Genomic DNA, 68,681 nt, shown 5'->3' on the forward strand with positions numbered 1-68,681 from the left:
TTATTTTTAGGTCTGGTATAATTCTCTGGCTGCTGGAGAAAGATTGTGTGTGTTTTCAGGGCCTCAGAGTTGCCCACAGTAACATCTTTTTCTTTATGACTTGGGGTGAGAAACTTAGTTTAAATGTTATGGGAAAGAATCTTTTGTTTTGAGGTGTGAAAGTGAGAGCAGAGGACTTGCACTCGGACTGTGTATGAACCTGAAGCTTCAATAAAATCTTCTTTCCTCGAAGTCTGTGCCTGCTTGAATCTTTATTGAAGGGGAAAACCAAACATTTAGTTCACAGTCTAACACACAGTTTGGGAAGAGTTTTCCTTGTCAGAGTTGTCTCCAACAGCACAGCACATTCACACAGGCAAGAAGCCACGTCGCTGCACTTAGTGTGGGGAAAAGTTTTAGTGACCCAAGTGCCTTTCAAAGCCACCTGCAGAATTCTCATCTCATCTCATTATCTCTAGCCACTTTATCTTTCTACAGGGTCGCAGGCGAGCTGGAGCCTATCCCAGCTGACTACGGGCGAAAGGCGGGGTACACCCTGGACAAGTCGCCAGGTCATCACAGGGCTGACACATAGACACAGACAACCATTCACACTCACATTCACACCTACAGTCAATTTAGAGTCACCAGTTAACCTAACCTGCATGTCTTTGGACTGTGGGGGAAACCGGAGCACCCGGAGGAAACCCACACGGACACGGGGAGAACATGCAAACTCCACACAGAAAGGCCCTCGCCGGCCATGGGGCTCGAACCCAGGACCTTCTTGCTGTGAGGCGACAGCGCTAACCACTACACCACCGTGCCGCCCACCTGCAGAATTCTAAAGAACAAAAGCTGTATCAGTGTGGACAGAGCTTTACTCATTCAAGATCTTTTAGGAAACACAGGTCATTTTTTCATCCCATAGCCCTTGCCAGGGCATTTTTACAGTCTATCATTGGTGTGTCTAGGGCATTTAAACTTGGCAGAGCCCATCTGTCTCTACGCTGGATCTATGGACAATTTAGAGTAGCCAGTTAGCCTAACTGCATGTCTTTGGACTGTGGGGGGGGAGAGAACCAGAGCACTGGGAGGAAACCCAGGCAGACACGGGGATGACATGCAAACTCCCCACAGATAGGCCCCTGTCAGCCACGGGGCTTGAACCCAGAACCTTCTTGCTGTGAGGTAACAGTGCTAATCACTATACCACCACGCACCCCAGGAAACACAACTGCACTAACATCAAGCCAACTCTTGACATGTGAATTTGAAAAGAAATGGAAAGAAAAAGGGGTATATTCATATTTAATTTAAAAAGTGGTTTTAAGACATTGTAAATAATCATAGTCCTTTGTGGCATAATCAAATCACAAAGGCATAATCCATAGTACCTTTGTGATTTGCTTGTCCTTGTAGAGTTTCAAAGTAAATGTTCATTACAGTCTTGAACTGGTGAATATTGGGTTTCCTTTCGGAGCATTTGCATAAATTTATATAGAACTTGCCATCTAAAATAGTCAAGTCAAGTTTATTTGTATAGCGCTTTTAACAATAAACATTGTTGCAAAGCAGCTTTACAGAATTTGAACGACTTAAAATATGAGCTAATTTTATCCCTAATCTATCCCCAATGAGCAAGCCTGTGGTGACGGTGGCAAGGAAAAACTCCCTCAGACGACATGAGGAAGAAACCTCGAGAGGAACCAGACTCAAAAGGGAACCCATCCCTATCCGGGCAACAACAGACAACATGACTATAACATTAACAGTCGTAACATAAAGTCAGCTTCGCTGATGCTATAAACCCCCCACCGATGGAAACCCAAGCGCAAAACTGTTCACAACAACCGCAGTCCCAAAGTCAGCAAGTCAACTGCAGTCCCCAGCCACAAAAGCACCACTGCAAGAGTCCAGAGCGTCCTCCAGGCGCGACCCCCAACTGTCCACATGGGGCCGCCCTCCACAGGAGCAATGTGATGAGACTCCAACCAGACACAGAGCACCAGGATGGATCAGGCAGGTCCGAGGAGTAGAAGAGGTCAGCATCTCGATCCCAGGACCAACAGAGGGACAGATTTGGGGGTTGGGGGGGGGAGAAAAGAGAGAAAACACAGGTTGTTAGGTATGCCCAATGTCACCTGAGTAAGTAGGAACAGTATACATATTGCACTGAGTACAAGCAGGGACTCTGGCAACTAACTATGACAGCATAACTAAAAGGGGAGAGCCAGAAGGTAACACAGGCATGAGGGAGCCCCAGGACATAAAGCAGCAGCCACTACACCATCAACAAACTCGAGTGAGTGAGCAAGCAAGTGGGGGACTGACAGCATCCATACATCCCAGTTTACCAAAACACTCTATGCCTGAGGACCCTCCAGATCTACACCATTAACAAAATAAGTTTGAAAATAAAAACATGACTTCTGTCCATTTTCCATCATAAAATATAACATATTTCTATTTATGCATAAAATAAACTTTTAATTGTTTTTGTTCCAGTATTACACAATAGCTACACAGCATTCAGAAAGATAACTTGAATGGTTTTTTGAATTATTATTATTATTTTTTTTTTTTTTTGGGGGGGGGGGGGGGGGAATGTATAATCCTAACTTTATTGTTGACAAAATATATATATTTTTATTGTAGGTCCAAATCTCATCCCAAATAATTTTCTCAAAATGGTTATTCAAATTTTGAACATTGTCAATAGCAGACATTCTGATATACACTCCATACCAGTAGGTGGTGATAATGTACCAGTTTGTTGTTGGACAACTGCCAATAAACCTCAAAGAAGAAGAAAAGATGAGAAAAGAACATCCTCCGATACTTCCTTCACTACACAGGTTTTGAAGTTAATTTTCTGCATAACATCATTAAAGGTGAGTTAATGTGAAACTTCCCACCTGAGCTGTTGGGTTAACAGGTAGTGGAGATTCTGGACTCATGAGTCTCTGTGTTTTTCTTCTTCCAGTGTCCTGATTCTTTTCACCCCTTAATAAAATCAAAATCCAGACAGTTCTCTCTAGGAAAATCTCCACAGACTCCTGCTGCTACAGCCTGAAAGGTAAAGTTTATTCATGTGTCTGATTTCTTCTTTATTTTTTACACTCTGTGAACTTATTTATAATTGAGTAACAGTGTTCCAGCTAGCTTTCAAGAGGGCAGGGTGCCAATGATTGCCACGGGCAAGTTTATGCACATCAATACAGATAAAGAGTCTATGATGCAAGATTAGCCATACTGGGCAACTGTGTAAGGCAGTTTACTTTTGTAAAATAAAGTCAGCAAATCTGATACTTCTTAGTTAACCAGTTTAATACAATACTTCGTAATACTATTGTAGTAGTATTATTATATAGAACTCCCCCCCACACACACACACACACACACATTAATTTATTAAAAGTGACATTATCAGAGTCAATAATTCTAACAAAGGCATTTTAAGTGATTGCAACAGTTTTACACAATGCATACATTCAAGAATGTAATTAATATATTGTTAATGTTTGCTGTGATTAATTTTATCCATCATTAAAAAAAAGCCCTACATTCAGCTGCAGACCTGCTGAGAATAAATTTAATTACCTGAGTTGTTTTTTTTTTTAAACAAGCTAACTATTTATAAGATTTTCAAAGCAGTACAGGCCATTTATATAAAAAACTGACTAATTCTGAATGTAGGCCTTGCTGCCAATTAAGATCTCTGTCTGTACCAGGCCCAGTATAACTGTATTACATTTAACATTACTCAAATCCTAAAAACAGAGCTCCCGGTGAGTGTATGAACAAAATATTGCAATGACACAAAATCAAGCTTAAATAATCCAGTTTCTCCACAAGACTTGGAAATTAAGCATGAGTAAGTTTCGTTCATTTGTAGGCATCAAGAATTCTCAAATTGCAATGTCAAAGGATAAAAAAGTGGTAACTTGGCATTTCATTGCGACTTTTCCTCAAACAATTCCAAAATGGCTACAGACTTTTTTTCTTCAAAGGTATCATTGTGATTGTAAGAAAGCAAGATAGTAGAAGTATTTTAGTATCAAGCTTATAAGTACTAAAACAAAAAGTATCAAAACTAATTCGCTCATCTGACCTGAATGCCAATGAGCTGTTGTCATGGCCTGGCATCCATCGTCCACAATTCAGTGAAATCGTATCTCCTCCGTCAGTTCTCCACGGATTTCCATTCTGGTTGTTTGTTTTGTCAAATTTTTTGCTAACAAGTTAGTAATTAGGCCATATTAACAAATTTTCCAGGCCTCTCACTAGAAGTATTTCAGTTGTTCCTATTTCAGTTCTGATTGATGTTTTGGGTAGATCTTCTCTTGAGGAACAAAACGTGGTCATTTGTTTGTTGATTTTCCTGTTGTAAACCGTTTGTTTACAACTTTGTTTATTTCCAGTTAAATCATATATCTCCTCCCTTAGTTCTCAATGGATTTCAGTTCTGGTTTTGTTTGAAAGAACTAGTCCTTCTGTACAAAAATTTGTCATTGTATTGTCATTTTTAATAACATAGTAGTAATTAGGTCAACATATATATATATTTTCTTCTCTCACTAGAATTGTATCTCCTTGTTTGTCATGCAAATTCAGTTGTGATTGATGTTTTGGGTAGATTTTCCCTTGGGGAACAAAGTAGTCCTTTGTTGATTTTGCCTCTTGTAAACAGTTTGTCGTAGGGGTTGGTCCTCTCTCTCATTGTCACATTTTGATTCTGTTGGTTGTTTTGATGGCAGGCCAGATGAGCTATGTCCTTGACGTTCTGGTTTTGTTACTGACCTGGATGCGCGCGTGTTGGGGGATCCCGCCAAAAGCACAGGGTATCGAGTTAAAACTTTTTTTCTTCCAGCATATGATGATGGAAATTTGTAAAATAAAACAAACTGTCATGAATATTTTCTGTAAAATGTGTGGGTAAATAATCCCACATTATTTTTGGAAAAGCAAATTAAAATAAGCACTGAATGGAAAAACCCATCTATCTTCTGGAAGTAAAGATACAAATTGCATGTTTCGGTGGTCAAGTGTTTGAGAGACGTTGCCTTGGACTTGTAAACTGGTACCCTGTGATCACAAAAGCCATCAAAAATCAGTTTGAAGTATTACCATATTCTCTTAAGTATGGAGCTTTACTCCACACATGCTATGCTAATAAGACAAACTGGTCAACAGATCATGACTATGACCCATGCTAATAGTGTGCTGTGATGGGTCAACATGCATTACATTCACTGGAAGTCGGCAACATTCTTTAGGGCAAACATTCTGTGTCAGAATGTACAGTAAGTGCATAGGTGCAAGTTTTCCGGCATGTGCCGGAAGCTCTGTTTTTTTCGGTTCTGAAAAAGTCATTTTTCCAAATCGTGTAAATCCCTTGAGATTTTCAGGGGGGGGTGGCCCTCTCACTGTCTCACTCTCAGCGTATTACTGGGTTACCGCGGTACAGTCTCTGCATGAGACAAATCTTTTCATCTCGTCTTCGCCTCAAACCTCATTCAATTTATACGCTGCTCACCAACGAGCGGTCCTGACTAGACCGTTGTTTCATGGTGTTATACATACGTGAGATCATGTTTCACACATGTATCTGCTTTTATAAACTTTTTTTTTTTTTGACATTTGATTACCTTTCAATTATTAAGTAAAAGTAAGGTAGGTCTTGAAATAAGTTTGTTAGCTTTTTTTTAATCATCTTTTCTAATGTGGTTGTTAGGTTGAAAACTCATTTGTAGTCAGTAATGGGTTATAAAATATAGATATTTTTGTATATGGAAAAAGCTGAATCTTGTTATTTGCTAAAATCCAGGAGTTTCTGAGGACATCAAGACATGTGGCCCCTTATTTTAACTCAAGCTGTGTATATATTGTAAAAAAGGTATCACAGCAAAAGCATATTAAAAATGGTTGTTTCAACATTTAAATTAGTAGTTGCTAGATGTTTTGAAATATCAAGCCTTGTACTTGAAATATTATTTCAGATGAATTGATGAAATGTATTCATTTGATGTGAATATGCAAATCATATAACTATTATAAATGTTTGCATGAGATTGCATGAGAGACAACCATTTTAACTTGTAATTTAAATTTTTTTTCGAGCCCTAAGGGGGGCTCACCCCCCCCTTTGTAACCCCCCCCCCTGCATGGCTGCACCATGCACATCTGACTTTGTCAGACTTTTCAGGTTTTTGAAAATTGTGTACTTGCACCCATGTAAGTGTTGGAAAAGTTGGAAAATTCTTGGAAAGTTCTGGAAAATTATGAGCAGGGTGCATATAAATGAGTTCTGGAGGGCAGGGCATGGTGTCCTGGTAAAATTAATTTGCTGCAACACTGAGTAATCATTACAGCACTAAATACAACAAGCAGAAACCTTCGGGTCAGAGTTCACACTTTTGTGCCCTTCAGATTATTAATAGTAAAGAAACTGATATTTCAGTTCATCAATTTTGCTTCTCATTCTGGAGCACATTTGAGGCTTTGAAAATGGCATGAAGTACCAACATCCCTTATTTTGGTTTTGTGGAAAGACATGGTACACTTCAATAATCTGGTACTGTAAATACCTTTCATTGTCACATGTACCAATGGCAATAGCCTAAAAATGGGTTATGCTGAGGAATGAACTTATTTTGGTCTCCAGGCATTTATATCCTCCTAGTGATTACACTCAAACCAAATATGAATATGGTTCCAGAATTAAATTGTTAAATTGATCATCTCAGAGAAGAAATCCAAATGTGGGGCGCAAGGCATAAATCCCCCCCCCCCCATGTGTTGTGTAGGTTAATAAATATGAAGATTGTCAAAGCAAAATTCTATTTTTCATGAGTACAAAATTTGTTGTGTGTGGCTATTTTGCAAGATGGAAGGGGGATTAATTGTGCAAAATGTCATTGTTCCATTTTTGCACTAAATGTAAAACAATCTTTGACAAACCTATTCTTTTCTAAGCTGTTTGAACACTATTAACTTTTTTTTTTATCCTAAAATTGTGTCCAAGAACACATTCAGAAATGCACAAAAATCAGAAATGCCTCATTGATCCTCTGAATGTCCTTTTCATCAAGAGTGTACTGTCTGCCATTTAATATTCCAGCTTGAGGTATGGATTAGACACAGCATCTCCTCAATAGGGACCCAGCACAAATGGCATAGGCCAGTGGTTCTCAAACTTTTTATACTCTGTACCACCTGAGAAAATATTGAGCTCTCTGAGTACCACCATGATGACCAACATTATAATACAGCAGCATAGGCCTTCCCTTTTAGCTTCAGCCACACAGGAGAGATGTTTATTCCTTATTATGGTTATTTATTGATAGCTGTTAACACCGAATCAGACATTTACAACTCTGTCCAACAATTCTCACATACTCCTACATACACAGCGCAATACACACTCAAATTGCAACTGAATGAAAATGGCACAGAACCATACAGTACATATTCGACCTCTACAAAATTATGCTCCTAATCTGGCCCACAAATAACACAAACATCAAGTCTTTTTTTTCTCAGCAGAAGGTATGTGAAACATCAAACATCTCAGCACAAAAAAGGAAAAAAAAAGAATCCAATGTCAAGACACTTGCACACACGAGATCAAAAGCAACCTGTTTAGAGTTTTTTGAGTAATAGTCCTCCTTAAACCAGGTTTATTGTTAACACCCTCCAACATCTATATCAGAATAACAGAAACAATGAACCACTCAGGAATAACCAGCATGTCGCTGAATGAAGAACTTACATAGCCTACCTAATCAGAGGGATGTGTCTGTCTCTCTGTGCACAGTCCTTTGATGTCTGGCTCAATCGAGCACAGCTTCAGTCTTGGGTCTGGCTCAGCATCCAACCTGGACCTGTATTTTGTTTTTATGGCAGCCAGTGAAGAGAAACCTTTCTCACAAAGATAGGTCGTTGCAAAAGGCATGAGAACGCGCACGGCCTTGTCCGACAGCGCTGGATATTCCCTGTGTTGCTGTATCCAAAAGTCCAGTAGCGACTGTTTTTTGAAGTTACATCTCAGTGTTTCATCACAAGACAGTTCAATTAAACTCTCCTGCTCACCGACAGTTAAGTCAGTGGGCATGTCCGAGGTTTCGATCTTGAATGGGTTTCTCATCCAGTTCTTTTCTTTGGGTGTCACTGGGAAATATTCCCTGAGCTGCTGCCTGAGGGAGATGAGGTGCGCAATGATGTTATCTCTGATGCTGTCATCAAGTTGCAAGTCGTTGTTGGACAAAAAACTCTCCAAAGAAGGGAAAGCTGAAACATCTCCTGCTTTGGCTCTGATTTCGAACAACTCCATCTTTTTCATCACTGCGCTGATTTTGTCCTGCACGTCAAAAACGTTGACAGAGAGTCCCTGCAATCCCAAATTTAAGTCGTTCAAACGTGAGAATATATCTGACAAATACGCAAGCTCACTCAGCCATATAGTGTCTTCAGAAAGGTGTGACAAGGGGAAGTTTGTGTCCTGTAAAAACACATGGACCTCTTTGTGCAGCTCGTAAAGTCTTGAGAGCACTTTGCCTCTTGATAACCACGTGACTTCAGTGTGCAGCAGGAGCTGGACGTGTTCACTGCCCATTTCATCACACAGTACGTGAAACAGACGAGAGTGCATCGGTCGGGCCTTAATAAAGTTCACAGTTTTTACAGCGGAGTCTAGAACAGACTTCAACTCATCGGGCATCTTTTTCACAGCAAGCGCCTCGCGATGTATGCTGCAGTGTGTCCATTGCATCTCAGGTGCTACGTCGCGAATCCGGGCTGTTACTCCACTGTGACGTCCAGTCATTGCTCTTGCACCGTCTGTGCACACACCGATACACTTTTTCCAATCAATCCCATTTTCTTCGATAAATGCGTTCAGTAGCTGAAATATGTTCTCAGCTGTAGTTCTAGTCTCCAGGGGCTTACAGAACAGAAAATCTTCATGAGCTGCACCTTCATACTCGTATCTCACATACACAAGCAAATTTGCCAAATCTGCAACATCAGTCGTCTCATCTAATTGAAGGGAACAAAATCAACTTCTTTTAATTCGTTCAATTAGTGTCTTCAGAACGTCATCGGACATTGACCGTATTCTCCAAGAGACAGTATCATTCGAAAGTGGCACTAAGTCTAACTTTTTGGCAGCCTTCTCCCCACACATGATGTGTTATTTTTTTAGCTAGCGGCAGACACAGTTGCGAACAGATTGTGTGTGGCTGATCAGATTTAGCTACGAGCAGGCTAGCACTGTACGACGCCTCCTGTGCTTTGGCTGAATCGTGGACTTGGACTGCTTCAGTTCTTCCCGTTTTCTTAGAAAAAAATCCACAGGCTTATCTTTCAAGGCTGAGTGTTTGGTATAGAGGTGCCGTTTGAGATGCGCTGGTTTCATGGAGTCATTACTGAGGACTTCGGCACACACCACACATTGTGGCCTTGGCTCTTCCTCGGTCCCGCTCCAAAAGAACCCAAGCTTGAGATAATTTGGGTCATATTTTTGCACTGGTTTGCGGCGATTTGTGTTCGCAGAGGCTGTGGACATTTCAGGGGCAGCACTGCCTCTTGCGTTTTCATTAACACTTGTGCTAGGTTCTGCTTCCTTTTCAACACTGCTCGAAACATTATCCTCTGCGTCCTGATCGACAATCTTCCTTTTCTCCGTCTTTTTAAACGTTCCACTTTGTAGCCACACTTTTAGTGATCCTGAAACGCTCATTTTGAAGTTATATGATAATTTTAATGCAAACATATGACTTTCCCCCGCGTACCACCAGAGAGCGCTCGCGTACCACTGGTGGTACGCGTACCACAGTTTGAGAACCACTAGCATAGGCCATTTGAAATATCTAGAACTACCAGTCTGGATGATGAAAGAAAACAGAATATCTTGCTGTTCCTCATCACATTCCACAATGCTGCCTATATATCACACAAGAAGTCGCATTGCTTCTCAAACCCCAATACAGTATTTAGCTGCAACAGGCTACTCTAAATATCTCCGTTAAATCTAAGTATGTTGTCTACAACAGGGGTTTTCAACATTTTCTACTTTAAGGCCCACCTGTTCATACTTGTACCGAGTCGGGGCCCATTAAAAAAGATCCTCAATTATTTTTGGCTCATCTATTCTATTAGAATCTAATAATCTACTGTAAAGTGTATTAATGGAATGCAACATCACTCCTTGTTACAGATGGGAGCCCAAGAATTAAATAAAAACAGTTATATATAAAAAAAAACTTATTGCCATGTTTGTGTACAGCAAACAAGCAAGTTATTAAAAGCAAGAAGTACACTCGAAGTGGTTATAGAAACCACTCAATGGGATAGATCTTTACATGCTAACAAAGAAGGATTTTTCCTATGAAAGAAAAATTTACTAGCCAATTTTGATAGTCGAATAAATTTTGATCCGATTGTAGCATAACTAAATACAAAGACAATAGTTATGCATACTGTGCATTAACTTAATGTGAAGATCATTAACAGAAAATCAGGTTTTAAGTTTTTTTTTTTATTATTCATTTTATTTATTTTTTTATTATAAAGATATGTTTATGGTTATTAGTCTTTTGTATTTGTAATTATTTGTATCTGGATAGACACAACCCCACCAGCTCTTCTGATCAACTTATCGTGTTTTAAATAGTGCTGTCAAGCGATTAAAATATTTAATCGCGATTAATGTCGCGACTGTCATAGTTAACTCGCGATTAATCGCAATTTAATCGCACATTTTTGTCACATGAAAAACCATTGTAATTCTCTTATCAGCATAAAAAAGTGAATGGGCTTGCTTTGTACCAATGTTTTTTTTTTTTTAATTGCAGAGCATAACACGTCTTGTCACAGCCACTGACATCCATAACTTCCATATTAGATGAGAAAACCAAGGGATGAAAAATAAAGTGCATATCACTGTGAAAATAAAAAAAATGTTTTATTTTACTCTTCATTAGTTTCTTTTGAAGAGAAGTATTTGCCATAAAAGAAGAAAAAAACAGATAACAAAAATAAAAACATTCATCATATGTTCAAAAACGTTCATCATAGTGTGGGACTGTATTATCTAATGCTCACTGCTTATAACTATACACCTACCCGGTGGAGATGAGCTGGGAAACTGAAGACTGAAGGAAAAGTATTGGAAAGTATTTTTCCAGTCTCACCTGTGAAAGGTAATCCCATGTGATCTCGTTTGGACGGTAAACCTGTTGGTACAGTTAAACGCAGCGCGCAACAAGCCTCAGCAGGAACTACGGGTGACTCGCAGGGCCAAATTAGAATTTGCGTTAACGGTACTATTTTTTTTAATCGCGTTAAATTGAGATCACGTTAACGCGTTATTATCGCGTTAACTTTGACAGCACTAGTTTTAAATAAAGTTATTCATTCATTACGAGTTGGAAAATTATCCATCCATTGAGTTCACCGACATCTCAAACTACCTGGTGCTGCAGACATTGTTCTACACGGACAAACAGATGAAAACCTGGGAGAGCATGAAGGCAAACAACTTTTTATATGTGGCTGTGTTAAAGATCTGGGGCTCAAAAGCAGATAAATCCTGTATCATTTTTGCCCAGGTAAAGAGGAATTTCTGGCCTTTCTATGCGTCTTTGCGATGGTTGCTAGGACGCTGGAAGTTTTAGTATTCAGTGTAAACAAACCACAGCTGCTCGATTCTCATTCCTTCCTGCTCTTCTCTTCCAGCAGGCATCACAGACCAATATAATTAACCCACAGACGCATTTATTTCTTCTGCCCACTGTGCATGCACTGTGTGCGCACGCGCGTGTGTATGCGGGCCGTGTGCACGCGTGCAGATGCAATGCAAAGGAGGAATGAGACAAAAATAAAGGCTTGTTCTTAATATACCCACACATGTACAGTATTTATTCCACTTGAAAAGTGTATGTCAAACCAGCTACCAGATTTGGGGCACAACGACATGCTCAACTATTTAGTATTTGGCTTCAAGCTTGAAAAAATTTGTGGCCCACTAGATGGTGCTTCGCAGCCCACTGGTTGAGAAATTCTGATCTACAACAGACTTTTTGTCTTTTTAGAGGCTTTTTGTACACTAGTAAATTGAGGATGTCACCAGTCAACCACTTTTTACTATCTTTTTGGTCCTTAAAAGTGGATTTTTCGGTCAGCGTCCCAGAGGCAGTGATTGCAGGGGTGTTCACTAGCAAAGTGTGCATGAGGCTCGAGCTTGAGGTCGTCATCATCCACTATGTCAGCAAGGTTGCCTGCACAAGGGAGAGAGCAAGAGAGAGAGACCGAGAAAGACCAAACGCTTATCAGGCTGATTGAGAAACAGGTGAAGGGCAAACTTGTGGTCATTCAGTCTCTCTCTCTCTCTCTCTCTCTCTCTCTCTCCATTATCTTCTGGAGGCTAATTGGAGAAAAAAAATCACCAATCCACTCCTGTTACTCCAACCTCATCTGTTCATCCCTCTGTTATTCCATTCAACCATCATTCCAAATTTCACTCCTCCATCACACCATCCCTCCAGCCAGCCAGCACATTCGAGTTCTGACTCTCCTCTGACAGCCACACTGCCTTTTTATACTCTTCTGGTTATTGAGCGTGAATTAAGGTGCTGATTATGTTGCTCCAGGCTTGTGTGGCAAGCAGACCCCACCCTGTGGTAACACTGTTTTTGGCTGTCCAAAACAATGGTGCTGAAACGCTGCTGTTTCTTCAGCACCATGGTAGTGGTTGTGCAAGGAGCAGTGCACTGCTTTGGCAGTGATTTTCTGGGGCTGCCGTCACAACTGGATTAAAAAAAAAAAGATACAGTGGTGCTTGAAAGTTTGTGAACCCTTTAGAATTTTCTATATTTCTGCATAAATATGACCTAAAACATCAGATTTTCACACAAGTCCTAAAAGTAGATAAAGAGAACCCAGTTAAACAAATGAGACAAAAATATTTTACTTGGTCATTTATTTATTGAGGAAAATGATCCAATATTGCATATCTGTGAGTGGCAAAAGTATGTGAACCTCTAGGATTAGCAGTTCATTTGAAGTTGAAATTAGAGTCAGGTGTTTTCAATCAATGGGATGACAATCAGGTGTGAGTGGGCACCTGGTTTTATTTAACCCTCATCCTACCATGCTATTTTACACCTTAATCTTACCATGTGGGGTCCGTTTGGACCCCAATACTTTTCTTTAAAATTAAAGCTTATAAAGACAAAATCACCAGATAAGTTTTGTTCAGAACATCTTGTATTAATAACAGCAATACACTAAAGGGCCCAAGGCATAAAGAACACACTTAACCTTCATCCTACCAGCCAATTTTACATACACAAACTACCAGGCGGGGTCCGTATGGACCCCAGGAGGGAATACCTTGAAACCAATGCAGTAAGAACCAATTCAATGCAGCAAACAGACATAACTTTATTGAAGAACAAAATCCACTATGGCTGAATATCAATGATGTATTATAAATGCAATAACATTGCAATAATATTGCAATAACTAGCATACATGTAGCAAATTATAGCGCCACAAAAAAAATTGGCATTATATACATGATTTTTGCAGCTCATGCAGCTGTAAAACATTCTGGATTACAACTTAGGTCTTTTCTTACAGAATTTAAAACAAAAAAGTAATTGTAAAATAATTTAGGGCTTTTGTTTTGCAGCCTGTGCTTATTGCAGCAGTGGGGTCCACACGGACCCCAAGAAGGAATGCCTTGGTAGTTTCATTATGGAACATAAAAGAAATAAAAGAAGTTAACTTTCAGTGTGCTATTCAGTTATAAAATGAAAGACAGATAAACTTTACTCTGGGGTCCGGTTGGACCCCAGTAACAAATTAATTATACCTTCACAATGCAAAAAGCTGATCTTCCGGTGCTTTAGTGTTTTAATTAAGACAAATTCCGACAAATTCATAAAACGGTGAGGCAGTATGTCACATATTTTTAAAATGGCAAACAAACATATAGGTGCGGGGTCCAGATGGACCCCACTTGGTAGGATGAAGGTTAAAGAACAGGGATCTATCAAAGTCTGATCTTCACAGCACTTGTTTGTGGAAGTGTATCATGGCACGAACAAAGGAGATTTCTGAGGACCTCAGAAAAAGCGTTGTTGATGCTCATCAGACTGGAAAAGGTTACAAAACCATCTCTAAAGAGTTTGAACTCCACTAATCCACAGTCAGACAGATTGTGTATAAATAGAGGAAATTCAAGACCATTGTTACCCTCCCCAGGAGTGGTCGACCAACAAAGATCACTCCAAGAGCAAGGCATGTAATAGTCAGCGAGGTCACAAAGGGCCCCAGGGTAACTTCTAAGCAACTGAAGGCCTCTCTCACATTGGCTAATGTTCATGAGTCCACCATCAGGAGAACACTGAACAACAGTGGTGTGCATGGCAGGGTTGCAAGGAGAAAGCCACTGCTCTCCAAACAGAACATTGCTACTCGTGTGCAGTTTGCTAAAGATCACATGAACAAGCCAGAAGGCTATTGGAAAAATGTTTTGTGGACAGATGAGACCAAAATAGAACTTTTTGGTTCAAATGAGAAGCGTCATGTTTGGAGAAAGGAAAACACTGCATTCCAGCATAAGAACCTGATCCCATCTGTGAAACATGGTGGTGGTAGTATCATGGTTTGGGCCCGTTTTGCTGCATCTGGGCCAGGACGGCTTGCCATCATTGATGGAACAATGAATTCTGAATTATACCAGTGAATTCTAAAGGAAAATGTCAGGACATCTGTCCATAAACTGAATCTCAAGAGGCGAGTCATGCAGCAAGACAAGGGCCCTAAGCACACAAGTCGTTCTACCAAAGAATGGTTAAAGAAGAATAAAGTTAAATGTTTTGGAATGGCCAAGTCAGAGTCCTGACCTTAATCCAATCGGAATGTTGTGGAAGGACCTGAAGCAAGCAGTTCATGTGAGGAAACCCACCAACATCCCAGAGATGAAGCTGTTCTGTACGGAGGAATGGGCTAAAATTCTTCCAAGCCGGTGTGCAGGACTGATCAACAGTTACCAGAAACTTTTAGTTGCCGTTATTGCTGCACAAGGGGGTCACACCAGATACTGAAAGTAAAGGTTCACATACTTTTGCCACTCACAGATATGTAATATTGGATCACTTTTTCCTCAATAAATAAATTACCAAGTATAATAATTTTGTCTCATTTATTGAACTGGGTTCTCTTTATCTACTTTTATGACTTGTGTGAAAATCTGATGTTATTTTAGGTCTCATTTATGCAGAAATATAAAAAAATTCTAAAGGGTTCACAAACTTTTCAAGCACCACTGTATGTTCACAGTTTTCACATTTATTAATGTGCACACTGTGTTCTTCCAGGACACAGAAAACCAGATTTACTAGTGCATTGTAAACAATTTGAGTATCGTAAAAATTTTCAATATTTTCCATCAGTTATTTAAAGGTTCTGACTGCAAATTTGAATTCTGGGTAAGCATGTTCTATTTTTATTGCTGTTGGAGTTTCGAGATGTTTTGAAGTTGATTTGAGTTGAAATTGAGGAGTTGCACTGCTGCACACACTGGGTATCCTATGTGTAAATGTTTTGCCAAGATAAAATGCATTTTACAATTTTATAATTTTAATTTTACAATTCCGGACATTGCTGAAACAAGTGAGCAACAATATTCCGTGACCACCGTGGGGTGAGTTTGACCAAATTTTAACCAAAACAAGTCGGCATGGGCAAACATGGCAGATTCTGCTCTCCTGCCAGTGGAAAAGGGAAGGAAAATATGAAACCGAATCACCTGGAAAGCATGCCAGAACCAAAATGTTGTCGTGAAGTGACAGATTGACTGCTGGAATCAACTGAAGGATGAAACGGGTTCGAGATCTGATGAATTAACATTGCTTTTCTTGAATTGATGAGTCTGGAGTTATGCATATCTAATGTTTTGATCTTACAGAAAAAGAAACAATAACGCATTACATTTAGCAGACACTGTTATCCATAGTGACATACAAGGAGTGCAAAAGTCAAGTACACGAAGTGCTGAACTTCTAGACAAGAAAGTTCCCATGCCAACTGAACAACTGACAGAATAATACTTAGTATAACATTCTTTTGAAGTACAAAAACTCTGCAAACAGCCAAATAAATGAACCAACCTTACAAATGAACTGAAAAAGTACAACTAAATGGAGAACATAACTCCAACAGCTAACCCCAGTCCAGACCGTACATAGCCTGGGTTGGTCTAGACCAATACGCAGTTGCACAGTGGACAGGGGAGAGGTGCAGCCTGAATAGGTGAGTCTACAGTCTGTGCTTGAAGGTGGTCAGGGAATCGGCAGTTCTGACATCTGATGTCATTTCACCAAAGGGGAAGCCAGGACAGATGGCAGTCTTGAGCTGGCTGGGCAGGAGCAGAGAGGAGGAGGGGCCAGATGACCAGTATTAGTAGAGTGGAGGGATCTGGCTGGCATGTAGGGGCGGCTCAGACTTGAGCGGTATTCTGGCCCTAACCCCTTGTGAGCCTGGTAAGCTCACAGCAATGTCTTAAATTTGATGCGGACTGTGATACGTAGCCAGTGTAGGTCAGCAAGCAGAGAGATGACATGGGAAAAACGAGGGAGGTTGTAGACTAGGCGAGCTGCAGCATTCTGGATGAGCTGCAGGGGGTCTGATGGCAGATGCTGGAAGGCCAGCAAGGAGTGAATCAGTACATGGACCAGGAGCTGGGTAGAGTAGGTGGTGAGGAAGGGGCAGATCCTTTGGATGTTGTAAAGGAGGAATCTACACATTCCGGGTCACTGCAGCAGTGTTTGCTGAGGAGGACAATTTGTTGTCAAACACAACCCCAAGGTTCTTTGCACTGGGTGAATGTGATCAAGAGATGTCCCCCAGGGAGATGACGATATCCAGGGGTGGAGAGGATGGAGATATCTTGCCTGGGTTGAGCTTCAGGTGATGTTTGTCTATCCAGTACTGGATGTCAAGCAGGCAAGCAGAGATGTGATCTGTGTCATAAGGAGGGAAAGGCAGAAACAGTTGGGTGTCATCAGTATAATAGTGGTAGGATAGACTTTGCAGGATAGCAGAGATAATTGGGCCGAGAGACTGGGTGTTGAGGGAGAAGAGAAGCGGACCAAGGACTGGACATTTGAGGGACACCAGTGGTAAGTGGATGTGGTGCTGATACAGTACCAGACCAGGTAAACTGGAAGGAGCGACCAGAGAGGTAGGACTTGAATCAGTCTTGGGCTGTCCGGCAGATCCTCAGAGCTGATAAGGATGACAGGAGGATGGGGTGATCAACAGTGTCAAATGCAGCAGAAAGGTCAAGAAGAATTAGGACAGAGGAGAGGGAGGTTGCACGTGCTGCACATAGTGTCTCACTGACTGATCAAAGCACAGTCTCAGTTGAGTGTCTAGCTTGGAAGCCAGACTGGTGAGGATCCAGGAGGTTGTTCCGTGAGAGAAAAGAGGAGAGTTGGTAAGCACCAGTACATTCAAGTGTCTTTGATAAGAAGGGGAGAGGAGAAATGGGGTGGTAGTTCTGGCTGACCGAGGGATCTGAGGTCATTTTTTTTCAGCAGAGGAGTGATGTGGGCCCATTTGAAGATGGAGGAAAAGTATTCGGATGACAAGGAGGTGTTGACAAGGGAGGTGATAAATGGGAGAATGTCAGAAGTGATGGTCTGGAGGGGAGATGAGGGGATAGGGTCAAGGGCACAGGTGGTAGGATGTTGAGAGTGCAGGAGCTGGGAGACATCAGAAGTGGAAAGAGGGGGGAAAGCAGAGAGCAAGGGTGAAGAGACAGAGGGTGGGGTGGGCAGGGGAGGCAGGTATGGTGAAAGAGTTGCAGATGGCCATGATCTTTTCCTCAAAAAAGACTGCAAAGTCCTCTGCAGTATTTGAGGACTGAGATGCAGCTGGTGGAGAGCTGAGGAGAGAAGAGAAAATGGTTGATAAAGGTTTGAGATGGAGGTCTAAATTTTAGAGTGATGAAACTTGATCTTGGTTGATTTGAGCGATGCTGTGAACTTGGCAAGGAGGGATTGGTAGCAAGACAGGTTGGTGGGGGCCCTGGATTTTCTTCACTTCCTCTTTGCTGCATGTAGACTGCTTCTGTTGGAGTGAAGTGTTTTCAGACATCTAGGGACTAGGAGGGGAAGATCTTATTAGCATGGAGACTAGAGGAGATGATGTATCAAGAGGAGAGCAGAAAAGATGCAGCATATTCAGTGGCAAGCTTGGAGAAGGACTCAAAGAGGAGGAGGGAAGCAGTGACGGAGCAGGCAAGAGAGGAGAGAGAGAAAGGGAAAGGTCAGTTGGGCGGAGGAGGGATGTGAGGGAGAATGAAATTAAATGGTGGTCAGACAGATGGGGAGGGGTAACTGTGGGATCTGAGGCCGAGCAGTTTCTGAGGAAGACCAGGTCAAGAAGGTTGCCAGCTTTATGGGTTGTAGGTGAGTGCAGCAGGGAGAGTTCAAAGGAGTGAATTAGTAGAAGGAAGGCAGCAGAGTGGGAGGCTTTGAGGTGGAGGTTGAAGTCTCCCAGGAGCATCAGTGGGGTGTCATTATCTGGGAAGGAGCTGAGTAGGATGTCCAGTTCATCAAAGAAACATCTCACAGGGCCACGAGGACAATAAACAGCAATGACAAAAAAGGTTTACAGGAGAAGCGACTGAAACCAACTGAAATTCAAAGGAGGAGATGAAAAGGTGGAAGAGGTGATAACTTCCAGATGATAACTGAGAGATCAACACAAAAGCAGTAACAGAAATAAAAGATGTATTTGCGAATGTCAACCACAAATTACATACCTGCACCTCCAAAATCCTCAAGTTGATGCAGTCACAACGTTTTCCATGCGTCACTACCTTGGTGTAACCCAGTTCCAGAATTATGCTAATTAGTTCAAGCTCCTTCCATTTGGCTGTTTCTGCAAGGCCATACTGTTTGGCTCCAAGATCTTTGGTCCCAAAATGGAGGAAAGCGACCCTCAGTGTGTCAATGTTTACACCTCGTCCGCATTATGTTGTTCTTGTGGGACATAGGAAAATGCCATGCACAATAAAAATTATTATTATTATTATTTTTTTTTTAATTTCAGATGACTTTGCAGTCAGTACCCACGGATGTGAAATCTCCGCGTTTCCGCGGAAATCCGCGTTTTTCAAATTGCCTTTCCGCGTAAAAAATCGTTTTCCGCGTTTTCTAAAATTAAAAAAAATAAATAAAAAAATATTCGGTAAAGTCTGGCGCGAAACTTTTCCGGATTTTACTAAGCGGAAGTGACGAAAGCTCCTTACAGCGATCTGATCATTATCGCTGTGTGGAGAGGAGTCGCTATTGTACATGCACTGCTACGGCCGAATCCCATTTCACCCCTTGGCCCTTCCCCTCCATTTTGCGCGTTCATGTGAAGGGGTAGGGGTATCCCAATCCCAGTTAACGCGGAGGGGTAGGGGAAGGGGTAGGGCTTCTGTACCCCTCCAAACGGAGATTTTCCTGGAGCTGACTCCGAACGAAGGGGTTTGAGTGATTTCCCACAATGCCATGCGGATTTCAGCGAGATTTCATGCGGATTTCAGAAAGATGGCGGTTCCCGCGGCGAAAGATTGTCATAAATGTATTTTCTCCATTATTTACGTGTTTTAAGTTGTTATCCAGAGGAAACACGCCGCTTGATTCGCTTTCGAGCTGAGAATGAGCAGCGATTTCTGAAATCCAAGCTGCTGCTAAAAAGCTTTGGGAGTGAGTATTGTTTTCGGTTGCTTAACTGCGTACGTTTTGTTCTGTTATTCTCGCTTTTATTGTTTACATGAGTGTTCTGACACCTCATTCTGTCGGATGAAGTGCACGAAGCGCCAAAGATATCCCATTCAGTGGTGTTAGTTAACAAATCACACCCTGCCAGCAGAGATTTCTGGTTCTGCCTCTGGCTCTGACTGTAGCGGCTGGTCGCAGCCAATGACGCATTTGGTCGCGTTTTGCTAACGTAAACGCTGACGGAGGTACGCGATGACGTATGCGATCGTTGAAGGGCTATCCCAATACGTAGGGGTTGAATTTCAAGCCCTATCCCTTGTAGCTCAGTTTCAAGGGGAAGGGGGAGGGGAAGGGGGAGGGGAAGGGGTAGAAATTAGAATTGGGATTGGGCCTAAGTACATGTACTATGAACTGGTGGCAGGGTTTAAATTTTATTGCTAGTTATGTAAGGCCACATAAAATTATATTCTTGTTCCTCATAATCATTACAGCCCGAACCAAAAAAAATTGACCCACCATAAACTTTTTTTTTTTTTACACTGGTAATTTAGCGTCATGCCTCTGAAACCAGAGTCTGCTCCAACCATTCCAATTTTTCGTGTTTTATCCCCCACATAGCAGAAAAATAAAACAAAATAAAAATAAAATAAGCCCGTCCTACCCATTTTGAGGAAAAATAGTGATGAGAAACAAGAAATTATTTTCATATGGCCTAACATGACATTTGTAGTGGTGGTAGTTTGGTATCAATGGTAACATTTTTCAGACTTAAGGCCAGACACGGCACCCCAAACCTGAAACATGACACTTTTTTCTCATTTTCAAAATTTTTTTGTAAAGTTCTGAAACATGTATCACTAAAGCACCATGAAATTTGACCAAAACATTTTTTAAACTGAAATGTGCTAATTTAGAAATTTTACATTTTATGTGCTTAAAATGTCACCATTTTAAGTCCTTTTTACAAAAATTTTCGTGGGGGAGACCCCCCAGACCCCCACCAATGGGAGGGCGCACCCTCCCATACCCTCCCCACGACAACTTCGGGGTCGTCTGTTGAGCCTAAAAATTTTCCTCTTTTTTTAAAATTTGTCACTCACATCCCTGGTACCTTTTAAGAAAGTGAAACTTTAATATATTCCAGACTCATTCCACAAACTAAAATGTTTCAAGCATTTTTCTATTTTGATGATTATGGGGGGGCGTCATGATGGTGTAGTGGTTAGTGCTGTTGCCTCACAGCAAGAAGGTCCAGGTTCAAGCCCTGTGGCCGACAAGGGCCTTTTTGTGTGGAGTTTGCATGTTCTCCCCGTGTCCACGTGGGTTTCCTCCGGGTGCTCCGGTTTCCCCCACAGTCCAAAGACATGCAGGTTAGGTTAGCTGGTGACTCTAAATTGACCGTAGGTGTGAATGTGAGTGTGAATGGTTGTCTGTGTCTATGTGTCAGCCCTGCGATAGAGCCCTGCACTCCCGCAGGACCCGACGCAAAGCAGTGCGGCGCGGGACAAATTTTGAAAGCTCATTGCGGGCGCGGGCAGGAGGGGGAGTGCACAATGCGGGAGCGGGCGGGAGAGGTGATAAGCTGCAGTCCCGCTAACTAAAATGTGTTTAAAATAAAATTTATAAATTATTAATTTATGTCTATCATATATAATTTGTGCTGGATATTTTATTTGGCATTAATAAAAACATTTTAAGATGCCTAAATTTGCGGATGTGGTTGTGGCAGCAGGGGCGTGGCCAAGCAGCAGTCTGTGAATGGAGGGCGGGGTTTCAGCACCACTGTAGTAATCCCCGATGTGGGTGGAGCACAGGAGCACGGCAGGCGAGAGTTCGTGTTCACACCCACTCACTTTATTGAGCTTTTCAGCTTTCTTTCTTTCACTCGTTCACTCACTCACTCTCTCTCTCACACACACACACACACACACGTGTTGTGGTCGGGGAGTGAATCCCTCTTCTCTCCCCTCCCTTTATACTCCATCCCTGCAACAAACAAACACACACACACAAATTGACATCAGGTGTAATGACCTAGCCACTTACTTTCCCCGACCCCGCCCTCCATTCACAGACTGCTGCTTGGCCACGCCCCCACTGCCACAGTGGTCTAATCTCACGTACGTTTCCGATTCCTTTCCACTCTCCCGTGTTTGAGATCTCCGATCATGGCAGAAGAGCAGAGCTCCTCTAGTGAAGCTCACAATGAGGTATCTCTGTAAAGCCTCAGCCACGCATGCATCCTGGCAATGCGCACCCTCGCTACGAGCGCTAGGTGAAGGATCGGTCAGTGGAGAGCTCAGCTAAGCTCAGCATGTTTAATTCCCCAAGCCAATGACAAGAACTTTCGTGAGAAATAACGCAAACGTCTGCATCATGCGGGATTTGCGGGCGGGAGCGATACAAAATATGGCAGGCGCGGGCGGGAGCGGGACTGAAAATCATAATTCTTTGCGGGAGCGGGCGGGAGCGGGACTGCACAATGCGGGAGCAGGCGGGAGCGGGACTGAAAATTCTGTCCCGCGCAGACCTCTACCCTGCGATGACCTGGCGACTTGTCCAGGGTGTACCCCGCCTTTCACTCGTAGTCAGCTGGGATAGGCTCCAGCTTGCCTGCGACCCTGTAGAACAGGATAAAGCAGCTAGAGATAATGAGATGAGATGATTATGGGCTACAGCACAAAAAAAAATCTCAAAATATTAGAATATTTCATTTTGAATTTGAGTAAAACAGTATAAATACTGTGTATCTCTCTGTCTACTTCAGTACGTGCAACCACAATCATGGGAAAAAAATTACTGACTTGACAGTTGTCCAGAAGATGATCAACACCCTCCACAAGGAGGGTGAGCCACAGAAGGTCATTGCTGAAAAGGCTCGCTATGCACAAGCAACAGGGATGACTGCAGCCTTGAGATGATTGTCAAGAAAAGTCTAATCATGTATGTACCGTAAAAGTTAATGCTGGCTGAAACAGAAAGGTGTCTGCATTAACTTTTTCATCAGTTGGTGCTACAGTAGTTGTTCTGTGGGATTGGATCATATGGGACAGCCTTCATGCCCAAGTAAATCGGTGAGCCTTGGCTACCCATGACCCTTTCATAGGTTGACTGGTTGTCCTTCCTTGGACCAATTTTAGTAGATACTAACCACTGCATACCAGAAACACCCCAGATGATGTTCCATTTTGGAGATGCTCAGACCCAGTCATCTGGCCATCACAATTTGGCCCTTGTCAGAGTTGCTCAGATCCTTACATGTGCCCATTTTTCCTGCTTCTAACACATCCACTTTGAGAACTGACTGTTCTCTTGCTGCATAATATATCCTACTCCTTGACAAGTATCATTGTAACAACATAATCAATGTAATTCACTTTACCTGACAGTGTTTTTAATTTTATGGCTGATTGGTGTGTGTATGTGGGTGGGTGTAAGCATGTTCATAAACTTTAGCAGCTCCATATGCAACCCTAAAATTTGGGGTAATGCATAAGTTAAAGGTGGGGGATTTTGGTGGTCAAGCTGTATTACAGTACTGTAAGATAAATTTCCAAGGACCGTTCCATCAAAATATGGGGACAAAAAGTAAAGTTATTGAAGCATCTTGAATCATTTCATTATGTTTTCCAGATGTACCACTGCTCAGATTGTGGGAAGAGTTTTATGAAGAGTCACCATGTGGAATATCACCAGCGCATCCACATTGAAGAGAAGCCGTATCACTGTGGACAATGTGGGAAAAGTTTTACCCAGCGGTGTCATCTCCAACAGCATGAGCGTATCCACACAGGAGAGAAGCCTTTTCAGTGTGGACAGTGTGGGAAGAGTTTTACTTATCGCAGTCATCTCAAACGGCATGAGCACATCCACACAGGAGAGAAGCTGTATCACTGTGGACAGTGTGGGAAAAGTTTTACTCAGCAGAGTACTCTCCAACAGCATGAGCGTATCCACACAGAAGAGAAGCCATATCACTGTGGACAGTGTGGGAAGAGTTTTACTTATCGGAGTAATCTCAAACGGCATGAACGCATCCACACAGGAGAGAAGCCATATTACTGTGGACAGTGTGGAAAGAGTTTTAATCAGCAGAGTACTCTCCAACAGCATGAGCGTATCCACACAGGAGAGAAGCCGTATCATTGTGGACAGTGTGGGAAGAATTTTAGTCACCCAAGTGCCTTCCGCAGCCACCTGCAGATTCATAAAGAACAGAAGCCGTATCAGTGTGGGCAATGTGGAGGGAGCTTTACTCATTCAAGATTGTTTAGTAAACACAAGTGCTCTAATAAAGCCAACAGCTCTTGACATGTGAATTTGTCAAATTACAATATATGCATGTTTTTAATATTACTTTCCTTTAAAAGGTAATGTTAAATTTTGGCTAAAACTATGTGACCCTTACAGAAACCGTCAGGTGAGTCAATTTTTCAAGATTGAATTATTGTGTTTTCAGAAAAGACCATTTAAAAAAAAGCTTTCCAATGATGAATAGATCAAGAAATTGATCAATACACCTCTGAGATATGGGTATTTGAAGTAGTCAGATTTAACTTTTTAAGAAAAGTCAGAAATGAAGAAATGTGCTAGTAAAGTTTACTGTATAAAGTCCTTTGGAATGCACACTTTAAAAAGATATGAAAATAAAATTTGGGGCGCACATTCACGATAGCTTCATAGATGGTACACACAATTTTTTTCACTGTACCTTCTTCTAAGCATGTTAACATATTTACAAAATGCAGATATTTTTTTTTTAACACAGGACTTTTCCCACAGGGCGGCACGGTGATGTAGTTGTTAGCGCTGTCGCCTCACAGCAAGAAGGTCCGGGTTCGAGCCCCGTGGCCGGCGAGGGCCTTTCTGTGCAGAGTTTGCATGTTCTTCCTGTGTCCGTGTGGGTTTCCTCCGGGTGCTCCGGTTTCCCCCACAGTCCAAAGACATGCAGGTTAGGTTAACTGGTGACTCTAAATTGACCGTAGGTGTGAATGGCTGTCTGTGTCTATGTGTCAGCCTTGCGATGACCTGGCGACTTGTCCAGGGTGTACCCCGCCTTTTGCCCGTAGTCAGCTGGGATAGGCTCCAGCTTGCCTGCGACCCTGTAGAACAGGATAAGCGGCTACAGATGAGATGAGAGACTTTTCCCACTTGTATCCTCCATGTATTTGCCCCACTTCACTCTACAGGTCAGAAGTTCCAAAATTTGGAAGTTCCTTGAAAACACTGTTGATAGTTCATGTATAGCAACAAAAGACCTCCCCGCTTCAATCCCTCTGCCACGGCCATACCTGTGAACATGCCCACACCTTCAGCCTCACCCACATCCTTGCCTGCACTTGTGACCTTGATGCTGTCCTTTATCTACCTGCATCTGTATCTCTTCATCCTCTGCCCCATCTGGAGGCAGCACATCTGGTTTAGGGCACATCATGTCCTTGTAGGGCTCAGGAGCAAATACTTGGATGTGTTTGAGATACTGTTGCCTAGCTCACAGAAGTCCACGTGAGGGAAGTGGACAACCATCTGGATCATTTATTTTGGTACTGTAAGAAAGTGTTTTCATCCAATGAGCCCCTCTCCTTCAAAGGGAAAGTGAACTCATCACAATGGCAGAAAGAGCAAGTGGAAGCATGAGAGATAGAAGAGGAACTACTGCCAGAAGATTACTCTTTTGAAGGTATTGATAGCCCAGCTGAGAGGAAGCCTCCAAAAGGGGTGGTTCGATTGTGTGGGAGTGAGTGCAGTTCCAGGCACACAATGTGTGAGGAAGTTTGAAGTGTGCATTTATATTTCCTGCTTTAAGAACATGTGCACACCCTGCATGGGTGAGGAAAAGTACTCCCCCCCCCCCCAAAAAAAAAAATACATACTTGGGTATTTTTCTTTGTTTGCTCTTAGCACTATTAAGGTAAGATAGCCTTTTATTATCCCACAAGGGGAAATTTACATTGTTACAGCAGCAAAAAATGGAAAGAGAAAAGGACAAGGCAGAGTAGTGCAAAAAGTACCAAGTATATAAATTAAAAAAGTAATGGAAACTTCTAATAAACACTTCAGAACACTTAGCAGTTGTCTTTTCAGTTATTTATTGAAACAGCTATAAAAACAGGAAAAGGAAAGAAGACACCACCTCAAGTGATGCCGAGAGTGCGCACTCAGTTGTGTCTTAGCGGCTGTTATCTATTATACTCTAAAGGCATTCGCTTACTGCTCGCGTCTGTACGCGATTGGCTCGAGGCTTGGCCTTGAAGTTAGATATCAGCTCTTTGTTAAAGCAGACAAACCGGTGTGCTCTAATTAAGCACTCCGGACGCATGGTCAGGCATAAGGCAGTATGCTTCTCACCAGCCCTTGAGCCAAGGACACAAACACAGAATAGGAATGTTCATTCACTAAATTTCCTTCACATTTTCCCCCTTTTTATCCTACAGGATAATAATTGCTAAAAGAAAGAAAAAGTGTACACAATTTCAGTGGCAAGAGTTCCCGGAGAGATTCGACTTAACACAGCATTATCCCTGTACACTCAATGACAAAGCTGTTTTGTAAGAGACATCTTAAGTTAATGCTAGCAAGCTATATACATAGATCAAGAAACAATAGAACAGAAAACAACCACAAACGAGAATGTTTTAAGCTAGGGCTAATTTCATATCAGCTGTGCTGACATCATTAAACGGTGGGTTATAGTCTTCATGTGGGTTTGGAGGCCAGTCAAGCAAGTTGTCTGGGTCTATTTTCACCATCTGGTAACCAATATTTGTCAGCTGCCTCTGAAACACAGACATACAACATTGACAGAAAACAGGGAGCAAACATATCACAATCACTAAGCCCAGGACCAGTATGGTGGATGGAATCAGAGTCTTCCATCCACTGAACCAATGCCATCAACAGTCTTTGACTCCATGTTCATCTGCTCGTAACTGTTCAGCAACCTTGTGCATCTTATTCAGTGCCTCAGTGATGTTACCAAGTTAACCCTTGCCCTTCTTGACGTGTATTGGTGCTCAGAGGGCAGGCACGCCCTATCAGCCCTCGTCCCACCTCACCAGGACTCGGAGGAAACTCGAAACCCTAAGACTTCTCTATCGGCTAGACACTGAAATACTCTTCCCTATTGAGGGTGCATGCGTGATTGATGTGATACTTGCACTGTTCCATGCAGTGGTGCCTTTCTTCCTCACGCACTTTAGTCAACGTACAGGTCACTTAGGCCTTCCTTTTCCTCCTGCTCAGCCAGTTCAGGAACCCTCCTGCAGTGGCTAGCATGGATTCACGTCACTCTGCCTGTGACGTTCACTGCCACTGGGGTCGTGAGCAGGACCTGGAATGGGCCATTCCACCGTGGCTTGTTCCACTTGGTTCGTCAGAAGTCCTTCACCACTATTCAATCCCCTGGTTGTAGTTCGTGCAGAGGTCCCTCAGCAGGCTTGGGAAGCGCTTCTTTTACCTGTTTGTGGATAGATTTCAAAGCAGAGGACAGCAATTCAGCATTGCATCGTCACACAGCGTGGTGTCCGGCAGTGTTCCTTGGGCTGGCCCTATCCCTGTGTTGGGTACTCGTCCAAACAGAATTTCAAATGGGTTTAACCCATGTTTAGGCCTAGTTTGCATCCTCATTTGTGTGAGTACTACAGGGAGGACCTTCGTCTATCCTAGCCCTGTTTCTGCACAAGCTTTGCTTAGTTTATTTTTAAGGGACCCATTTTCCCTCTCCACTGCTCCCGCACTGGCAGGATGGTAGGCACAACGTTGTTTCAGGTCTATCCCTAGGAATGCTCCTATTTTCTTTAGGGTTGCATTAACAAAGGGTGTTCCATTGTCACTTGAGATTTTGCTAGGTATACCCCACCTAGGAATTATGTCTCTCAGGAGTGCTTTGACTACTTTCTCCGAGTCTTGTTTAGCTGTGGGGAATACTTCAATCCATTTCAAAAACATGTCAACTATTACCAGGCAGTACCTTTTCCCCTCATTAGGTGTCAGTTCAACGAAGTCCATTTGGAGATGATCAAACAGTTTGTCTGGTATTGGTGTGCTGCTTGAGTTAGTTTGATACCTTGACCTGCATAATGTTGTGCACGTGTCAAGCATTGCTTGCAAAATTTCACAGCATAATTTGAAAACCCCTTTGTGAACCATCTTTGTTACTTCTGCTACCATCCCCCCCCCCCTTTGACACATGGGTGAGCCCATGGGCCAATTTTGCATAGAAAGGGAACATGTGTTTTGGTAGACAGGGACAGCCCGAGGGACAAATCCAGACCGAGTTTGTAAAGATACAGCCGGCCTGTTTCCAGACTCGTCTCTCGTCCTGAGTGGCAGTGCTTTGAAGGTCCGCTAGCTGTAAACAGGGGGCAAAAACCTGAGGAAAAACAAGGTTAGAGGGTGAACTGGAAGCTGAGGCTGCACACTTAGCTGCTGCGTCCGCCCTGGCATTTCCTTGAGACACAAGATCAGTATTGTTAGTATGGGCAGCACACTTTACACACAGCAATGGCTCTAGGGAGTAGAATAGACTACTCAGAGACCAGTTTATGATGTGCAATGGGAGATCCTGTGCTAGTAAGAATTTGTTTCTCCAAATGGTGCCAAAATCGTGTACAACACCAAATGCATACCTGCTGTCCATAAAAATATTGACAGATTGCCCTGCAGCCAATTTGCATGCCTCAATGAGGGCACAGAGCTCTGCGGCCTGTGCCGACAGGTTTGAGGGCAGACACGACACCTTGAGGACCTCGTGATCTGAGACTACGGCAAAACCTACTTTGTTCTTTCCCCATCTCTGGGTCTCTGGAGGCTGAACCATCCACATAGAGGACCATGTCTGGATTTTCCAAAGGGTCACTCCAAGTCTGCCCCAGGGGAACAAAAATCATTAGTGAGAGTGACACAGTCATGTGGTTCTCCATCATCCTCTGTAGGGAGAAGAGAGGCAGGATTCAGAACAGCACAACGTTTCACAATGATGTTAGGCATATCAAGTATGACAGTGTTGTACTTTATCTCTGTGTTGACAAATGTGACGTCTTTTTCTCCAACAGAAGCAGGGAGACAGCATGTGGGACCAGAAGGGTGAGGTTTAGAATACCCCACAATATCTTTTCATCTACAGTTTGAACAAATGGTTTATTGGGGTTAGGCAATCCCAGAGCGGGTGTGGTCTGCAAAGCGCTCTTTAGGGACGTCAGGCGCGCACAGAACAACCACAGCATTGACTGCTGGCAGATCTTAGACAAACCTCCACTCATCGGGCTGGGACGGTTTTCTTGCCTTCTTAATTGGGAAAATAGGAGTGCGCACTGGAGAGTCCAGACAAGGGACAATTACACCTGCCTTTGGCAACAACTCAAAGACCAGTCTTATACCTGCGATTGCTTCTGGTTTGAGTGGGCACTGGGTCTGTTTAGGCCTGAAATCTGATTTGGGGGTGCTCACCACTGGTTCAGCATTCTTTATTAGGCCTACATCATGTTTACCCTTTGCCCAAACGGAATTTGGAACTCCCACCAATTTGTGGTGCACCTCTGCTGGAGTTATGCCTGTGGAAACAGACAAACAGGCCACTATGGCCGGGGTCCCCAGGACCCTGGTCATCAGTTGCTAATATTACACTGCGCTTAACATGCACACACAGCATGACTGTAGACCCCAAGCTTTTGGCAAAAACACACTAGGGTCCTCTGTTTGGGACCATTCATTGCCATTGGCTGTGCACTTCTTGACCCAGTTCCCCACGTCTTTCCAATGGGCGGTTCGTGGCTTTGCTAATGGGACATGGGGTATGGAATTAACGAGGTCAAAGAAATCATGCTGGCAGCAGCTGACCTCAGAGTCCTCTGACACAAGGCTGCGCATAGCATGTTTGAGAACACTGCGATGAACATTGATGCAGCTGTTCGGATGAGTAAGATGAACCTGCGCGGTGCAATAATGTTTAGACCCATATGTAGTTTTGAGGGTCAATCTTTCACGTGCGTGGGGGTCTGCAAACCAAGTCTTTTCAAACTCGACATCTTGCCCTTGGTGAGCATGTGCTGTGCAATGCAAATCTCCCCCCTTCATATAATCTGTGTCAACTGGTGTTGTTCAAGTGTGTGAGCTGTACAAGGTGTTTGGGAGTTTGAGAGAGTTGATCTGAGCAGAGCCGCCAGACATACACATACAGGGGGCTTCCAAGACCATACTGCACACCACACATTTCACTTACTTCAATAGTTAGTCCATCTGGAGTGGACGTGAGATTTACTCCTAATTTGCACATTAACTCGTGTGCTAACAAATTTACTGGACATGTATGTGAGATGAGGAATGAGTGGGACGTAACTATTCCTCCCTCGCTTTTACACAGGAGGTTGACTGAGAAAGTTTAGGTTACAGGTCGTCCCGAGATGCCCATCGTCTGAATAGAATTTGTGCAGAGCGGTGAGTCTACTGGAAGTACCCCATGTTGTATGACTGAGTGTCCCGCTCCAGAATCTACTTAAAAAAATGTCAACACATGCCCACATGCAGTGAGGGGTATACAAGGGAGTTTAGAGAAGGAAGTTGTTGTGTATTTTAACAAACTTAATGCAACTTCAGGTGTATCTATCTGGACTGGTATATTGGGTATTTCTGTGTAGTCTTGCTGTTGCATGCAGTTATCCATTTTCTCTCAAGATGGGTCACTTAAGAATAACTGCAAGTCAAAAGTAGCCTTCGCCAACAGTACTAATACTGTAGTAATATATAAATACATATTACAGTCGCAATATATAAAACTATCAGCCCATTTTCAACCTCACTTATCACACGAAGAATAACAACCACATATATGGGAAATATAGGTCTCCTGAATGAGCCCCCGCTAGATGCAATCCTAAGGTAGGTCCAGGTGTGACTCAGGGTCTGTAACAGGAGCTTACTTGCCAATGTGACAAGGGGGATGCTAGACTTTGAGTCAAACTATGACGACTCCACAATCACAGGTTGGTACTACAAAGAGTTACTTGTATAACTTTCCTCAGTGCAACAAGGAAACATGGTGGGGCTTCAGCACCAAACAGGGGCTAGACTCTGGTACAGCTAAAGAAAAGAAAAATAGAATAGAAAACTCTTCCCTATTTTTCATTTACACACACACACACAAAAAAAAAAAAGATGGCTACTACCAGAGTCTTCCCTCACTAAATTAAGTACAGGGGGTGGCACTCACCTCTTCCTTAGGATTTCAAGACAATTGGTTCACTACATGGTGTGCAGTGTATGAGTGTGCTTGACTTACCTGTCCGAGCCCTGTGGAAACAAAAACAATGACAACACCACAAAGTTCTTAAAAGCAATGTTCATTTCCAAAGTTCCACATCCATTCCTGGAACTCTGCATTCATTTACAGTGGCGCCAACCCACCAAAAACCCTAAAGAAGAAGAAAATAGCGGACCGATTGAACCAACCAAGGATGAAATAAAAACTCTACTCGAAAACAAAACCCCAAAAAAGCAACAAAATATGGAATAAAAATATTTGATGGGAAGAAGGTATCTTTTTTATTTTTCAAGAATTATCACATTTTTCACAAATTCCTACTGTCATTTTGCCGGTTTGTTTACATTCTCAGTGGAAATTATTTTGTCGGACGTTTGTATAAAGTTTTTATTTATCAAATTTGCAAAAAATCAAAATGAAAATGCTCTGTTTCTCAAAGTCCATTGAATGTGGTTAGAATGAAACAGTTATTCCACTCAGTTTTGTTGTAAATGGCTTATAGCCAACTTGGTGCTATGCACCTCGTCAGCGATCAATGCATATCCGACTCAATTTCATGGAATAACTGTTCATCCGGTCACCCAGGTTCACCTGGTCCTCGACCAATCCAGTATGAAAGTCATCTGCATTGTTGATTTGACATGAGTTTTATGCCGAATGCCCTTGCTGATGCAACCCTCCCCATTTATCCGGTCTTGGGACCGGGTCTAACAAGGATCACATTAATGCAGAATTCGTGCATATTTATGCAGAAAAATGCCAAAAAAAAAGTAGTTTCAGAATTTTAATGCGTCCCAGGATGCAGGAATCCTACTTGAAGAATTTCTCCCAATTGCCTTGGCAAATCTGTTAGATTATGTTGTTTCACAAACAAAGCAAGAATGAACAGAACGAAAAGGTCACAGCATCATGGTTGCTTTTACATGACATCACGACTGGATATCTGGATGTGGATGTGATATATTTTATTACACCTAATGATTTATGAAACTAGCAGCATGTTTGTTATGTACTGATAATGTAGACTCGGCTAAACACCATAAAATATGCTAGATCTAAGCTTTGGCTTATTCATCTCATCTCATTATCTCCGCCTCTCTGGGATGCTCTTTTTATACCCAGTCATGTTACTGACCTGTTGCCAAATAACCAAATTAATTTTTTAAGCATTACACAACTTTTTCAGCCTTTTGTTGCCACTGTCCCAACTTTTCGGAAACGTGTTGTTGACATCAAATTTAAAATGAGCATATATTTTTCAAAAAACAATTAAATTTCTCAGTTTCAACATTTGATATGTTGTCTTTGTACTATTTTCAATGAAATACAGGGTTTCCATGATTTGCAAATCTTCACATTCTGTTTTTATGTTTTACACAGTGTCCCAACTTTTTTGGAATTGGGGTTGTATTATTATTATTAGTAGTAGTAGTAGTCTACATTTGAGCTTACCTTTGTCATAATAAGGTATTTTTCTTTATCGGGAATTTCCCATAACATCCTGGCATGAAACCAGCCTCGAAGTATTGGTAGCTGTCTGTACTTTCATAAGCCTTTCGCATCTCTGGTGTATTCAGAAGTTCCAAATACAACCCCGATTCCAAAAAAGTTGGGACAAAGTACAAATTGTAAATAAAAATGGAATTCAATAATTTACAAATCTCAAAAACTGATATTGTATTCACAATAGAACATGGACAACATATCAAATGTCGAAAGTGAGACATTTTGAAATTTCATGCCAAATATTGGCTCATTTGAAATTTCATGACAGCAACACATCTCAAAAAAGTTGGGACAGGGGCAATAAGAGGCTGGAAAAGCTAACGGTACAAAAAAGGAACAGCTGGAGGACCAAATTGCAACACATTAGGTCAATTGGCAATAGGTCTAATAGTGGAGCAATATCAGAAAGGAGTTTGACAGTGTAAAATTGCAGAGTTTGAACATATCATCATCTACAGTGCATAATATCATCAAAAGATTCAGAGAATCTGGAAGAATCTCTGTGCGTAAGGGTCAAGGCTGGAAAACCATACTGGGTGCCCATGATCTTCGGGCCCTTAGACGGCACTGCATCACATACAGGCATGCTTCTGTATTGGAAATCACAAAATGGGCTCAGGAATATTTCCAGAGAACATTATCTGTGAACACAATTCACCGTGCCATCTGCCGTTGCCAGCTAAAACTCTATAGTTCAAAGAAGAAGCCATATCTAAACATGATCCAGAAGCGCAGACGTCTTCTCTGGGCCAAGGCTCATTTAAAATGGACTGTGGCAAAGTGGAAAACTGTTCTGTGGTCAGACGAATCAAAATTTGAAGTTCTTTATGGAAATCAGGGACGCCGTGTCATTCAGACTAAAGAGGAGACGGACGACCCAAGTTATCAGTGCTCAGTTCAGAAGCCTGCATCTCTGATGGTATGGGGTTGCATTAGTGCGTGTGGCATGGGCAGCTTACACATCTGGAAAGACACCATCAATGCTGAAAGGTATATCCAGGTTCTAGAGCAACATATGCTCCCATCCAGACGATGTCTCTTTCAGGGAAGACCTTGCATTTTCCAACATGACAATGCCAAACCACATACTGCATCAATTACAGCATTTGAGCAACTACAGACAGTTGAGCAACTAGAATCCTACATTAGACAAGAATGGGCTACCATTCCTATCCCTAAACTTGAGCAACTTGTCTCCTCAGTCCCCAGACGTTTACAGACTGTTGTAAAGAGAAAAGGGGATGTCTCACAGTGGGAAACATGGCCTTGTCCCAACTTTTTTGAGATGTGTTGTTGTCATGAAATTTAAAATCACCTAATTTTTCTCTTTAAATGATACATTTTCTCAGTTTAAACATTTGATATGTCATCTATGTTCTATTCTGAATAAAATATGGAATTTTGAAACTTTCACATCATTGCATTCCGTTTTTATTTACAATTTGTACTTTGTCCCAACTTTTTTGGAATCTGGTGGGTTTCCTCACATGAACTGCTCGCTTCAGGTCCTTCCACAACATTTCGATTGAATTAAGGTCAGGACTTTGACTTGGCCATTCCAAAACATTAACTTTATTCTTCTTTAACCATTCTTTGGTAGAACGACTTGTGTGCTTAGGGTCATTGTCTTGCTGCATGACCCAGCTTCTCTTGAGATTCAGTTCATGGACAGATGTCCTGACATTTTCCTTTAGAATTTGCTGGTATAATTCAGAATTCATTGTTCCATCAATGCTGGCAAGCCGTCCTGGCCCAGATGCAGCAAAACAGGCCCAAACCATGATACTACCACCACCACGTTTCACAGATGGGATAAGGTTCTTATGCTGGAATGCAGTGTTTTCCTTACTCCAAACATAATGCTTCTCATTTAAACCAAAAAGTTCTATTTTGGTCTCATCCGTCCACAAAACATTTTTCGAGTGGCCTTCTGACTTGTCCACGTGATCTTTAGCAAACTGCAGACAAGCAGCAATGGGTTTTTTTGGAGAGCAGTGGAGGAAAGAGAAGATGCGCTTGGTGTGGTAGGGAACATGAATATGGAAAATGTGGAGAAGTAGTAAAACGAGAATGCTGCAATTGTGGAGGAAATCACAGTGTAGCTTACTGGGGATGTGAAGTGTTGAAAAAAGAGGTGGAGGTGCAACATATAAGAGTGAAGGAAATGGTCTCATATGCTGAGGCAGTAAAGCTGGTTAGACAGGAAAAGAAGGGGGAATGTCATAAAGAACAAGTAGAAACAAATGAACAGCAAGATAAGATGAATGTACAGATAGAAAAAAATAAATTTGCGTCCTTTATAGCAGGAGTAATAAATGCAACATATGAGATCAAATCTAAAACTGAGAGGATTCAGATTATTGTGAAAGCTACAGAACACCACCTTGACATGGGCTTAAAATGGGAAGAAATAAGGGATGAGCTCAGGGTACAATCAAGTCAAGAGACAGCATGTATGGGTTAATTATACAAATAATTTAATTATTCAGTGGAACACAAGAAGTCTGATTGCTAATGGACAATAACTCAAACAGTTTATAGTTAGTAGAAGAGAAAAACCAGACATTGTGTGCGTTCAAGAGACCTGGTTAAAACCTCAACTGGATTTTGTTTTATATGGTTATCGAGCAGTGAGGGGAGACAGGAGAGGAGGAGGAAGAAGAGGATGTGCCACCTTTACCGTATAAAGCAAGCCATTCTTTATAGAGTTCTGGAAATAGGAAGTATACAAGAATACGTAGTAGTGAAAGTGTGGGCTGATAATAAAGAATTGGTGACTGTGAATTATTATAATCCATGTAAAAAACTAGAATTAAATAAATGTGAGGAAATAGAAGGCCATAATGAAAATATTGCTTGGTGTGGTGATTTTAATAGACACAACACATTATGGAGGAGTGATAGGACAGACACTAATGGTCAAGTAATAGAAAAGTTGTTAGATGAGAAGAATTTAGATGGGCAGTAACACGAGAATAGATGTGAATACAGGAAGGGAGTCGGTTCTTGACCTTACATTAGTATCAAGCACCATTGCTGCAATATGCGATTGGAAAGTGTATATCACAAAGGAACTATAAGGGAGTGACCATTACCCAGTGTGGTGCAAGATAAATATTAATACCTCACTGAAAACAGAGAGAGCAGGTGGAACATGGATCCTTGAGAAAGCTAATTAGAAGTTGTTTCTGGGAAAAAGTGATCGATATCCGGAACAAGTGAATGAAGGAATGAATATAGATACGCTTGACTGCGAAATAAAACAAGGCTGCAGTAGAATCCATTCCTAAAACTAAGGGAAGAATAAAGAAAGTAATGCCATGGTGGAATGACCAATATAAAGAAGCAGTAATGAATACGCAGAAATAAGGCATTTAAGCTACCGTACTTAAAAGAACTCTATCAACATATGAGTCAGTACAAACAGGCTCAGGCGGTAGTAAGGAAGATGATCAGACAGGCAAAAAGGACGCACTGGAGGAGATACTGCGATACACTTGAAAACAAAACTCCGTTCGGAGAAGTATGAGGAATAAGAAAGATGGAAGGAGACAGGAGGGAGTGGAACTATCCGGCTCTGGTAGATGGAAACAAGACTGCATTAACAAATGAGGAAAAGGCAGAGTTGTAATACAATATTATATTATATACAAAGTTATAATACAAGCTAACACCTTTGTCAAGGTTCATAGCTCTAATAATCAGTCTGAAGAAGGAAGGAGAGGCAGAGGGCGAACAAAATCAGAAAACATAGAGGCTTTATATAAGAAAAGTAATAATGATGGGCAAAATGGCCGTTTTAGCATGGGAGAATTCAAGAGGGCACGAGATAAAACGGGAAAGTCTGCACTAGGTAAAGATGAAATATGCTACAGCATGCTAAAACATCTAAGTATAGAAAGTCTGGAGAAGCTACTGATGCTGTATACCAAAGTGTGGGAAGAGGCTATAATTATTCCGATAAAGAAACCAGGGAAAGATGCTCGCAAGTCTGGAAATTATAGACCAATAGCTTTGACTTCACACATTTGTAAACTAATGGTGCGCATGATAAATGAGAAGTTAATGTACATCTTGGCATATAGAGGTATGGTGGCGATGGACCAAAGTGGATTTAGGAAAGGTAGGAATACTATGGATCCAGTACTGTGCCTGGAGGATGAAATAAAGAAAGCTCAAGTAAATAAAGAGACAGTGATTGCGATATTTCTTGATGTTGAGAAAGCAAATGATGTGTTATCGAAAGAGGGGCTTCTAATTAACTTGCACTTAATGGGAACAGGCAGGAAAATGTTTCATTGGATTATGGATTTTCTCGATGGAAGAACCATTCAGGTGAAGATAGGGGCAAAGGTATCAAGCCAATGTGTTGTAGAAAATGGGATGCCTCAGGGGAGTGTAATTAGTCCAACTTTATTTTCTATTATGATTAATGATAAGTTTTTAAATATTCCAGTAGATATTGGGAAATCACTGTTTGTGGATAATGAAGCACTGTGGAAAAAAAGAGGGAGAAATATTGAATACATTGTTAAGAAAATGGAAGATGGAATCAATCTAGTTGAGAAATGAGGGAAAAAAACTGTTCTTCATAAGAAAGAAACTGGGAAAACAAGTTAAAACTATATGAAAATGAATTGGAGAAAGTTGAAAGTTTTTGTTTTTTGAGAGTTTATTTTGATTAAAGAATAACATGGAGGGAACATATCTGATATGTTGTTAATAAATGTAAGAATGTTATGTTATGAGGGGTAATGCAGGATTGAAATGGGGAGCTGATTTTGCATCTTTGAAATATATTTATGTAGCCTTAATTAGATCAAGGTTAGATTATAGAAGTATTGCATATGGATCAGCAGCAAAATCTGTGTTCACAGAGTTAGATATAATACAAGCTCAGGCTCTAAGGGTGTGTCTAGGAGCAGTTCGAACCTCCCCAGTATGTGCACTCCAAGTTGAAGCAGGTGAAATGCCTTTCGTATTATGTTGGAAACAGCTAATGACCAACTACTGGATCAATCTAAGAGGACAAGGAAATAACCATCCTACAAAAAAAGTTCTGCAATCATGCTGGGAGAAGGAAAGGACACCAAAAGAGAGCTTTGGCTGGACAGGAGATCAAACAGCTGAAGATTTGGGAGTATATGACAGAGTTTTGCTCAACTGTGGTGTGGCCTGTTAGACCTATCTGGATGTTAGGAAACCCATGTGTAGATATGGAAATATTGAGGATTAAGTTCACTAATAAGAATGCAGATCTAATTAGTGAATATTATAGTTATAAGGACAGTATTCAGATCTTTACAGATGGTTCAAAGGATTCGCAAACAGATGCAACAGGTTCTCAAATTACTGTGCCCAGTTACCAGGTGGAAATTAGTCAGAGAGCTACTGATGGTTTGACTGTATATATGGTGGAATTCATATCATCTCTAGCCGCTTTATCCTGTTCTACAGGGTCGCATGCAAGCTGGAGCCTATCCCAGCTGACTATGGGCGAAAGGCGGGGTACACCCTGGACAAGTCGCCAGGTCATCACAGGGCTGACACAGACACAGGCATATATATATAAAGAAAATTTACACACACACACACACACACACACACACACACACACACACACACACACACACACACACACAACCGTTCAAAAGTTTGGGGTCACTTTGAAATTTCCTTATTTTTGAAAGAAAAGCACTGTTCTTTTCAATGAAGATCACTTTAAACTAATCAGAAATCCACTCTATACATTGCTAATGTGGTAAATAACTATTCTAGCTAAATTCTACTAAATGTCTGGTTTTTGGTGCAATATCTACATAGGTGTATAGAGGTAGCCTGGCAAGCCAGACTAAATGTGAATATTTAGTCTGGCCTCGATCCGTAGACATTTCCGACGGGTGGGGGTGGAACAACCCGCTGTCTTTCAAACTGTCTCTGTGCGTATAGGCCAACGCTCTGACCAATCAGCGCAACAGTGACTGTGACGTAGTCAGAGCGACAGAAAGCAGTGGGGGAGACCTTGAAATAAATAATTTTTCAAAATGCGTATTAATTAATAAACAGGTTCTAGATATGAAGAAGTTTGGAGATAATGACCACAAGTTTGGAGTCTGTACCACATAACTCTTATTTTTTTCAAGTGTTTTTCAAGGGTTTGCTTAAACTGTTTTTGAGAGTTTTTATTTAGTGGTGTTTGGTGAAATAATTTCCCTTAAATTTAAAATAACGGGAAAATAAGAAACAATCAAAAAGTAATGTTTCAAAGCTGTTTATTAATTCTTCGTACTGCACAAACTAGCCCCATCCTTTCGGCTACGAGCGGAGCCAGCTGGTAGATCAGACTTTTGCCATAGCCGGTCGGCAAAACAGCGAAAACGTCCTTCTTGAAAAGGAATGAGCGGAGAGTCTCTTCCTGCTCATGTTTCAACGAAAACTCCAAGTCTAATTCTTCTAAAACTGATTCCAAAGCGGAGTCAAATGCGCGCTGTTCACTAGCCCGTAGCCATCTTTCCTGTTGTGCTTTCTCCAGCGTCACGCAGCTTTGTCATCACTCCTGCAAAAGCCCGCCCAAAGAATCCAAACAAAAACCTTGCGTTGTGATTGGCGGGCACGATTTGATGCCCGGGGTGTTTTTGTTTATATGGTGTGAGGCTAGACCCACTCGCTAGGCAAAAATATTTTTGGCCGCTAGGTGGGTGGGTCTAGTTTACTAGGCTAGTATAGAGGCCCATTTCCAGCAACTATCACTCCAGTGTTCTAATGGTACAATGTGTTTGCTCATTGTCTCAGAAGGCTAATGGATGATTAGAAAACCCTTGGACAATCATGTTAGCACAGCTGAAAACAGTTTAGCTCTTTAGAGAAGCTATAAAACTGACCTTCCTTTGAGCAGATTGAGTTTCTGGAGCATCACATTTGTGGGGTCGATTAAATGCTCAAAATGGCCAGAAAAATGTCTCGACTATATTTTCTATTCATTTTTACAACTTATGGTGGTAAATAAAAGTGTGACTTTTCATGGAAAACACAAAATTGTCTGGGTGACCCCAAACTTTTGAACGGTAGTATATATATATATATATATATATATATATATATATATATATATATATATATATATATATAAATTTTATCTATCTATCTATCTATCTATCTATCTATATAGAAATAGATAGATTAAAAATCTCATCTCATTATCTCTAGCCGCTTTATCCTGTTCTACAGGGTCACAGGCAAGCTGGAGCCTATCCCAGCTGACTACGGGCGAAAGGCGGGGTACACCCTGGACAAGTCGCCAGGTCATCAGAGGGCTGACATATAGAGACAGACAACCATTCACACTCACATTCACACCTACGGTCAATTTAGAGTCACCAGTTAACCTAACCTGCATGTCTTTGGACTGTGGGGGAAACCGGAGCACCCGGAGGAAACCCACGCGGACACGGGGAGAACATGCAAACTCCGCACAGAAAGGCCCTCGCCGACCACGGGGCTCGAACCCGGACCTTCTTGCTGTGAGGCGACAGCGCTAACTACTACACCACCGTGCCACCTAGATTAAAAATATTTATTGTTTTTCTTTTCTTGTTAATCTTTATCTGTTTTTTTTTACAAGTAAGGTGAGAGAGAAATGGCATTTCAATTCTCCTATGTGTCCTGGATATATAGTGAATTGACAAAGAATCTTTGAATTATTATTATTATATAGAAACATCCACCCCCCCAAAAAAAACACCCAAACCCACACTTACTTATTTATTAAAAGTGACATTATCAGTCAATAATTCTAACAAAGGCATTTTAAGTGATTGTCTCTGCAACAGTTTTACACAATGCATACATTCAAGGAATGTAATTTTTCTACTGTTAATATTTTATCCACCACTAAAGAATCCCTGTGTTCAGCTGCAGAACTGCTGAGAATAAATTTTCCCAATATCATTGTGTTACATTTAACATTACTAAAATCCTAAAAATGGAGCTCCCGATGAGTGTATGACTAACATATTTGCAATGGCACAAAATTAACCTGAATGGAGTAATAAAAAATAAATAAATAAACAAACAAACAAACAAACAAACAAGCTTAAATAATCCAGTTTCTCCACAAGGCTTGGAAGTTAAGCTTGAGTAAGCTTAGTTCATTTGTAGGCATCAAGTATTCTCAAATGCCTACAAATGAACTAAGCTTACTCAAGCTTAACTTCCAAGCCTTGTGGAGAAAGGCTTGGAAGTTAAGCTTGAGTAAGCTTAGTTCATTTGTAGGCATTTGAGAATACTCATTTGTAGGCATCAAGTATTCTCAAACCCCTCCTAGAACTGCCACCTTATTGTGGTGGAGGGGTTTGTGTGCCTGAATGATCCTAGGAGCTATGTTGTCGGGGGCATTATGCCCCTGTCAGGGTTTCCCAAGGCAGACAGGTCCTAGGTGACAGGCCAGACCATCAAGGACCGTGACGTCGCCCGGTATGGCGCAGCCGGGGCCCCACCCTGAAGCCAGGCCTGGGGTTGGGGCTCGTATGCAAGTGCTTGGTGGCCGGGCCTTTGCCCATGGGGCCCGGCCGGGCTCAGCCCGAAGAGGTGACGTGGGCCTGACCTCCTGTGGGTTCACCACCCACAGAGGTAGCAGTAGGGGACTGGTGCAGTGTGGATTGGGTGGCAGTCAAAGGCAGGGGCCTCGACGACCTGATCCCCGGACACAGCGGCTAGCTGTTGGGACATGGAATGTCACTTCGCTGGGGGGGAAAGAGCCTGAGCTTGTGCGGGAGGTTGAGAGGTACCGGCTAGAGATAGTCGGGCTCACCTCCATGCACAGCTTGGGCTCTGGAACCCAGCTCCTCGAGAGGGGTTGGACTCTCCACTTCTCTGGAGTCGCCCATGGTGAGCGGCGGCGGGCTGGTGTGGGCTTGCTTATAGCTCCCCAGCTCAGCCGCCATGTGTTGGAGTTTACCCCAGTGAACGAGAGGGTCGCCTCTCTGCGCCTTCGGATTGGGGAGAGGGCTCTTGCTGTTGTTTGTGCCTACGGGCCAAATAGCAGTATAGAGTATCCGGCCTTCTTGGAGTCCCTGGGAGAGGTACTGAAGGGTGCTCAGACTGGGGACTCCATTGTGTTACTGGGGGACTTCAATGCTCATGTGGGCGACGACAGTGACACCTGGAGGGGCGTGGTTGGGAGGAACAGCCTCCCCTATCTGAACCCGAGTGGTGTTTTGTTATTGGACTTCTGTGCTAGTCCCGGATAAAGCGGAAGAAGACGAGACAAGAAGTATTCTCAAACTTTTTTTTTTGTATTTTATTTATACAAGAACACTACAATACAATAAATCCTCTCCTAGAGGAAAAAAAACAACCATATTTCACAGACTTTTTTTTATAGTACAATAGTACAAACAGAAAAAAAGGGGGCATAATATTTTTTATTTAAAAAGAAAAAAAAGGGGCTACACCATACAACTGGAAATAGGTTAAAACAATAGTGACTTAGAAATCTGATGAGAAATATCTTCCAGCCACCTTCCAGTCTTTTAAACTAAGTAATACAGAATAGTACAATTTGAATTCGTTCATAAAACAGGAAAATGAGGGTTTGTTTCCTCTCCATTTGCTACAATGGTTGTGATATTTGGTTAAAAGTAAGACTATATTAACAATATTGGAGTTAGATGGGCTTAAATGATCCATATAAAATAAAATGTGAGTAATACTCAATGAAGGAATATTATGTTTAAGAGAGAACCAGTTTCTGACATTCAACCAAAAAAGTTGAGTCCAATGGCATGAAAAAAAAAACAAATGCTCCAGGGTTGCACAAATCAACGACAAATTTAAATCTTCTCTTAATTGGGCTACTGGTTATATGTCTTATTGATTATTTTAAAGTGAGTCTCTTTGACTTTAGGTGGAATAGGCCACTTTATGAATTTTGAATGAGCGTTAGTCATAATGGATTGATTGTCTATATTTTTTCAATTTCTTGAAAAAAGCTCTGCTACAATCATGGTAAATCTTTTGTTTTATAGCATCATTAAGTAGTTTGTTGTTGCACTTACCATCTATTAAATTGCAGTCATTCACTTTTAAAGCTGGTAATGATGTAGTCGCATCAGAGTATAAAAGGGTATTTCTGATTAACTGAACCAGAGATAAAAGGATCACTCTGCAAACCTTATTGAAATCCCTATAGGAACACCATGTATTATATTTCTCTACAAAAGCTGAGAAACGCACAAAAAAATTTCCATAACGATCTAATAAACCTTTCACAAATATAACACCTTTTTCATACCAATCCTTTCTAAATATTGATTCGTTACCAATTGTAATTACTCTGTTATTCCAGAGAGTAGACCCATGAGGAGAGAAATTATGGTTGAATATCAATTTCCAGAAAAGAAGAATTTGTCTGTGAAAGTTTGATAATTTAACTGGAATCTTATTTATCTCAAAATCACATTTCAAAAGGAATTCGGTACGGAAGGGGCGGCACGGTGGTGTAGTGGTTAGCGCTGTCACCTCACAGCAAGAAGGTTCCGGGTTCGAACCCAGTGGCCGGCGAGGGCCTTTCTGTGTGGAGTTTGCATGTTCTCCCCGTGTCTGCGTGGGTTTCCTCCGGGTGCTCCGGTTTCCCCCACAGTCCAAAGACATGCAGTTAGTAATGTTCCTTCCAAGTAATGTTCGGGAATCAGACACAGTCTCAGCATTTAAGTCTAGGCTGAAAACATATCTGTTTAGTCAAGCCTTTTGTTAATGGTGTTTATGAGGTAAAGGAGTAGATCTGGAGGGTCCTCAGACATAGAGTGTTTTGGTAAACTGGGATGTATGGATGCTGTCAGTCCCCACTCGCTTGCTCACTCGAGTTTGTTGATGGTGTAGTGGCTGCTGCTTTATGTCCCGGGGCTCCCTCATGCCTGTGTTACCTTCTGGCTCTCTCCTTTTAGTTATGCTGTCATAGTTAGTTGCCGGAGTCCCTGCTTGTACTCGGTGCAATATGTATACTGTTCCTACTTATTCAGGTGACATTGGGCATACCTAACCACCTGTGTTTTCTTTCTCTTCCCCCCCCCACCCCACCCCAAATCTGTCCCTCTGAGTTACATGGAGTCAACAGGAAATCTTTTGGTGGAGACGGTGGGGACCTCGACTGGCTATCGTAGCCTGCAGGGAATCGGCCGTCAGACGTTCTGTCGCATGTCCCAGACCCGGTGAAATGTAACTGAATTGTCTTGGCCAGGCCTAAGGGTCCCATCTGCATCTCATCATTGCTGAGGAGTGTGCTCCCATCACCCAATCAAGCATCCAGCCAGAGCAGGTCATGATATATTTTTTACCATATTAACATGCCATTGTGCGTCATGCCTGATGTAAAGACTCTCGTCTCTGCGAGCCTACCACACAGATTTAATACTTGTCATTTTTAGGGCATACCTAACAACGTGTTTTCTTTCTCTCCCCCCCCATCTGTCCCTCTGAGTTGCATGTTGATCCTGGGATTGAGATGCTGGCCTCTTCTGCCCCTCGGACCTGCTTGATCCATCCTGGTGCCCTGTGTCTGGTCGGAGTTTTATCGCCCCACTCCTGTGAAGGACGGCCCCATGAGGACAGTTGAGGGTTATACCTGTTAAAACTGTTAATATTATAGTCAGGCTGTCTGTTGTTGCCCAAATGAGGATGGGTTCCCTTTTGAGTCTGGTTCCTCTCGAGGTTTCTTCCTCATGTCGTCTGAGGGAGTTTTTCCTTGCCACTGTCGCCACAGGCTTGCTCATTGGGGATAGATTAGGGATAAAATTAGCTCATGTTTTAAGTCGTTCAAATTCTGTAAAGCTGCTTTGCGACAATGTTTATTGTTAAAAGCGCTGTACAAATAAACTTGATTTGATTTGAGTTAGGTTGACGTGGTGCGGCCTTGGGCTAAGGTGCCCTTGAGCAAGGTACTGAACCCCTGACTGCTCCCCGGGTGCTCTGGTGTGGCTGCCCACTGCTCTGAGTGTGTGCGTGTGTTCACTGCTTCAGAAGGGTTAAATGCAGAGGATGAATTTCACTGTGCTTGAAGTGTGCATGTGACGAATAAAGGTTTCTTTTCTTTTTTTTCTTTTGAATTCAAGCCCTCCTAGCTGCTTAAAGATGGAACCCGGAATGTGAAGCCACATGGAATGTGGTTGCATGAAAAAGGCTTTCAACCATTCGATCTTAAACGCACCAACCACTGATTCAAAATCCAAAGCGTTAATGCCACCATTTTCAAAATTTTTAACTAAATCGGGACCTTTTAATATTTTTCCATAAGAACTGAAAAATGATCGAGTTAGCTTTCTTTATATTTTTGGGAGATATATACATAGAATGACAAGGATGAATAACCTTGGAAATACCCTGGACGTTTCAGGTTTCAGCAGGTTTCTCCCCAAAATAGTCAAGTCCCTAGCTAACCAATGGCTAAGACTTTTTTCATATCTAGTAATTGACTTGAGATATTAACATCATCTCTTTTAATTGCATTTTTTAGAAAGCAATATTCCTAAATATTTTATTTCATTTTCAACTCTGACTGATGCAATGTTCTTATGAACGCAAGTATGAATGGGAAGTATCTCATACTTTTTAATATTTAATTGTAAACCTGAGGACTTGGAGAATAAGGAAATTGTATTAAGGGCTTTTTCAATCATAAAATGATTTTTAAAAAGATTGCCATATCACCAGCAAACTGACTAATTTTAAATTCTCTATCAAAAATCTTAATACCTTGTAATTCAAGGTTATTGTTAATGAGTGAGGCCAGTAACTGAGTAGTTAAAATAAACAAATCCAGGGGGATGGGGCAGCCTTGCCAACAGTGTTGGGGAAGTTACTTTTAGAAAGTAGTGTTTGCTTGTTACTCGTTACTCCTTTAAAAAGTAATCCGTTACTTTACTTAGTTACCTTCTATGTCAGGGCTTTTCAAAGTGTGGGGCGCACCCCCCCCCTGGGTGAGGTCTTAAGGGGGTGCGCAACGTGAGGAAAAATAAACCAGAATAAGTTACTATTGCGGACATTTAGCAAACTTCAGCTAGCCTTTACCAGAGACAAAATGGATCGATTTTTAGTACCTAAAGCTACAATGAGTGAGGAGACAGAGTCTGGGCCAAGCAAAAAAACAGAGCCTTCAGGATTTCGCGATGTCGCGATTTGCAACTTCAACGCAAATTCAACCAATCCCCGCGAATTCAGGGCAGTGTTGCAATTATATCCAATCACCGCAACTTTCCCGCAAATTTGACCAATTGTTGGCGTCGTCTTGAGGTGACGTCGACAAACTACCTTCCGCCTTACTTCCGTGTATACGTTCAAGAGAAGCAGCATGCGCGCAGTGTTGCCAGATTGGGCGGTTTCAAGTGCATTTTGGCAGGTTTTGAACATATTTTGGGCTGGAAAACGTCAGCAGTATCTGGCAACCATTGCATGATGTGCGAGTCAGTATTTATATAGGCTTAAATTCTGTTACTGAAAATGTGTTATGTTTACAGTGAAGGACTGTATGCACTTTATTTATTTTTTACTTAATACAAGAAATTAATGGATGCCAACATTTTTGCCAAAATGGTATTTTATTTTCCATTGTTTAGGCAGCTTCAGCATCATACTGTGAGATTCTGTTCAAATTGTTTTTTTTCTTCTATGAAGCCTGAGCCATTTATTTTATTAGTTTATAATTGTTTAATTTAGTCTTCAGGAGAGACTGCCTGCACACAGTACTAGTATTAATAGTTTTTTTTCTTACATGAAAGCTGAGGCATTTATGTTATATTTTAAGGTAACTTCATGTTGTGCTGTGAGGTTCTATGCACTTTAACTTTTGAACCAACAGGTGCATTTGGATAAGTAAAGCCTATTTTTCTGCATTTTTGTAGTCCTGGTAATCTTTTATATTGGTAAAGTTGTTTATAGGACCATTTCTCAGTGTCTTTGTTTTTTTAATCAATAGTTTTTCAGTAATAACTTAATATTTAACATATTACTAAATTTGAATCACAAAAAGAGAAAATCACAACAATTTCTCGCAACTTTCACTACCTCTCACAATGTAATCGAAACAAAAACCTAAAAAAACACACCGCAACTTTCATCGCAATTTTTTCGAAAACCCCCGCAACAGACATTTTAGCCTGCAACAATCACAAAAAAGGCCTGCGGAATCCTGGGGGGACTGAAAAAAGAAGGAAGTATGACCACGATTATTTAAAGTTTGGATTTTCATGGACTGGATCTGAAGATGCTCCACTCCCACAGTGTGTTGTCTGCCAAGAGGTGCTAGCTAACGATGCTATGAGATGTTTAAAATGTGTAAAAACAAGATGTTTTAAAAAGCACAGATGTTTAAAATGTGAAAAAGAAAAAAATAAAAATGTGTACAACAACCATTTTTTAAAAATACGAATGGAACATTAAGTATAGCAACAACAAAAATTGTAAGGGGGGTGCTGTTGTTTATTTGCTCTCCGAGGGGGGGCTGACTCTCCCACACTTTGAAAACCCCTGTTCTATGTAAAGTCAAATCAAATCAAGTTTATTTGTACAGCGCTTTTAACAATAAACATTGTCGCAAAGCAGCTTTACAGAATTTGAACGACTTAAAACATGAGCTAATTTTATCCCTAATCTATCCCCAATGAGCAAGCCTGTGGCGACGGTGGCAAGGAAAAACTCCCTCAGATGACATGAGGAAGAAACCTCGAGAGGAACCAGACTCAAAAGGGAACCCATCCTCATTTGGGCAACAACAGACAGCCTGACTATAATATTAACAGTTTTAACAGATATAACCCTCAACTGTCCTCATGGGGCCGTCCTTCACAGGAGTGGGGCGATAAAACTCCGACCAGACACAGGGCACCAGGATGGATCAAGCAGATCCGAGGGGCAGAAGAGGCCAGCATCTCAATCCCAGGATCAACATGTAACTCAGAGGGACAGATGGGGGGGGGGGGAGAGAGAGAGAGAGAGAGAGAGAAAGAAAACACGTTGTTAGGTATGCCCTAAAAATGACAAGTATTAAATCTGTGTGGTAGGCTCGCAGAGACGAGAGTCTTTACATCAGGCATAACACACAATGGCATGTTAATATGGTAAAAAATATATCATGACCTGCTCTGGCTGGATGCTTGATTGGGTGATGGGAGCACACTCCTCAGCAATGATGAGATGCAGATGGGACCCTTAGGCCTGGCCAAGACAATTCAGTTACATTTCACCGGGTCTGGGACATGCGACAGAATGTCTGACGGCCGATTCCCTGCAGGCTACGATAGCCAGTCGAGGTCCCCACCGTCTCCACCAAAAGATTTCCTCTTGACTCCATGTAACTCAGAGGGACAGATTTGGGGTGGGGGGGAGAGAAAGAAAACACAGGTGGTTAGGTATGCCCAATGTCACCTGAATAAGTAGGAACAGTATACATATTGCACCGAGTACAAGCAGGGACTCCGGCAACTAACTATGACAGCATAACTAAAAGGAGAGAGCCAGAAGGTAACACAGGCATGAGGGAGCCCCGGGACATAAAGCAGCCAGCCACTACACCGTCAACAAACTCGAGTGAGCAAGCGAGTGGGGACTGACAGCATCCATACATCCCAGTTTACCAAAACACTCTATGTCTGAGGACCCTCCAGATCTACTCCTTTACCTCATAAACACCATTAACAAAAGGCTTGACTAAACAGATATGTTTTCAGCCTAGACTTAAATGCTGAGACTGTGTCTGATTCCCGAACATTACTTGGAAGGCTGTTCCATAACAGTGGGGCTTTGTAAGAAAAGGCTCTGCCCCCTGATGTAGCCTTCACTATACGAGGTACCAGCAGATAGCCTGCACCTTTTGATCTAAGTAGGCGTGGCGGGTCATAGAGGAGCAGAAGTTCACTCAGGTACTGTGGTGCGAGACCATTTAGTGCTTTAAAGGTCAATAGTAGTATTTTATAATCAATACGAAATTTGATTGGGAGCCAATGCAGTGTGGATAAGACAGGCGTGATGTGGTCATATTTTCTAGTTCTAGTAAGGACTCTTGCTGCGGCATTTTGAACTAACTGGAGCTTGTTTATGCACTTATTGGAACATCCAGACAGTAAGGCATGACAATAATCCAACCTGGAGGTAACGAAAGCATGGACTAGTTTTTCTGCATCATGCAATGACATTAAATTTCTTATCTTTGCAATATTTCTGAGATGAAAGAAAGCTATCCGGGTGATGTTATCAATGTGAGTTTCGAATGAAAGACTGGGGTCAATAATCACTCCGAGGTCTTTTACTGCTGCACGTGAAGAAACAGAAAGGCCATCCAGAGTTACTGTGTAATCAGAAAACTTACTTCTAGCTGTATGTGGTCCTAGCACAAGTACTTCAGTCTTGTCAGAGTTAAGCAGAAGGAAATTTATAAGCATCCAGTGTCTAATGTCCTTAACACATTCCTCAATTTTATTAAGCTGGTGTCTCTCATCAGGTTTTGCAGAGACATACAACTGTGTGTCATCAGCATAACAGTGGAAACTAATACAATGTTTACGAATAATATCGCCCAGAGGTAACATATATAGAGAAAAAAGCAGTGGACCCAAGACAGAACCTTGTGGAACACCAAACTTTACCTCGGTACGTCTAGAAATATCACCATTTATATCAACATACTGATAACGATCAGTTAGATAAGACCTGAGCCAGGAGAGGGCCATTCCCTTAACTCCCACAACATTTTCTAGTCTATCCAGAAGAATGGAATGATCAATGGTATCAAATGCTGCACTAAGGTCAAGCAACACAAGTAGTGAGACACAGCCCTGATCAGACGCCAACAGTAGGTCGTTTACTACTTTAACCAGTGCTGTCTCTGTGCTATGATGAGGTCTAAATCCTGACTGATACATTTCATGGATGTTATTCCTATGTAAATATGAGCATAACTGCTGTGCCACAGCTTTTTCAAGGATCTTGGAGATAAAGGGGAGGTTTGATATTGGCCGATAATTGGACAGCTGACAGGGATCAAGGTCAGGTTTTTTAATCAGGGGTTTGATAACTGCTAGTTTAAAGGATTTGGGTACATAGCCAATCATAAGAGAAGAATTTATTATTTTTAGAAGCGGTTCAATTACTCCAGGCATTATCTGTTTGAATAGATGTGTCGGTAAGGGATCTAGTACGCAAGTTGAGGCTTTTGATGTAGAGATTAATGAAAGTAATTCAGTTTCTTTTAGGGGAGTAAAACATTCTAACTGATGATCTGATACAGTTATATTGTTAACTACAAGGTCACTTTCATTGTCTAACCTTAAATTAGTAGTTTGAATTTTTTGTCGGATATTCTCAATTTTGTCATTAAAAAAATTCATAAAGTCGTTGCTACTGCATACTGCAGGTGTGCATGTGTTGATAGTGGACTTATTCCTGGTTAATTTTGCTACAGTATTAAATAGGAATCTAGGATTATTTTTGTTATCTTCTATTAGGGAGGAGAAATATGTTGATCTCGCAGCACTAAGAGCTTTTCCATACTTTAGGAAGCTCTCCTTCCAAGCTAATTTGAACACTACCAATTTTGTTTGACGCCATTTACGTTCCAATTTTCGAGTGGTCTGTTTTAATGTGCGAGTGTCATCATTATACCAGGGTGCTAATTTTTTGTCTCTGACCATTTTCCTTTTTAGAGGAGCTACATTATCTAAAGTATGGCGGAATGTTGACTCTAAGCATTCAGTTGCCTGATCAAGTTCTGCAGGGGCTGACAGTGACCCAGTCAAAGTTGACAGCTCTGGGAGATCATTTATAAAGCTCTGTGCAGTAGTTGACGTGAAAGTACGTTTAATACAGTAGCGTGGTGAGGTGCATATATTATTACTCAGACATGTTTTGAATGAGATGAGACAATGATCTGAGATAACTTCAGACTGTGGAAGTATGACTATATTGTCTACGTTTAATCTGAATGTTAGTATTAGACCAAGGGTGTGACCACCATTGTGGGTCGGTCCTATGACATTCTGCTTAATCCCGACTGAATCTAAGATGGACACAAACGCTGTTTTTAAAGGGTCTTCTGGGTTATCGAAGTGAATATTAAAATCTCCGACAACTAAAGCTTTGTCTAAGGAAATAACCAAATCTGAGATAAAATCTGCAAATTCAGAAAGAAACTCAGAATATGGCCCCGGGGGCCTGTAAATAATAAGCAATGGAATTAACTGGGTAGACTTATTTTTCGAGGCTACATACATTATACGAGTATGAAGAACTTCAAATGTATTAAATTTATAACCAGGTTTGTGTGTTACACCTAGATAATCGTTATAAATAACCGCGATGCCTCCTCCTCTGCCAGTTAGACGAGGCTGGTGTATATAACTGTATCCAGGAGGACTCGCTTCATTTAATGCTATATATTCATTTGGCTTAATCCATGTTTCTGTTAAACACAGTACATTAAACTCCTGATCAGTAATGAGTTCATTAACCATTAGCGCTTTAGATGTAAGAGATCTAATATTTAATAGCCCCACCTTTAGATCAAAGGTGCTGGCAGCAGCTGTACAGTCAGTCTGATCTAATTTTATATTGATTAGGTTACTGGAACAAACTCTCTGAAAATTTCTACCTTTTTGTTGAGCTCGGGGAACAGACACAGTCTCGATGTAGTGGGCCCTGAGTGACGACTCTGTGCAGCTAGCAGACAGTCGGTTTAGCCTGTTCGTCTGCTCCCTGGCCTTGGCTCCGGATTGTCAGAAATTAACTAGGCCTGTTCTGAGACTATGACCTATGCTGCAGGAAATGAGAGCAGCACCTTCCCGAGTGGGATGGATACCGTCCCGCCCTAACAGGCCAGCAGTGCCCTCAAAATTAGCCCAATTATCTATAAAGCCCACACTGTTTTCAGAGCACCACCTGGACAGCCAGCAGTTCAGCGACCATAACCTGCTGTAAGCTACATCGCCACGCCGCATTGGGATGGGGCCAGAGCATACTACAGCATCGGACATCGCCTTCGCTAATTTAAACACCTCTACAAAGTTACTCTTGGTAACCTCAGACTGACGAAGGCGTATATCATTAGCTCCTGCATGGATAACTATCTTTGAGAACCTGTGCTTGCCTAGGACCCTAAGATTACCTGCTATGTCCGGCGCCCTGGCTCCCGGTATACACCTGACTAAAGCTGCTGGTGCCCCTAAAGGCTGAGCTAATTTCACGTGCCGTATGATAGAGTCCCCTATAACCAGAGCTCTTTCAGGTTTCTCAGTGGGTGCATCACTAAGGAGAGCAAACCTGTTCGACACGTGACGCGGAGAGGAGTGGTGCTCCCGTGGGCGAGCCTCAGCGGTAGCTTTGGCTCTACGCTTATGCCGCCGAGCCGTCACCCATTCGCCCCGCTGTAAGGGCTCTAATGCCGGAGTTGGGGGATTGCTAACTCCACTTAGGGTGTCCAGACTTTCCCTAACAGAAACTACACTGTTCTCACGCTCACTAACCTGCTCTAAAGCCTGGACACGCGCTTCTAGCACTGAAATCTTCTCCGTCAGAGAGCTAACTAATCTGCACTTATCACAAGTAAAGCTAATAGAGCTATCGCTAGTGACGGAGGAAGAATGACTAAACATCCTGCACTCAGCACACTGAACAGGCTGAAGGTGTGCCATGATGAAAAGATTCACGTACCTTAAATGAAGATCTGTTGATATTAAAGCAGATCAGATGGCCTCCGCTTGTGGACTTTACACAGGAGGAGAGAAAAAGAAAGCTTCCGGTCTCGGCGTTCTTCCGAAAAAAGAAAGAGAAAAAAAACGGGAAAAAAACCGGAAAAAGGAAAGCGAAAGTGAAAAGTACAAAAATGAAAGCGACAGTATAATAAAAATGAAGAGGATACTGGAAATGTATTTATAGAAAAAAAGTTAAAAAAGGATTAGTAATTAACGCCGGCACTCGCGGGAAAAAGGACTCGGCGCGAACAACTCAGGAAACAGGAAGTGCGTAAACCAGGAAGAGCTTTTTATGTTATTCGTTACTTTTACGTTACTTTTGTGTTGCTTGAGTCTGGGTAGTACTCCACATTGTTCCTTAATGTGTAGGCCTACTGTAGGCCACCTACAGAAAGTTCTACTGATGACATAACAGGCATTTCTTTTATGCTCTTTATTCTGCACTTGACATGAACATATTTGGCTACAGGCTTCACCACCAAAGCCCTGTGAAACAGCAGCAAATAACAGCCTCAATATAGGCTCCTTAGGAACGTGATGACAACCTCAAAATGGCTATGTCTCAAAATAAAACATGCCTCATATAAATCCAACAGAAAAATAGAATAACCTCAAAATAGTTTGATGTTGATGGCTTGAGTAAATAAAATGGCATAATAGGCCTACAACTTAACACAAAACTAGCCCCAACATTAAAAAAGGCTACTGCTTACCCTTCTTCACAGTTTGATCATGACAAGAAAAAGATAGAAAAAAAAAAGTATTGTGCAAAGGCCAAAGCTATAGCATGGGTGGCAGTCAACTTATTCTAGATCAGCACAAAATGTGTGATTATACCTCATCAGGAGTAGTCTTTCAAAACGTTTATCGGAAAGTCTGTTTCTTCTGGGGGTCAGCACAAGACCTCCCAGGCTGAACAGCCTTTCCACTGGTGCACTGGATGGTGTGGCAGTGTTGCATTTCATGAACACAGCTTTCACTCGGGGGAAACGGTTGAGGACTCCTAACTCTGAGCCTGACCTCATGTACTCAAGTACCTCTGCATCTGTGCTAAAGGACATGATTTCATCCTCCTCATCATCAAAAGAAAAAAAGTCCTTCTCATTGGCACTGCTGTGTGCGGCAACTTCTTGGTTTTTATTCTCGGCCGGCTCTGCATCCTGTGGTATAGTGCGACACTCCGCGACGAGAAGCGCACGTGCTTCTTCTCTCCGCTCCGCTGCCCCTATCCATCGTACTTTAAATTTCGGCAACGTCAAGGCAGACAATAAAGCTTCGCTGCTCTCCAACACTGGTGCAAATTGTGTCTTGATAGCCTAGGACAAAATGAAAAGACATAGCCTAAGCCTATTTTCAGGCACATGACTCACTCTATCGAAGCGTAATTAATGCATGTATCAAAATTTAGAATATTTATGAAGAAATGCACGTTATGGATAAGCATATGTCTAGGCTACTAACTTTAAGTTAGAATATTAAGAATTGGCTTACCTGTACAATTACCCCCGGTAGGCCTGCGGTCATCCTCGAGAGTCCATTTTGAAGAGCCAGCGTCCTGGTCATCAGGATCTCCAAGGTTGGTAGAAGACTCCCATAGTAACAGTTATCTTCGCCTTGCAAGATGTCAAGTGCTACCGTCAGCGGTTTCAAAACAGTGCAGTATTCTTTTAGAAATAGGTGTTTGCGCTCTGTCGGGGCTCTGCAGTCCAGTCTCGTACAAAGCGTATTCAAATCCTGGGCCGGTATGTCAATGATACGGGACAAGGCATCGTGGTATGAATGCCACCTTGTTGATGTAGGCACAATAATTTTTTTCCCACGTATTTCATCGACAGTCTTAGAAGCCACGGTAGAACGGCTTGCCTTTGTCCAAAGAGCAGTGCACTTCACTGTGGCACTCCTGTACACAATTTGAGTCACTGTTTGATGACAGCCATTTGTCGATGTCATTGCATGAGATCAAGTTGAGCGTATGCGAGGCACACCTAAAATGCGGAGGAAGAGAAAACTGACCCTCTGTGGTGCCAAGCAACTCTTCCATATCTGTGAAAACTACACATTGCTCTTCATCTTCCTCCTTGTCAGGCTCGGGGGGGGGGGGGGGGGGGGGGGGGGGGTTTGCATACATCTTAAAAGCTTTAACAAAATTCGACCCGTTGTCTAACGGTGGCAGTGATCCTATGTGAAAGGCCAAATGCTGAGTGAATTTGTTCCAATTTAAAGCCTATAACATCATATGTATGCCTTCCCTTAATTCTTCTGCAAGCGATGGCAGCTTTCTCACAAAGTTTTGTGGATTGATCCAGTGCATAGTGATTCCCAAAAAGCTTCTGTTACGGCTACTCCATATATCCACTGTGGTTGACACATACTGCAAACTCTCGAAAGATGTCTTTAATTCAGTCTCCATTTTCAGATAACATTCATCCAGATAGTGTGTAAAAGTTTTATGATCTGACCATGGGCGTCTGTCTCCTGTTATCGGTATCTTGCTAAGTATCTTTCTGAAAGCGGGAGATTCGACAGTATTGATGGGCAACATTTCTTCAACGATGAATGAAGCGACAAGTTTGTCCAACTGTTGTTTAGTTACCTCGTGAAAATGAAGTTTTAGCTGCTTATTTGGGCTTGGCCCATCATCATTTCCCCAGGGATCCTGAGCTACAAGCTTCACGTTAGCATGTTTTCCTTTCAAATGCTTAGAAAGGTTAGCAGTTGAATTAATGGCCATGGATAAAACTTTCTGGCCAGGGCAGAGTTTACACCTAACACTCACATTCCTCCCCTTTGTTTCAATGAGTTCAAAGTAATGAGAATACTTCCATCCCTCAAAAGTTATTGTTGGCTGCTTCTCGCTGCTTGCTCTCTTCATCATGCCATCATCATACTTATGCCCTACTGTGTGAAATGACAGCTATGTGAAATGAGAGACTATTGCGCAAGCGTGAAGCTGAGAAGCAGTGTTGCCGTCAAATATGTCCCTACGGAAAGTAATGTTGTGCCAAATTGGAAAAAGGAATTACGTTTCATTACCAAATTTTCGGTGGTAGCGCGTTACACTACTTTTCACCCGAAAAAAGTAGTTACGTTACTGTAATGCATTACTTTGTAATGCGTTACACACAACACTGCTTGCCAAATACCACGCTGGACTTTAAATCTAGAAGTAAGTCCTGGGTTTAAGGACACTGAGCTATACATATCACTATACATCATCTTAATCATCTTACAAAAATTATCACCAAAATCCATGAATTTTAACACTTCTAGCAGAAAGGAATACTTAACTGTGTCGAATGCCTTGCAGAAATCAAGAAATAATAATCACAATCTAACAAAGTATTAACCGAATATGATTATGTATGTTTCTTCCTTTAATAAATGCTGACTGACATTCGTCAATTATATCTTCTCTAATCCACTGTTCAGTCGGTCAGCCAAAACATGAGCCAAAATTTTATAATCATTACACAATAAAGTCTCCAATTATCCAGGAGGAGAATGTCTTTGTTAGGTTTTGGAATTAGGGTGATTATTCCTTGTTTCATTGTAGTAGAAAGAGTTGAGATACATTCTGAGAGAGCTTCGTATAACGTCACTCTGATGTCCTTCCAGAAGAATCTATAAAATTCAGTTGTTAAACCATCCAGGCCAGGTGACTTTCCAGAGCACATCTTCAGTAAAACTTTATCTAACTCTTCAATTTTTAAATTATTTTCCAAAGACTGTTTAAAATCATTATCAATGATTTTATTACATTCCCGGATGGTATTTAAATGAAAAAGACAATCCAAATCAGAGTGATTAGATTGGTATAATTTGCTATAAAAATATTTTATTTCATTGTTAATTTGGGCTTGGTCTTCGACAATGGATCCATCTAGTTTCAATGAATTTTCTTTTTTGACCATGTTTCTCAAGGTTGAAAAAATAGGTGTTTTTCCCCTCCTTCAATCCAGCAGGCTCTAGATCAGGGGTCGGGAACCTTTTTGGCTGACTGAGCCATAAATGCCCATTTTTAAAAAATAAAATTTCCGTGAGAGCCATACCATTAAAAAAATGAATACAATTAAATGTAGGCCTATGTATTTTTAAAAAGACCAAACAATTTTAGTGTGTACGAATGTATTATTTTTAATTACGTTTTTATATTGAAGCCAAGAAGGGGAAAAAAACCACTTCTCACCATTAATGAGACTTCTGGGACTGCATCGTTTTACTGATGGCTTTGTAATCTGGCTGATATGCGGTGAGGTTGAGCTTCATGCAGGCGTTGAGGCTTTCATCAGTTAGACGTGATCTTAGGTTGGTCTTGATGTGTTTTAGATGAGAGAAGGACTGCTCACATGTATACGTAGATCCGAACATGGTCAACACAGCAACGCTCACTCGCTGCAGTGTGTGGTATGTGACTGGAAGCGCGTTCCATGTTTTCACAATCAGTTCGTCTGCATGTGGAAGTTTTTTCATTTCTGTCCACTTGTGTTGGCTGGCCAGTTCTGCTTGCTGCCGTGCAAGTTTCTCCAAATCTTCATTCAGCGATTTGAACTTATTCACCCACATGTCCGAGGCCTTCCTCTGTAGCTCTTCGCATGCCTTCTTTCTGCTGTCCCCAGCTGGATATTTGGTTGCAAATGCAGCATGTCGTGTCTCAAAGTGGCGCTTGATATTCGAGCGTTTCATTGAAGCAATTTTGTCATTGCATATTAGACACGAAGCCGAGCCTCCTCTCTCCACAAATGCGAATTCTTCTGTCCACTCATTTTGAAATGTTCGGTAATCGTCATCCTTTTTTCTCTTCGCCATCTTCTTTGTTAGTTGTGCATGCAACAGGTAGCTAGCTGGAATTTTAAATAAAGCGGATGTAATTTTACCTCACACGACCCCGTAGGCACCTTATTGTCCAATAAAAATCGCGTTTTTTTTTTTAATGTCTGACGTGTCGCCTGCTGGGATTGGCTGATCTGACGCACCCGTGAACTTCAGCGGTGAAAAAAAAACCAGATGGAATGGATTGCAAATACGTGATCATATTTTATATTTTGAAAGCTAATTTAACATTTAGATTTCAGGAAGTCATTTTTTAAACTTTGATAATATATGCCTAACAAAATTATTTTTGACCAACTGTTAACAAATGTCAGATTTGTCCGCGAGCCAGATGCAGTCACCAAAAGAGCCACATCTGGCTCGCGAGCCATAGGTTCCCGACCCCTGCTCTAGATCGTATACACTCTAAAAAATAATGGGGCCAGTACCGGTTCTTCAGGGCGATGCCATAGAAGAACCTTTTTCAGGGCTTCAAAGAACCGTTCATGCAACAGTTCTTTAAAGAACCATTTAAACCATTTGTTTGAGCAGTGAAGACAGATTTGTGTAAACATAGCCTATGTGCATTGACCAGCAAATGGTAAGAGAATGCCAGGCTCTGAAGAACCATTTCCAATGTGAAGAACCTTTCGCATAATGTAATAGTTGATCACAGAGTTTTGACTCTCCATGGAACCATCCAGAGATTTGAAGAACCACTGAAGCACCTTTATTTTTTAGAGTGTAAAGGCACCCTTTGCTTTTTCTAAATATAAATTGTCTAATTCACTTTGTAACTTTAATTCAGCAAGTCCCTCTCATCAGCTCAGTTTTTTCACAGAGATTATTAATATTAATAATGTTTTTTGTTGCTTCTGTTTTTTCAATTTAGAGGACTTTTTCCTCATCACAATTGCAAGGTCTCTTATCTTAAATTTTAGCCATTCCCATTTACTAACAGATGACATCTCCAAGGTAGCAATCTCCATTATTAGCTGTCTAACATCCTTGCAAAAATAAGTATCGTCCAGAAGAGCATTACTGAATTTCCAAATATGATTCAGTCCAGGTTCAGATCTTGAAAACAAAAGAAATAACATGATAACACAATGATTGGTCAAGGGTGAAGCAGAAATATCACATTTAGTGACATAATTTACTAAAGGATTAGAAATGAGCCGGTAGTCTATTCTTGAGCTTTGACCAATGCCAGATGCATTAAACCAGGTAAACTAAGTAGTTCTGGGATTTTTCTCCCTCCAGTAATCAACTAAATTTGCAGTATTTATCAATTCAGCAATTAGATAATCATATTTGTGACATTGTGCCCTGGTAGGGTGTCTGTCTAACCAAAAATCAGGCACCAAATTGAAGTCTCCTCCAATTATGATTTTGTCAGTTGAATAAGATCTCATACGATCTTTAATTTACACAAGTCTGGGATGAATTTGTTTTTACCCCTCTCATTATAGCCATAAACACAAATCAGAATTATTTTATCTTCATGTATGTCAGCAATCACCATTAACCAATGACCGTTAATGTCACTAATGTGGTTGATTACTTTTCCAACAAAGCAGGTTTCAACAAGGAGCTCATGAAATACTGGTGAATTTGAGAAGTAAAAACATGTCTATGATCTTTCTACCATGCTCACCTGCGATAATAACATCCGAGTTTTCTTCAAATTGCTGATCGTGCTGAAAAAAATTCCATCTCAGGTAACAAGCTGTCTCATCAGACGACAAGATCAAAGGGTGAGGGGGGTCTTCTGGTTGATTAATTAACCAACAATAACAACTGTTGTAACTGAAACTCACCTTTGTAAAGGTGACTTACCACATGGTAAGTTGCCATCTTACCATGTGGGAACCACATGATATGCTATAATTTTATACGCGCTAAATGACTGGATGATATATGAAGGATTAGCCAATCGGTTCCCACCTGTTATCTAGTCACATGTACACAGTCTCAGAAACCAAACGGTGCACAAGTAACGGCGTTCCTTTTCAAATAAGTCCAACAAGAAAGTTCGAACAATTACAGGAAAATTGCATTTGGCCGAAAAATAACCGATTCAGATGTCAATACAACCGATGATTTCGATCGACAATCGGTTACTAATGAAAACCCTGTGCATATGACAAACACTTTGAACTTGAACTCATCAAAAAAATAAATCCCCATGCAGGGATGGCCAAGGACATGACGTAAAACAGTTCCACCACTGATTAAGTAATGCATCTCATGACATCAAAACTTCAAAAAATGGATATGGTGCAAGTCAGTCTTGGTCTATCCTGGATATACCATGAACTGACATCACAATTTCAAGCTGTATGGTGGACTTGAGTCACAGTGATAGCTCTGCAAGCATTTCTCTGTGTGTGTAGATCTACATATTAGGATTTATTTCTAATTATTTGTCATTAACACTTCTAGTTTGGAATTTTTTAATGAGAGAAATCAAATATACCATGCACTGAGAGGCTCCAGTTGAAATTATGGATTCTCTGAGGTGACTGACAGAGGACTGTTTTCTTCAGGGCGCCCCTCAGAGAATCCATCATTTCAACTGGAGCCTCTTGATGAATAGCACTTTCAAACAGACAGATTTGGCAGAAATTTGGTCAGTTCAGCCATCTAAACATTTATTATATTGTGTAAGAATATAAATGCAAAAGTCAGCAGTCTTTTATTATTAGTTTGAACACCTTATACTGTCGAGAACTGGTTACACCAGGATATAAATAAGTGCACAGAGTTAGAGAGAGAGAGAGAGAGAGAGAGAGAATCAGACACATGAATAAACTTTACCTTTGAGGCAACAGCAGCAGGAGTCTGTGGAGATTTTCCTAAAGAGCGCCGTCTGGACTTTGATTTCATAATAAAAGGTGAAAAGAATCCGGACACTGGAAGAAGAAAAACACAGAAACTCACGAGTCCAAAATCTCCACTACCTGTTGACTGTGGGAAGTTTCACATTAACTCACTTTTAATGATATTACACAGAAATAGAGCCCTGCACTCCCGCGGGAGTCCCGCGGGACCCGCCGCAAAGCAGTGCAGCGCGGGACAAATTTTGAAAGCTCATTGCAGGCGTGGGCGGGACCGGAAGTGCACATATGCATGCGCGGGCGGGAGCGGGAGTGCACATATGCGCGTGCGGGCGGGAGCAGTGATAAGCTGCAGTCCCACTAACTAAAAACGTGTTTGAAATAAAATTTATAAACTATTAATTTATGTCTATCATATATAATTTGTGCTGGATATTTTATTTGGCATTAATAAAAACATTTTAAGATGCCTAAATTTGCAGAGAGAGTCAGATTGCCAGATTGAGTGAGGAATGGCATCTTAAATTTGCCATTGATCACCCTAACGGGAAATCCTTTGAGCACTCTAATGACTCGCAGTTCACACCCAGCTAGCAAGAGAACCATGAGTGAAGTGATTTACTGCTTGCATTAGTCTACAACTCTAATCAGAGAGACAGGTTACAGTGACGGTAGGCTTGACTCAATGCTATCCCAGAAATCCTTCCTGTAATATGCAAATGTGGCTGTCCAATCAGAGGCGGACAAATTTGCATATTACAGGAAGGATTTCTGGGATAGCATTGAGTCAAGCCTACCGTCACTGTGTAACCTGTCTCTCTGATTAGAGATGTAGACTAACTCAAGCAGTAAATCAATTCACTTCTCTTGCTAGCTCTGCTTTGCAATAAAAAAAAAAAAAAAAAAAACACAACATTGGTACAAAGCAAGCCCATTCACTTTTTTATGCTGATCAGAGAATTACAATGGTTTCTCATGTGATAAAAATGTGTGATTCGCGATTAAATATTTTAATCGCTTGACAGCACTTATTATTATTATTATTAGAGACACTACATGCTGAATTCAGAAACAAGGTAAATAATAACAAACGTGAGCTGTAGATATTTATGCTCAAATCCACTCAAAGTAGGGGGCGGGGCACCATCACGCTGTGTCAAGACAAGAACTTTCCTGAGAAATAACGCGAACGTCTGCATCATGCAGGATTTGCGGGTGGGAGCGGGACAAAATATGGCAGGCGCGGGCGGGAGCGGGACTGAAAATCATAATTCTTTGCGGGCGCGGGCAGGAGCGGGACTGCACAATGCGGGCGCAGGCGGGAGCGGGACTGAAAAATCCGACCCGCGCAGACCTCTACACAGAAAATCAACTTCAAATACCCAGACAGAGAATGAAGCGCTCTCTTCCACAGAAAGCTCCAAGTCCAGATCAGTGGTGTCCAGGAATTAGTTCTTCTTCGGAGTAGTTTGACGGTTGGTCAACAACGAATCGGTGCATTACCGCCACCTAGAGGTATGGAGTGCAGCTCAGAGCGCCAAAAACCTCATATCCTCTTAAAGGTATACTGCCTTTCAGGTTTCTCAAATTTAGGCCATTTGCAGGAATCGATCACGTGTCAAATTTCCCCATAGCAACAAGCCTGTGGTGGGCAAGCTAACTTGACATTCCTTGACAACTGTAAGAGTTTGACTGGTGATGCGAAGCAATCCATTTCTATCATAGCTGTTTTTACCTTTTCTACTGTCTTTTTTGACCCAAATTTTCATTTGTGGTTTTAACTTCTGTCGTAAGTTAACGCAAATCATTGGGGAATAAATCTGCTTCTTATCGGCAGACTGTCAGATCATGGAATCCAGGGACACATGTCCGCCCGGGGGCATTTTGAGTTATTGACAGATTCAGAAAGTACAGTTTCTAAGCTTTCCAATGATGCCTTCCATGTGGAGATCTGACAATATTTAAAGAATGTGTGGCCTTTTGAAAGTGCATACCTCTTAAAACAAGAAAGGGAGAAAATTGCCCTCAAAGTTTTCTTACTCAGTTACTCTGGGTGCAGGGAGGGCACATAATGGTGCTCATTTGCATGACATTAAGGAAAGCCCTACCCCCTACTAGCTAGCACGATGCTACTTTCATGTAAACAAAGATCACCACGTCAATTTTCCTTCCATGCAAAGTATGCCCAACACAATTATGAAGTACAATAATAAGTCATAAAGTATACTTTAACGTTTTGTGGTTGAAAAATTACTCACACCGTAAGAAAGAAAGATAGCACGATGATAACACAACTAACAACACTAGTTTCATGTAACCAAACCACAACACTCTCCGTTACATGCAAAAATAACCACACAACCTTAGATTAATAAACTTACCCCATCAGAAAGAGAAACGTTGCCTTGCACACATCAATGCCTCCAATCGAAGATGTAGTCCTAGAACAATTCCTTTTGGTTGCGTTTTTTTTTTTTGCTAGAAATGGTCATCTCTGATGTAACTACCGTGCGTCTGTTTGCTTCGCGGTGTTTCAGCTCCTCTGCGCTCTGTTTAGCTTGCTCATTCCATAGTGAAATTACATGCCTGTATGCAGCTTAAGTAGCCACGAGCTCAACTCGTATCATACAGCTGATTGGCGAAAAAAAAAACCAAAAGACTTAAATCGTCACGTGAATGGCCCATATGGTAATTTACCCACACCCCCCAGCAGGCTACAGTCCTGACAAAAACGAGGCAATTTGCAACAAAAACTGTATGCTTTTCCAACAAAACAATTTATTATCTGAAATACTGATTGCATTCTTCAAGATCTCAACTTGCACATTATCGAAAAAAACGAAAATCACAAATTTCGAAAAAAATATGCTTCTTTCGCGATTTTGTTGGATTTGTTTCGGTAGACATGTGTCCCTGGATTCCGTGAAGTGCCACTGTATTTATTTTCAAGAATCTGCACACATTAAGCGAATGATGAAAGGTAGAAAAGGAGAAATAAGTTATAAACATACCTGAGAAATCCGCCATTTCGCATGTGAATTTCTTTCGGCGGCGACCATCTTGAGTCCAAAAAAAATCTCTTTTACGGCCAATGAGTCGCGTTAACTTACAACAGAAGTTAAAACCACAAACGAAAATTCGGGTGAAAAAAAAGACAGTAGAAAAAGTAAAAACAGCTATTATAGAAATAGATTGCTTCACATCGCCAGTCAAACTCTTACGGTTGTCAAGGAATGTCAAGTTAGCTTGCCCACCACGGGCTTGTTGCTATAGGGAAAATTGACCGTGACCAATTCCTGCAAAATGGCCTATTTAGGCCATAAAAAGAATTTCCCCGACACCCAATTATTTTTAGCTACTGAATTTGAATCATAGACTTCCGATTTTATTACTTTTTTCCTAAAAGAACAATTAATTAATTGAGAGCCCCATGGCCCTAAATTCTCCTCCATTTTTAACTTGCCTCACATCAAGATACTACATCGTACATGACATAGTGGGGTTTCTTTGTTTGCCCAATGCATTGTGGGATACAAATTTGAAACAGGAGAGAACAATGGTGGACGTGAGTGTGCGCATGAAACATGGAAGACCGACTACAGTAACGGAAAGTGAGAAGAAACAATGCTGTATTGCAAAGGAAAGGAAACATGGAACCAAACTAATAAATATCAGCAGTCAGAAAGAACCTCGGTGTGATCACCTGTTTGTTTAATGACAGAATGATGGAACTGTCAGTGCACGGTCAAGGTAAACCTGTAGATGGCAGTAATGCAACACTGGATGCCAGCTGCCGTAAACCCAAAAGGTGAAGACGACGACGGCTCAGGTAAGAGTATGCATGCGTGCACGGACTTCCTCTGTCTACCTGACTGCATGAAGCGAGTGATTTCATGTGCATTCAGAATTCATTGTTCCATCAATGATGGCAAGCTGTCCTGGTCCAGATGCACCAAAACAGGCCCAAACCATGATACTACCACCACCATGTTTCACAGATGGGATAAGGTTCTTATGCCGGACTGCAGTGTTTTCCTTTTTCCAAACACAACACTTCTCATTTAAACCAAAAAGTTCTATTTTGGTCTCATCTGTCCCAAAACATTTTTCTAATAGCCTTCTGTCTTGTCCACATGATCTTTAGCAAACTGCAGATGAGCAGCAATGTTCTTTTTGGAGAGCAGTGGCTTTCTCCTTGCAACCCTGCCATGCACACCATTGTTGTTTGGTGTTCTCCTGATGGTGGACTCATGAACATTAACATTAGTCAATGTGAGAGAGGCCTTCAGTTGCTTAGAAGTTACTCTGGGGTCTTTTGTGACCTCGCTGACCTATTACACGCCTTGCTCTTGGAGTGATCTTTGTTGGTCGACCACTGCTGGGGAGGGTAACAATGGTCTTGAATTTCCTCCATTTGTACACAATCTGTCTGACTGTGGATTGGTGGAGTGCAAACTCTTTAGAGATGGTTTTGTAACCTTTTCCAGCCTGATGAGCATCAACAACGCTTTTTCTGAGGTCCTCAAATCTCCTTTGTTCGTGCCATGATACACTTCCACAAACGTGTTGTGAAGATCAGACTTTGATAGATCCCTGTTCTTTTAAATAAAACAGGGTGCCCACTCACACCTGATTGTCATCCCATTGATTGAAAACACCTGACTCTAATTTCACCTTCAAATTAACTGCTAATCCTCGAGGTTCACATACTTTTGCCACTCACAGATATGTAATATTGGATCATTTTCCTCAATAAATAAATTACCAAGCATAATATTTTTGTCTCATTTGTTTAACTGGGTTCTCTTTATCTACTATTAGGATTTGTGTGAAAATCTGATGATGTTTTAGGTCATATTTATGCAGAGATATAGAAAATTCTAAAGGGTTCACAAACTTTCAAGCACCACTGTAAATCATCAAGATTAGCAAAGAACGAATCAGACAAATCGGGCGCATCAACAGTGGAGGAGGACAGTGAGCACTTACGCTCCTCAGAAGCTGCGCGCTTCGTCATAGCAAAGTGACGACACAGGCGGGGAACACTTCGGGATGCTCCCGCACACACTCGTGGACAACAGATGGATCAGGGACAGAAACCTTGGGCAGCACATTTGAATTCGGTTTGGCCCACACATTACCAAATGCAATATCATTCCCAAGAATAAAAGTTACTCCCGGAATAGGCAGTGAGCCACGAACCCCCACAGCAACAGTACCAGTGACCAAATCAGATTGCAACTCAATTTGGTGAAGTGGAACAGTCACCGACCCCATTTCAAAGCCACGCACAAGGACACTAGTCCCCGTCTTCATATTTTCAGACAAAGGCAAGATTCCCCCTAAGATAAACGACAGTGCAGCTCCAGTATCACACAAGATACTCACTGGCACACGATTTTGATTGCCAGCCAGACGCACATAGCCATCACTTAGAAAGGGTTCATAGCCAGTTTTCAACCCAGACACAGCTTGTAAAGCAAAGGAGGAAGGACAAGCTTTAATTAACCCCACACTCGGTGTCCAACTTTCCGTGCTTCTTCTTTAACACTACACAGTCAGCCACCAAATGACCGGGCCTCTTACAATAATGACAGGTTTGTTCACCACCAGGCAAAGTTTTAGGCGAGTCAGAACGATATTTGTTTTTAAAAGTCACGCGATGTGTCAGCGCATACTCGTCAGCCAGAACCGCGGCTTGATGTAATGTATTTACCTGACGCTCATGGAGAAAGGTGGCAACAGAAGGAGGGAGGCAATTCTTAAACTCCTCGATCAGCACCAGTTCGCGCAGTTGCGCTTTACTGTGCACCTCACTAGCTGTACACCAACGATCGAACAGTATCTCTCTCACGAGCGAATTCCATATAGGTCTGACTGTCTACCTTTTTTGAGCACCGGAAGCGCTGCCTGTAAGCTTCAGGTACTAACTGGTAACCCTGCAGAATTGCGGCTTTAACCACATCATAATCTGCACTTTCCCGGTGAGACAACGAAACGAATATTTGTTGGGCATGTCCTGTCAATACAGATTGAACTAACAGAGGCCACACATCCTTCGGCCAATTCAAGGTGTGAGCAACCTTCTCAAAGTGCGGAAAAAAATTATCCACGTCCTTTTCTGCAAAGGGAGGTACCAATTTGATGTGTTTCGTGACATCAAACGGCACTGACGCCAAATCAACACCTCCCTGAGCAGCCTCATTTTCTAGTGCTTTTAGCTACAACTGATTTTCAGTTTGTCTTAATTTTAACTCCTCCCGCCGATTATCTAATTCCTTCTCTCTAATGGAGAGCTCTTTCAACCGGATTGTCTCCGTTAGATCAACGTTAGGCAAGATTCTTTTCTCAATCAAAAAGGGATGGACTACACTCTTGATTGAGGTCTTCAACCGCTTCTCAGAAGCGCTGAGTTAAATGTCAAATAACCCAGCTACTTCAATCAATTGATCTTTCGTGAGACTATGAAAAGCCTCCAACATCGGATTATCGGCAAAACCTTGTGCCGCAGACGTCATGGTGTCAACTCCAAAAGGTGTACACAAAAAAAAAAACCCCACAAAATTGCACCTGCTGCAATGTGCGACCAAAAAAAAAACTGCAAACAAAGTAGTCACTAAAATTCCCCACAAAAGCGACTACAGCTCTCCCCCCACACACAAAAGGGTGGTCCACCACCCAACCAATAGGAGGACACAAGGCTAGACAGACCAAAAGGGCAAAACACCCACTAAAGCAGCACTGAAGTCTAACCAGAACCCCTAACCACCAGTAGCATGGGAGAGAAAAAAAAACCCACACAAAACACCAAAGCGACAGAGCACATGACCGGAATAATTTGCACTGTACTGCAACCTGAACACTTACCTGTCAAAAAAAAAAAACTAACCTGAACTAGACCTTACCACTAGTCTTCAGTGGTTCCCCTAAAAGGTGTAGTTTAACCACAAACTCAAGGGGTGAATGATGCCACGCCCCTGAAGCAGGCTGACTAAGGGCTACCACCAAAAACAAATAACTAAAATAAAAAAGTGGTGGGCGGCACGGTGGTGTAGTGGTTAGCGCTGTCGCCTCACAGCAAGAAGGTCCTGGGTTCGAGCCCCGGGGCCGGCGAGGGCCTTTCTGTGTGGAGTTTGCATGTTCTCCCCGTGTCCACGTGGGTTTCCTCTGGGTGCTCCGGTTTCCCCCACAGTCCAAAGACATGCAGGTTAGGTTAACTGGTGACTCTAAATTGACCGTAGGTGTGAATGTGAGTGTGAATGGTTGTCTGTGTCTATGTGTCAGCCCTGTGATGACCTGGCGACTTGTCCAGGGTGTACCCCGCCTTTCGCCCGTAGTCAGCTGGGATAGGCTCCAGCTTGCCTGCGACCCTGTAGAAGGATAAAGCGGCTAGAGATAATGAGATGAGATGAAAAAAGTGGTGGACTCTGTGTCCACCCGGCGGCTTCCTATTCACAGTACAGCAGAAACCACTCACAGCCAAACGAAAGTGCTCACCAAAAGTTGCAAACTTACAACCCACTTCTCTCAATACAAAACCATCAAAAAGTTCAAAAGGGTGCAAAACCGGACGAGCCCCCAAATGTTACAAACTGATGTAGCAGTGTAACATCTATGACAAAAGTCACAGGGCTCGTTTAAGTCTAGGGGTATTTTATTGTAAAATAATAACAAAACAAACCAAGGGAGAACCAACAAAGAATTAAAGTATATACAAAGGGGAAACCAACCACAAAGGAGAAACAAGCAGGCATCAAATAGGCGTGGAGCCAACCCCCGAGGAGAGAGAGAGCATGTTCAGGCTCCCACCCTAGTATTTATAGGGGAGACATCATTGGCTCTACACCAGCCAACTGTAAAACAATTAGGTGCAGCAACCATACAAAAATGTACTGGGGGCCCCTAGTGGTAGGAGGACGTAACACCATCCCCCTCTTGGCAAAGCCGACCACAAGGCTCACGCATTCCATACACACACGTGATTTCCCTCTCACATTTGAACATCCACTCGCCCCTACACTGTAACCCTTGCATATAGCTTATTACTTCTGATCACCATTAGTACCTTAGTTAATCATCATATACACTACTGATTCTTATTTGTATACATTGTGTTAAGTGTTGTAATTTGATGGCATCCTTACTCCCTGTATTATGGTAGATTGATGTACTGCACTGCTGTATTGTATGTTTACGGTACGTATAAAAACATGATGTCACCACGCTCCCAGTGAGCACCAGTTGTTGTTCTGTGTTAGCCATGGTGAGGAGACGGCACCGTGACCGTCCCTACCAGTTTGCACTTTATTGTTAAATAAATATGCCAAGAGGCTAAAGATGATCCAAGTTTGTTCTGCTTATTCTCCATACACAGTAGAGGACTGTGCACTCCAATAAAAACCTTAACACATTGTATCACCATTTATATTGAATTCTTCCTTGGCTGCTATTGTTGCTATATCTGATCAGTTTTAGTTTGCTAACTCATGTCAGCTATTTCAATAAACGGTATCTTTGGAATAAACTGTGTCCTATCTATTGCTACAACATTCACTGAGTGCCAACCTCTGCCAAACAAGTATTCTAATTGCCTTCGCCCATTTGGTTGTTATATGAAATAATATAGATCTAGAGTAAACGTATCACATTAGAGCTACAATACTCAATAAACGATAGCAACATCACTAAGTATTCCATTGATTTTAATAGTTTAGCTATAAAGTATTAGACACTTGAATTAATGATTAATTTATGAGACTGATCCCTTTTT

General features: G+C 41.7%; 1 protein-coding gene and 1 pseudogene across 1 annotated transcript; one reads left to right on the top strand and one right to left on the bottom strand.

Moving 5' to 3' along the window:
• LOC132881661 (zinc finger protein 850-like) overlaps positions 1–25,837 on the top strand; it is a 112,855-nt pseudogene extending 87,018 nt beyond the window's left edge.
• Positions 25,838–52,695: 26,858 nt separating this feature from the next.
• LOC132881637 (uncharacterized) lies at positions 52,696–59,928 on the bottom strand. The gene is made up of 3 exons (XM_060914338.1): positions 59,892–59,928; positions 53,754–54,247; positions 52,696–53,578 (listed from the first exon to the last, which is right to left on the bottom strand). Exons 2-3 carry the CDS (start codon positions 54,210–54,212, stop codon positions 53,066–53,068), a joined length of 972 nt encoding a protein of 323 aa, XP_060770321.1. The 5' UTR covers positions 54,213–54,247; positions 59,892–59,928; the 3' UTR covers positions 52,696–53,065.
• Positions 59,929–68,681: the final 8,753 nt, after the last annotated feature.

Source organism: Neoarius graeffei, chromosome 1 (genome assembly GCF_027579695.1).
Source record: "Neoarius graeffei isolate fNeoGra1 chromosome 1, fNeoGra1.pri, whole genome shotgun sequence".
Classification (NCBI taxonomy): Eukaryota; Metazoa; Chordata; class Actinopteri; order Siluriformes; family Ariidae; genus Neoarius; species Neoarius graeffei.

Coding starts and splice junctions, on each gene's coding strand:
- LOC132881637 (XM_060914338.1), bottom strand. CDS start 54,212: ATGACATCGACAAATGGCTGTCATCAAACAGTGACTCAAATTGTGTAC. Junction 53,579..53,753: donor TACCGGGGGTAATTGTACAG/GTAAGCCAATTC, acceptor ATTTTGTCCTAG/GCTATCAAGACACAATTTGC.